Genomic DNA, 56,298 nt, shown 5'->3' with positions numbered 1-56,298 from the left:
AGCAGTTGGCTAGCAGTAGGAACAGCTGACCTGAGGACCATGAAGCAGGAGGTCTGTGTCAGTGAGATGCAGCAAGTTACATCAATGGGAAGAAGGGAATGATTGGCTAAAGGTCCATCACAACTTGTTGTTTTGAGACAACATCCAAACTAAAATAAATCACTTGAAATCAAATGAGGCTTCATCGTACGACACATATCGGGGTGTTAGACGGCTGGGGAATGGAGGTGTTTACAAGCCCTGCTGTTTTTAGTCTCTAAATTCAGGAGGTTACTGTTTTCACACCATGCTTTATCTTTCCTCTAGAAACATGATCCAAACCCATTTAAAAATGCAGTGAGCCTACAGTAATAATGTAAAGAATTCCTGTTCGTTTGTGGCCAGTCAGATCCATAAAATAAATTTGTGAATTGTATTCTGTTATACGCTGAATTGACAATAATTTGATCTGTTTGTCAATAATTACAATCACAACTAACCTGACGAAACAGTGTGGAAAAGCCAGACGCTTTCAATGAAAGACAACGTACCATATAATTTAGCAGGAGGGAAAATCTCTTACCAATGCCAGTGGGCTGAAAAGCAAAAACATCTTTCCATCAGGAAAAGCCAGTTCTGATGTAGCTGTTGCTGTAGCAGCATCTATGCTAACCTCTTCAGGAGCCGTTGTTGTTTTCGAACACGCAGTCAAGCTGTTGTCACACCACCAAGAGTCTGCAGCCATGCTAGCGGCTCTGTGAGGCTATACTTAAGCACAGGGATGCTTTGGGCTAAATGCTGACATCACATGCTCACAATGACAATGCTAACATGGTAAAATGTTTACCATCTTAACTAAGATTTTCTAATTAGTACAACACACAAAGTACAGCTGAACCTGATGGGAATACCATTAGTTTTGCAGGCACTGTGTGTGATCATAATACACAATTTGGGCCATACATTTCATAGCAATCCATTTCATAGCCGAAAGACCAACGTTGCTCCTTCTAGTGCCACACAACTAGCTCGGACAAAGATTGCAGAGGTCAGAATCGAACAGCAAAACTAATTGGGAGAATAAGAAGAAAGAGAGAAGTAGAGAGAGCAGACAGCATCATTAGCCGGTACACTACATTTTCCCTAACAGCACCTTTCTGCTGCACCTCTCAGCAGTGCAGATCAAATTTACTTCCCCTGGTGAATTTGACCTACACTGCGCCATAAAAATCATTTAACCAAGTGAATTTGATCCAGGTTGAATTGGATCAGTTTACATGAGGTGCAACTGTGGAAACTGGCAAAGAAAAGGTGTGATTAAATATCAGACTGGACGTTGACTAAGCTAAGGGTTTTCCAACCGTTGACGACAAATTGCTTCTCTGCAGCTGTCCCAAACCAATTAACCTGTTGACACTGGCAAATATGAATTTAACACGTTCACTGGAAACTGAGGGGGACATGAACGCAAAGCCTGCGTGTGTGTAACTACTCACTTAAAATGATTAATCCTTGGAGAAATGTGAATACCAACCTTATATTGTTATTTCAGACCCAACTGTGAATTCTTACATGAAGGACGTCAAATGGGACACAACAGTGGCAGCAACAGTTTCTCCTTTGCTTCTCTTGATTTTGAAGGTTTTGACAAAAAAGATTACAGCCCCTATTGACTGTGATCATATGCAGCCAGGTGATGAGTGTGGAATGAGAATGAACTGATTAAGCTTGACTCAGGGCAAAACCACGACAGAAACTGCACATGTCTTTGGTTTGTTTTTAAGCTCAAAGACCAGTTCATTTCCCAAAAGTCACCTAATGGCACAGATAAGTCTGTCTCTGTTCAGTGACTGTGACTGATCTATACAGAGAGAGAATAGAGGTATACTGTATAAACAGGGGACCAAAGACAATAGAGTTTTTCAGTTATTGCTGTTGTATTTCTGGTTCGTGGTTCATTTTTCTTCAAACAAAATGGTTTGTTTGTAAAAAGCTGCCTTAATTGAGGGTGATGGAAACATGCTCATGCACGCGCGCGCACACGCACACACACACACACACGCACAGCCTGACAGGTATTTTTTCTGTAGAAAATTAATTTCCCCGGAAAAAAACTGAGTTAAGGGGGAGCTCCTCTTGTATCAATCTTGTCATAACAGCTAGACTGAATATATTAGTCTTCCCAGTCACATAATGAATTATACTGTGTACTTTTCTCTCTTCACTGGGAAAGCCAGAGGATGGGCTAAAACATTCAAAGCAAAATTGCAGAAGAAGATATGTGTGTCAAGTGAACTGAATACCCTTCAGACAACAAACTCTGCAGCACGATGTGCCAGCGACTTCTTGCTCATCAGGAGGAAAGCGATGGACAACAGAGCCACTTTCCACCAATGCTGTGTCTGTTTGTGTGCGACTGTGTGCTCATATACTGCCTACTCTGAGTAAATTAACAATTGGTCTTTTGGCATTTTAATCCTCTTTATATTCATACATTGACAAAAAATAACATAAAACACTCCAGGTGAACTGGGATGGCTGCTCTTTTAAAATCAAGCACAAAAGCTTTCACCTTTAAAGAAACTCTCGCCGTGACTGCTGACATCTATTTTTCAATGACACACAATTTTCACATCCCCTAAATGTGGTTTTTCTGAATATCACCCGCATGGAAAATTAACTGACTCCAGAGAGATTTATCTTCTAATAGTTTGTGCAAATACATTTTAAGGCCATATTGAAAAATGAGGTTTACTGTGAAAATTGCGGGACCTTTGAAATTAAGAAAAGAAACAGTACAAAGATGAATAGAAACAAGAGTCAGATTTACAGACCCGAGGCTTTCAGATATACAAACGCAAAGGGATGGAAATAAAGCAGCCAAAGCTTTGTGAGAAAGGCTGGTTGTTCTTAGGAGACCTGTGTGGCTGCTAACAGCTCTGCAGAATCAACAGTGGGGGTTGGTGGAAGCCTTAATGCTGGAGAACAAGACTGAGCAGCAGAGGAGCTGTGCATGGGTTCAAAATCACTGATGCTTGAGAGGAATCAGTGGGGAGGGAGGAGGTAAGGCGATGCTCATCATCCCCCCCGTCACCAAGCAACAAATGTCCATGTGCCCATGAGCAAAGCATCCGACATCTCCAGCTGCTTAAGTGGAGCCATTCGACAGCAGCCGTTATCATAGCTTGCTTGCCCTGCAGTCATTTCATGTGGCACTGTGAGAATTTAGTCTTTCACACACAGAAAAGTCATTACAAGCACACTGTTATATGTTGTGCTAAAGAAGTATGATTCTTAATTTTAAGTTTGATACTTTTAAGGAGCGTACTTCTAGGTACATGTCATTAAGGTCTACTTAAATGTATTAAAAATGAATATACTAATTCTCAGTAAAGTGGTGGACAAAAAAAAAAAAAATTTTCAAGTCTTTTGTGGTACACTGATAGCATGTTTGTAGTGTACTTTAATTTTACCTCACTTTAAGTATATTTAAGTATATTTCCAATAAACTGGTGAGATAATACAGTTGTGCTGCAAGTGTGTTTTGAATTCTCATGAATCGTGATATTCGCTGCTTCAGTGCACTTAAAGTTTCACTCAAAGGGTGTTCAAGGACTTGTTGAGTACCACTTAAGAATCCCTGACTGCGACAATAACAGCACTAAGTACATTCTTCAGAAAGTGATTTAAGTGTAATACTTTTTCACCTGGGTTACAACGTTTGTGTGAGTTTGACACACTTCTTTCCGGGACTGAGTCTGATGGGGGCTTCATGCTTCCTCCATCCTTACAGTTTGAAGCTTTGAGGAGTACTCTCCTCTCTTATGGTTCACTGTCATAAAACATGCAGAGGAAGCTGTCAGATGAGGAAAGAGATAAGCAAAACAATATTGTGAGATGTCCAAATGCTGCGCTGGCTTTCTTCCGTGATAAACTACACCTCACAAAACCAGCAATTGTCACGTCTGATGCTAATTTTGCTGCCGATGCCCGACGCCTCGTCTGATCCCAGCATAATACAGAGTTTTTCTTTGTTTATATAACTTATGACCTAACCTAAACCATAGTAAGCTAAACTAATCAATATGCTCGTGTAAGAGAAAAAGCAATTCAGCAGCTATTTTCAAGAAAGCAGCCCATGTCACAAAGTAAACTTTGAAGCACATGCAGCAGAGCTCTTTACTGAAGCCACCTCAAAGTCCTGTATAATCATTCTGACTCGAGCAGATATTTAAAATACTCTTGCAGTGGGGTTTAGAAAGAGGGAGGTACATCACTGACATGAAAGCATTCAATTTAGCTGAATGTAGTTTTAAACTTAGCTGGCACCTCCGCAGCATCTGAACTCATTACCTGGAGATCTGTGTTGTACTTTGTGTTTTGGCATGAGGAGAGAAGCATAGGGTGCTAATGAGCAGCGAATATCGAAGGCAGATACCTGCACTGCTGATGATTCAATAAAATAAAGTTAGTGCATGTGAAATGTTATTTCTGAGAGTCTGTCTCATCTGACAACATGTTTTGGATATAAAATGCCGGATGTCCAATCCGATTCTTTCTGCTGCTTCTCATTCGAGGAGGCTGTTTCTTCAGCAGTGTTTATTTTGTTCCACCTTCAGGTTTCTCATATTTCCTCAGTCTGCTCATGAGTCACCAGAATAAACAGAGTGAGTGGACTTCCCTGCACTTATATGTCTATGTTGCCCTTGAAATCAACCCACACGAGCACACATTAATTGATTGCGATGGTTGTGAAGGTCTCACTGAGTGACAGTCAATAACACATTAAGTAGTGAGGACTTCTGTCACCAGTCATTCCCGCAGATGCAGACCAACGTACGCACACACATACAGCACAGTACACGCTCCAACACACAAACATATATAAACAAGGCCTCAAACACACATGCCAATCAAATAGCACTATCACAGAGGGGCAGAGAGAACAAGCAATGCCACAAACGCTCCAAACCCCCTTGTGCCCTGCAGAGCTGTGAAGCTGCAATTTTTCTCTACTGTACATCTCCCTGTACAGAGTGCACCACTAAATATTTCAATGGCACTGCTTGCCCAGATCCACTCATTAAACCTGCTGCAAAAACACAAAATACAAAGTTGTTTACACACATGAGCAATGGTGTTTGGAGGTGCAGTGCTTATGGTGTGAGATCCCTGTGGAGTGTCACGGTACTTGATTACAACTGAATAAATTCCTGAATAAAAATGCATGTTTAAATCCGAAGCAAATTTTTTTCTAAACTCTATCCCCTGTAGCTCAGACACAGCAGGGTACTTCAGATCTTTCCTTTGTGATGTCATTTCGTATTATTCATGACCTCCCCCCAGCTTCCATATGTGTCTCTTTTTCATTTCTCCCTTGGCCCCCTGCCCATCCCATCTTCTTATCTCTCTCTTTCTCCTCTTCTCCTCCTTCGCTATCGCTTTGATTCCACTTTCTGTATCCTTTCCTCATCCTCACAGCATTCATGTGGCAGTGGCAGAGCTGTGGCTGCTGAATGCTTTTATGCTCCAATCAAAAAGGGGCACTAAAGACTCATTAACACACAGGCTGCACACACACACACACACACACACACACACACACACACGCACACACGCACAAAGGTTTAAAGTGAATACAAGTTTTCAGACACCAGCCAATGACAAGAAGAATGGCTCTTGATGTGCTCCTACTCAACTACAACTTCAGTAACATAACTTCAACGCAACATTAAACGCCTGACAGAAAAATGCTGATATGCGAGAAGACATAATACATCCAACATACAGAAATAGTGCAGTGCCGTAGAGATGGCACAAAGCAGGAGGGAAGAGGCGAGAGAGGGGGAATGCAAGACACAAAATGATGATTTTATGCTGGATGATGACAGTGGAGTTACCACATGATGAAGGGAGAGAGGGCAAAGACAGATCAAAAGAAAGAAAAGGAAGAGCTGGAGAGTGAAAGAGAGCGAGGCATGACAGTTTTGAAGTTGACAGGCTCCATGGACGAATGCAAGCAGTACATAGGTTGCCTGAGGATGCATGTCGAGAGTCAGAGGAGACAGCACACCAACACACCCTGGGCAAGGAGACCTCTTGCCTGGTCCAGACTCCTTATGTAAATACAGATCACAGCTTCTTTGTTGTTTTGGGGTGATGAATAAATCTTGAAAATGCAGATGTGGAGACTGTTAGCACAGTAAATCCTTCCTGCTGTGAGGTGTGCCAATAAGCGCAGTCCAAGCCTGGACATGAAGCGAGTGAGGCCCGAAACGAGAAATGTAACGTAAGCAGGTAAGTCTAAACCGGCGCCCGCAGCCATTACACTGTCATGAAAATCAATGTGTGGCCTTTGACTCGGCCGATGCGGCCGATGCTTTCGTTACACGCCCGTGATGTTGGTGGAATGTGCTAGGTGAACTGTCCATGAGGGCCACGGTTCATTTCTCCATCCTTCATGCATTTGTTGTTTGCTGACACATTTACAGGGGTCTGTGCTCCCAGGCCTTTCTCTTCATTATTTCCCCTCAAGTAAGGCAAAATGAAGCCTGTTTTGGTCACAGTGCCTGGCTTTGATAATTGCAGGCATAAATTAAAACATTTTCTCAAATAACATCCCATACGCAGCTCTGCCGTGACCTTCACCACCAAATAAAATATTTAGCTTCAGCGGTGGATCCACTTTTAACTAATTAGAGAAGGGCACTGCAATCAGGTGGAGAGATCTGACTGTCTACGGCCCTGCCCAGCGGTAAAGGGCAAAGGACTTTCATGTGGGATATCGAAAGCAATGAATTAACTCGAATAAGAATTACTAGAACAACCTTTTTTGTGGTCTGTTGTGTTTCAGCGTCACATATTTAGTGTTGGGCAAATTGCTAACAAATTATAATAAATTTGCTCAGTACATATTAGTCATTGAAAAACTAATTAAGTGACTTTACTCAGCGTAGCTCCATCCACGTTCTGGGGCCACATTTTCGCACAGTCACACATCCTGATACAAGTAAGGAAGCATTACCGGGATTAGTAAGTGTAAAGTATAGAAAGTAGTTGCAAATTGGAATCCCTTCTGCAGCTCGTTACTGAAAAACATAATGAGTTCATGTTCAAAGCTGCACACATTAATGGTTAGAACAGTAGGAACCCCTTAGTTTATAATATACAGTAAGAGGAACATTACCTTTCTCAGCATCCACTATAAGCCTCACTGATGAGCTGTGGGGCCAACCTGAAATACACATATTTTCAGACGGTAATTATGCTGTTTTGAATGTCTGCCTGGGTGTTCTGTGCTGCATGTAAAGCAGAAAAAGGCACTTAATGCAATAAGCAGTACAGAGAAATTTAATGTGATTGGCAGCGGTTTTGATCATTTGTTGTTGCGTTAAAGCCGATACCGCTCATCCGACAAACGAAGTTGGCACGCTGAGAAATCACATCCCTTTGATCTGCACTCAGCCATCCACCTTTCAAACAGCATCCGGCCACTGACTTCACCAAACTGAGGCCAGGCAAAGCAACAGAGCACCAATGGCCCAGTTTGCTGCCATTTAATCCAGCACAAGGCACCACATGCACTTCGGCTCTTTCTGACATAAGTGAATTGTTGCACTCTACCTTAACTCCTCACAGCTGAGTGGATGGACTGTCAGCGTGCGTCCTGGATGAGATTATTCTTGGGTATTTCCCACCTCTGTCAAAGTTGATCGATATCTTCCTACTTCCTTCATCTCTCCATCCAGACACTTGTGATTTTGCACTTTGGTACCTTTAAGCTTGTCTAAAAAAAATCTTCCCGTCCTGGGCTCTCGCCATTGTTGCTCCTTTCTCCCTCTCTCTCCCCCCTCTCACTCAGGAGGAAACCTCCACACTTTGGCTAATGATCACATCATAGACTCACTTCTTGGCACTCACTGGCTCCCAATTAAAGTCAAGAGCTGGCTTCTTTAAAATAAAGACCCTTATCCTCCTGCTATGGAGGACACTTCAACTCCTGCCACCGTCATTACCCGAGGTTCTCTGTTCGTCTGTGTGTTCAGCAGTCTTTCCATCCCATCAGCATTTCCTCCATCTGCACGTCCTCTCTTTCATGTCTTCTTCTTTTGTTCCTTTACTGTTTGTTTGTTCTTCCTTTCATTCATGGGCCAAACTTGTCCTGAAAACTAGAAAAGTCTCCATCCAAACTTTTCCCTCTTCATCAACTGATGCCAAGCAGAGAAGCCAACTCACTTATCTTGTTTTTTTTTTGTTTTTTTTTTTTTGAAGTAGTCAGCTACAACAGAAGTAATCCCTCACCCTGAATTTAGCTGTGTTCTTTACCAGCAAGAATGATGGCTCATCAAATGGAACAGGATTTACTGATATGAGGTGCTGACAGAGTGTGTGCATCCGAATACCAATAAGCATGGCCACAGCTGGAAGCAGGCGAACTCAGAAGAATTAACAAGCTTTTTAGTTTGAAGCTTTGTAGCTTAATCACTGTTGTCAGATGTTCAAGTGCATCATAGACTGTTGCAGCATATTTCCCTCAGCCGCTGCAGCTGTAAAACAAAATGAAGCTCTTTCGGGCAGCGGTTGAAAATAATGAGTCAATCTGGGCATTAGAATGGAGATAGACGGAAGTTGCAAGCTGCACACTACTGGGATTAAAATTGTTCAAATTAAATATTCAGGAAAAATGGCGTATGTGTGTGCTTTATTCCACAAAATGACAGAGCTTGCTGAAACAGAAAACAGGAGACATATAGATGACTACATTCAGGGTGATACTCACTTAAACTCATTTCTCCTTGTGCATCATCCTCTAAGAAACCTCAGCGATACACATTTGAGATTTTAAAAGCGATGCTTCCTTGAATACGCAAGCAGCTTCCACTTGACATTTGTGAAAGCTGAATGCAGAGGCCATGTTTTTTTGCAGCCACAGTGATGCAGTGAACCTGAGAGAAGACGACAAACACAGACTTTCAAAAATGTCCCCATTCTTACCTTTTCTGCAGGTGTGAGAGTGTGGTTAAAGACCAGTGGACTGACACTGTGACCTCAAAGCTGTTGATTGTTCTCTTATCAATGGACGAAGGCCGGTCTTCAGAACAAAATCTTAGTGGGGAGGTGAGACCATGGGCGCTGTGTGACTGTGGTTCTTTATACGTGTGGATAGAAGCAAAGCATCAGCCGCTGTAGCCTTAGTATGAGGGGAAAACCAATCCCACTGTCACATCTGTTCTTTAAAGATGAAGATGGATCTAGGAGATAGTTAGCTTAGCTTAGCACGAAAACAGAGCCAAACAGCTAGCCTGGCTCTGTCCAAAGCTAACTCAATCTAAAGTTTATCCATTAACACATCTTAATTAACACATCTATAATCATCTTATTAAATGATTCTTGTTGGCAGGTAAGCTGTGAAGACACATAATCTGCATACAATCACAAAGTTTTACACTTTGTACGGAATAACACAGGAGAACTTTTTAATTAATGAACTTTCAGGTGCTGGCTCTTCTTTGCTTCATGCTGTGCAATCATAAGCGTGGTATCGACCCTCTTTAAAACTCACATACACAGAAAAAAAAATGTCCTGCTTATTCTTTGTAATTAAACATAACCGACATATTTCTTTCTGTGTTGTTTTTATTTTTTACTTCTAATATTTGTAGCAGGCACGGACATGGATATGATGCATTTGTTTGCATATTTATTGAGCTTGTGAAAAGATCTCCTCGCCTCCAGATATGCAGAATAAGCTAATAATGATGAGGTGAGACAGGGATGGAAGCTAAAAGTCCTGTAATATAACATGGCATGCGTCCGTCTACGGTATTGAGCCCACATGGAGCTGATTAAACCACAAGTGAAGCCTCTGAAGGGATCTGCAGGAGAATAAAACCAATAAAGTCACACACTACAGTGCTGCTGCCATTAACAGCAATATGGTGCACTGGGTACATTATGTGTTGTTTTCTTGTTTGCCTAATTAATGTAGCAGATATATGGGAGAGATCTATCTATCTATCTATCTATCGAAATGCGCAACACTGTATGTGAGTAAAAATACTAACATACAATTAAAATGCAACAATGGGCACATGCTAACAAAGCCAATATTATGAATTGATTTTGCATCCAATCAAAATGTAAACTGCTACTTTTCCATTTGGCCTCCGGGTTGTGCGTAATCACTCCAGACCCACCGAGGGAAAAGCCTTTTCAATTTTAAATCAGTCTGCAATCAGTTCCAAGCAGAGCGAACAGGATACATGAAAGCATCTTAACAAATTCATTGCAGGCAAACACTCTTTGTGCGCAGTCATGGGCTGCCACAAGGCTAACAAGCTTGTTTGTGAATGTAAAGGCAACTCGACAGTTCCCCATCATACTGTCCACATGCTGCTCGGCTTGGCAGCTTCAGCAAAGAGTGACCTTGAGCTTCATAATTACCAGACTGTTCCCTGTCTTAACTCTCCTGCCTGTCTGCTGTCTGTCCGCGTGTTGTGACAAAGCCACAATTTGCACCTGATTCTCTCCCTGAACAAAGAATCCTTGCCCGGCCATCATAAAGCAATAAAACCAGGACCCATAAGATTTTAAAATATCCACCATCAATTATTCATCTTACAGCTCCGCCTCCTCCTGCTCCACTTATGTTTCATTCAGAACATCTCTTTCTCTCGCTTCCTCCTGCTTCCCCCTACCTGCCGCGCTGTGGCATCTGACAAAAAGCAACAATGAGACAAGATGGAAAGTTGCCCTGGTGGCTGTAGAGCTGCACTCCACTGTAGTGAGTTCAATCACACATTGCATAGGAAATGGTACAATTAGACAGGCTTAGGAAGTAAATGTAAATCCTGTCTATAGAAGGTAATGTTTTCCTTGCATTGACATTGGCTACATCGTTCCTCCATAATGTCCTCTAAAATGCATAATTACAATGGCTGAGCGCACAAGTAAAGGAAGAAAAAGTTGAGCAGCTCTCCAGTAAGTCTCTTGGGTGCACAGTGGCTTATCTTCTAATTAATTTAGATTTTAAATTAAATCCACTTTACCATCACCCTTTTATGGTCTTATTTTCCTCTTTTATCCTCTTTCTCCCTCCTTTATAAATTATCATTTAAATTGCCTTGAAGTAACTATCACCATGTTATAGTTTAGCTGAATTGTGTTGTCTTTGTGGTTCTCTCTTAAAAGCACATAAATTATATCTGAGTTTTATGTTTTTCCAGGCCCAGCAGCTTCTACTAATAGAGGAAGACAGTTGGATTTTCAGGTGTAGCACAGCAATATAAGTGAGAAAAGGCAGCAGTTTATCTGGTTTCATAGTTGTTCTATAACACGATCTTATTAAAGGCTGAGGCTGGTGTTGTTCTGTATTTCTCTTATTGTCACTGAATTCCCATGAAAAGAATAAAGACAGCAATTTGTGAGTCTGCCTCTCAGTGCTACAACTTCCCTGTCTGAGCCACTCAGTCCAAAGCCCACTAAAGGAGAGATAGTTTAATTCTTACACAAACCTAACAATGGCAGCGTTAACATGCTGATTTTTAGCGGGTAACGTTCACCATTTTCGCCATCGTGGTTTTCTTTAACTTACTGTTAGTGCGCTGACTTGGAATATGGTAGTTTTGGAGATAGTAACTGGACAAATTAAAATTATGATCTGATCATGGCCCTAAATGAGATGTCAGGGGATCACACAAGTTATTAAAATTAACCCTGAGGGATCTTGAATATCTGAATTTCTAGTCTTCATTCTACTCTGAACCAAAAATGTCAACCTGCTGGTGGGCTTAGAGGGAAAGTCATCATGTGGGAAATGAATGTTAGCAGCAAATTTCGCCCCAGTCTATTCAGTAAATGCCAAGATACACCAGGTAAGGCAAGTTTTACCTGTTTGTAGCACTGAATGAAAAGTCAGGGGATCACCAAGTCATCTGGGAACCATGAATAACTGCATTAAATTTAATGGCAATCCATCCAATAGTTGATTAGATGTTCAGTCTGGACCAAACTTGTGTACCAACTGACTGATTAACTGTCATCCGACCGGCAAAAAAAGTCAATATTTAAATATTTTAGCTGTGCTTTAATTGGGAGTTATTTTAAGCCCCAGATTAATACACATTTGGTGCACACAAAATATATTTCAGCGCTCATGTTCAGAATAATAAGGAACATTTCACCCAGTGCAGCAGTTTGGCTCACTGAGGTGTTTTAAAAACTTTTTGGGCAACAGTGGATCTCTATAGCACACAGGAAACATTTATACCCGGCTTTGGCTGCACAGACAACACTTGTTAGTGGGATGAATTCATTTTTGGGTTTGGCTGTTTTTACGGGGATGTGCTTACAGTGAGAAAAGTATAGAATATTACACCACCCCACTTACCCAACTCTCTCGGGGGAAAGGGAGCTGCTAATAAATCTCTCATATTCGGTTATCTACTCCTTGCCCTTGTCTCTCTCTCTCTTCATCTCTACTTTACTCCTCTCTGAGGTACCTCTGCTGTCATCATCCAAACTGGGACTGGTGCCCAAACTCTCTGCTCCTTTGTCTCTCTGTCTCATTCGACACAGTATGACAGACTATGGTGCGCGTGCCAGCCAGGGAACGAGCCTCAGTGTCAGGCACAGGATGTCACACATGCATACTTGGTGCTAACCAGTGGTAATATCATAAATTATTTATAGGATGAGGTCAACTTAAAAGCGATGACTGCTGGTGCATAAAATATGATTCACTTTCAGGATCTTACTCAATGGCAGTAGTGAAGGAAGTATGTGGCTCTTTACTTAAGTAAAAGTACGAATGCCACACTGGTAGACTTCTCTGTTACAAGTGTGTACTAATCAGGAAAATGTACTTAAAGTATTCAAAGGAGAAAACGAGTAAAATGTCCCCTGTGACTGTCACACTATACTTTACTATATTACATCACTGTATCTTTACTCATGCATTAATGTAAAAACAGGATTTTGGTGCTGTAGTTGTTTGAGGTAGAGCTTATTTTGGACTCTGAACTGCAACTAATGATGGTTTTCATTATGGATTAATCTGCCAATCACTTTCTTCTTTAATTGATTGGTTTGTAAATATTGTGGAATAGTGAAAACTGGCATCACAGTTATTCATTATTTTGTCTGACAGACAGTCCAAACCTCAAAATTATTGAAAAGAAATTAAATAATTGGAAGACAAAGCAGCAAATCCTCACATTTGAACATGTTTGCCTCTTTCCATTAAAAATTACTTAAACGATAAAGATATTAATTTTCTGTCAATTGACTAATTGTTTCAGCTGTACTTGTATGTACGGTTGGATAGTTTCATTTATGAGCTCTTCGCTTTGAATGCAAAAACATGTGTGCTGTGTGTGGATAATGGAGGCAGTGAGAACCTTTTCCGTCACAGCAGCGTCCTCCTTGTTGCCAGGTCTGTGCCTTCCCCTGGCTCACCTCAAGTCGGCATCCGCTCACTGGTGGTGGCTCTGTGCCTCGGCCGGGCTGAGAGGGGGGCCTGTGTGTTTAGAATCTACAATCTGTTTCTCCAAGTCCTGTTCAACAGGAGGTTAAAAATGAATGTCAGTCCCCCCCCCCTACCCTCTGACATTAAGATTATATGCGATATCATGGATCTCTCGGCTGACAGAAATCCTTGGTGGATTGTGGAACATTTCATTAGCAAGACACGAGGGTGAAGCCAGTGTGTAAAATAGCATGAACGCAGCGCTGTCAGCTAAGTTGCTTTGATTTATTTAGCATTCTGCCAACATCCACTCATCAACTCAAGTTAATAGAGGCCATATCAGACAGCACCAGGCTGCAATGTTGCCTTATGGCAGTCAGCAGTTAGATGTGTTTGTGCCTCCCACAACAAGCCTGAGGACTGTGCGTGTTTGTGTGTGTACTGTATGGGCGTATGCATCTGAGTGTGTGTATGTGCGAATGAGTGAGAAAGTCCTAACTGTGATTTGGCTCTCTGCTTGAGTACAGATGTCCCCAGAAGAGCGCAAAAGTGAGAAAAGCCTTGTGGGGGCTGCTTCCCACGGAGGAAAATTCCACACTCGCATATCACTACTCTGAGATTTTTCCTCCATTGTGAGGATTTGGGGTGTTGTAATTTATCTGCAGTACATTTCCTCAGCCAGTGTTACTTACAAGCAGTTACTTGTTTCCTACATGTCCCAAAATGCCTTCTGGCAGCCCCTGGGGAACATCTCCAGGCTTGTTGCATCCAGATGTATTTTACATGGAAATGCAACAGTAACCTGATGTTATTCATGTAGTATTAGTGACTTGAGAGTGTTTGCTGTTGGTTGTAACAGAAACAGTCTTCATTGAAAATGTTAATGTGGAAGCAAGGAGATAATAGCATTACAATCTACTGTACTCTGAAATACTTGTGTAAACAGTGTTTTAATGCCGAAGGTAATCCAGGAGACACAAAATATTATACTACATTACCCTGTCAGTAAGTGTAATGAACCTTTAAATCTAAAACAATTGATCAAATTTTATTAGTTTGTCTCATGTTGAATGTTAGCAAAGTAATCAGTAACTACAGCCATCTGATAAATTTGGCATGTAGTGGATAAGAAGCAGAGAACAACTTGGCAATAGTACTTACTTTACATTTCTCCCAGTAATCCTAGATACATTGATGTCATCAGCAATGTTTCATTTGTTTTTTTCTTTCAGCATTGTTGGCATTAATTTCATTCTTCCCTCAGGTGATTCTGCTTCTGTGTCGAGAGTCTTTGATTACTGTTTTATTTCAGTGTGAAATTAATGCAGCTTAAAGGTAAAAGCTGGTCGGCTCTTCTCACGGAGAAGCCCTGACGATACAGAACAGTGAAGTGCTCTGCTTGGCACCTTTTTTATTGCGTGGTAATGAGAACAAGGTACTCTATTGAGTGTATCGTGTTGTACCATATTTTAGCCAGGCTGTCTCACCTGTGTGAGGAACTAGAGCAAGGTGATGTAACGCCACTAGACATTTTCACAAATGCTGATCACACTGAGATGAACTTGTTTGGCAGGCATTTAAATCATAAAACCATCCATGAGTGACGATGATGATGATCAGTGTAACCCTGCTGCTTGCCAGGTGGATGCAGACACAACAATCAACATTGCTTACAAAGAGAAAGCCAGTGCTAAAACATGTGAAAAGCTCTTGTGCTGTTTCTGACATACTTCATAAAACAAAAACAAACATTCGCAGAGTGATAAGTCCTCTCATCCTTTCACAGACACCTGGATTTACTCTGACAGCCAATTTCGAGGCAACAAGGTCAAAAGTAGGCCTGATTGAAAACTATTAAGTCAGTCATCAAACTGCTCCTCTCCTGGTTTTCGCTTGTCTTTATGGACACTGAGGCAGGTGGTCCTTGTCTAATTTACTTTGGATGCATCTCAGGTATACAGGCTGAAATAAATCTCACTGATCTGATGTGAAATTCAGGGTACACTGTGTCTCGGTGCTTGTCCTCAGGGGGGCACAAAATACTACTGGTTTTCTATCCTTCCAGCTAGTTAATTGCATTCACAAAGAATCTCATGTGTAAACCCCTGATTACACGACTGAAAGCCAGCAGAGCTCTGAGGACTGACATGTCAGTTACTAAATAACGACAGGGTTCATTAATGGAGAAAAAAAACAAACTGATTATTGCTTTTCTAAGAGAGAGAGAGAGAGAGAGAGAGAGAGAGAGAGAGAGATATTTGTTAGTATAAGCGCATGTGTCCACCACAGTCCACCTATTTCTTTAATTTCTCACTTCATTACCATTTTCCACGTCATGCACTAAAGTCACAGGCCTTAACATGAATGTGAGTTCAAACTATTTCTCCTTCAAATCTCGTGCAGTCTATACCACCAGACTGTGAAATACTTGGCATTCACATTCTACCTTTTTTCCATTTCTTGCTAATTACTGAAAAGCGCAGGCAGAGGAGGCGCAGAGTAGAGAGTATAGGGAATGTGAGGCAAACATAAGCCAGCTCAGTTAAGGTTTCACCCATGCCAACAGTAAAGGAAACATACGTGCCTGATTTAAACAGATGTAACCCCGCCTTGATTTTCCACAGTTCTTTGCAATCGCCGCGTCTCCTGCCTCCGTCAGTACTGAAGGTAACTCCGTGCGTAAAGCTCCTGGACCCCAGACGGACACCGCGCAGTCAAAGCTTTTGCTTCACTTCTCTGAAGACCGGCATTGAAGAAAATCATCTCTCTAGGTTTTCGCTTAACATCCGGGAGAAAGTTACTGTTTTAAAGCAGTTTTAATATTTTTATTTTTTGACTCTCACCAGTGCAATTTTTCCCTAACAGCCTGTACTAATGTCTCGTACCCGAGCTGCTGCACCGACTCGGTTAATTTCTAAAGAGTAAACCATGTGCAGAGCAAATGAAGGATACAGAGGGAGCTAACTGTGGATGCTCTTGGATTTAACAGTCGGTGCCTGTAAAAACAAAGATTCGGTCAAACTTATGGCGTGAAGGTAAGACAATTCTTTGTTTTCTGTGTGATGCGCCAAACTTGGCCAATAAACAAGATAATTTATAGCCTCAATCGGTCTGCTGCCCTATGTATTGCCCTAAGGTCTACGTGTAACAGTATTTCTACGCAGCTGGGATCGGTGGTCCAGTGCAGCCTGCCTAATGAGAGCTTCGGGGCGATAGGCTACAAAGTGATTTATTGGGTGTGATTCATGAGATATTAACTTTCAAGGTGAATTTGCTGTGGCCAGACTATTCGCCGCTTAATCCTAACGCGCATTATTTGTCCATTTCCAAGCAAACACTTTGAGTCAGTGTCTGTGAATTAAGCCAGAGACTGTGCGCGCGTAAGCACACTCACTCAACAAGGTGTGCAGTGCAGAGAGGATTTCTTAGTTTAACAGGTCAGTTGTTTACAGTATTGATCCGGATTTGCATTTGATGTGAAACAACTGAAAGCAAACATTTGCTCTCTCCCGTCATCCAGCTTCGGGAAAGTGTTCAAAGTGAGCCGCAGTTTAATCCTTGAGATCTAGCGGTGCGACTGTGTGAAGATTATCCACGGAGCGCTGATTTCAGATGTGTTTGTGCGTTCCAGTTTGTAATTAGTGCTGGGTTCTCCGTTCTCCAGAGGCAGCGCGTCCTCGACACAGCGCTTCGTGCCGGGCAGGTGACGGCTGCTCTGGCTGCACATTCCGTTCTGTATCCTATCAACACCCGCTGAGCAGCTCGAACAAGTTATCAACGGCAGGCAATCAAGAAGAGATGTCGGGAAAAAAACGGGGTGATTTATTTGCAGCTATAAACTCTGTAGAGTTTATTGTGAGCTTGTTAGGATTTTAACCGCCTGTATAAATATATGCATAGTCTGGTGTTGCTGCACTGTTTTATCTGTGTGGAAATAGATGAGCTTGGCCCCACCAAACTTCACTGCAGATTTACAGTATTTTAGTGCGCTTTCCTTTGAGATCTTTACGCAACCTACCTGCTAAGTTTGCCATTTTTTTTTCAAATGACGCGTGACAAAGACTGATTGTCATGATGTTGCTGATATTGATATTCAGCTGTTTCCACTTTTTAATGAGTCAGTAATAACTGAACACAAGGTAAAGAGCAAAGAAATGTGAAACCGGCCCTCTAATAAAGAAAGTGCTTTGACATTTGGTCCGCAGCTATTCTGTAAATCAGCAGGCATGGACCTCTGGACAGCTCGATGCTTGTAGCAGTTAGCAAATTGGTGTTGTCAATAAAAAAAGGATGCTGTCAGGTTTTATATAAACATGGGAAATTGGTTATGTCAACTCCTCATGGGTAGAATTATCAATTTGAATGTTTTCTTAATGGAGGAAAGTGGACAGCTAATCCCTAGTGAAAGCATCTTTAGTTAAATATGAAGGTTTCTGCTCAGATTGGATGTTGTGTCTGTCCAGTAGCAGTCTTGGGGCACGTTTTTCATCTGGATAGATTCTGCACCTTCTCGTCTCTGATCTGTCAAACCTTGCTGTGAGGAAAACAGCCTCGCCAAAGCTGCCTGATGCAGCTCTGTTTGACACAGACATCTTCACTGAATCAAATCTCCTCGACACTTTCAGACCATTGTCCATTTCAAAACACATATTTATCGCAGCATGAATTACTTTAATTAGTATGAGGAAGCGATATAACCGACAAAGACTCAGATTCCAGAGCAAGCTATATGCAGATCTGCTGTTGCTTTACAGTCAGTAATTGCCCTACATGAGCATATTTACATTAAGGCATTACATGGTCTTTAACTGGATAAGGCACATTATTTGCAGAATAATTAAGGGGTTTAAAGCCAAATCACTTGATGCAGCTGGTCAGTCAATAGTGGCATTTAAATTCAACACACTGCTCCCAAGAGAAATGACATGGATTCAACAAAAACACACACTGTGTCGCAGCCTGTGCTTATTAAATCCACTTACAAACCCAAACAAATGCTGTTTGTTTGTGGGATTCTGGCACCTAAATTTCACCTTGCTTAAACATCCGAAAGCTTTTTGCCTGAGAAATCCCATTTGTGCCTGACTGGGACGGTGCAAGTGTGCCCAAAACCAAATGAAGTCCCAAATTGGTGGAATTTAAAGGATGGGTAAAAAAAAAAAAAAAAAAAAAGGCTACACAATGTACAAAAGGGAAACTCTTGGCATCATGATATTTCAACACTGGGGCATTAAACCTAAAGTAAATGTTTAGTAAATCTTGCTTGATACCTAGATCAGTATTTATGATGATATCAGAAACGTCAAAGTATATAAATTAAAAGGTCTGGAAACACCTCCTAATCATGATTGACAGATAAGCTGAGCAGGAACTTTGTTCAGACCAGAACAGCCAAAAAAAAAAAAAAAAGGATGAGCATGGGAGCTTCACTGACCTTTGCGCATGGTTCTGTCTGAAACATGAGTGAGCTAAGGTGGAATATAAATAGTTTACATTTTCAGCGCAAGCTAAAGCATCCTAACTGGAAGCTCAAAATGGCCTCCAAATCACAGATAGGGTATGCATAGCCTGCTCTAACTAGCAGTGTAATTATTGTACATCTCAGTAAGATTGCATAAAGCACATGTGACAGCCCACCAGCTCCAAAACACCATTACAGTTCCTTCCTGCATGTCTTAGAATGCGTACAGTGGTCATGTGGCTCAGCAGCCCCATTGTGTTTTGACAAGTAAATCATTTAATTGTATTGGTTCTCTGTGGATGTATTGGACTGGCCTACATTCTCTCTCTCCTGAAACCCATTCCCCAGCATGTCAAATACGTCAACACTCTAGGGACCAGCATCATCACTGAAAGGGTGGAGGAGCCAATTAGGTCCAAAAGCCAATAGGAGATCCATCATGATCTGGTTATGCTCCAGGTTACAGTTATATGCAGACAAAGTTATGTCAGCTGTTTGGTCTGTCTGTGCATTAATGGTGTGTCCATGTTACATATCGATCTATGGTGTATATAAACAGCGTGATGCATTATGTATAAGTAAGAAGTGTTACCCTGAATGAGTGTGTAGTACAAGTATTTTGTTGCAGTGCATGGGCATTGTTGTTGTTGTTGTGTGAATATTATTATTTTAACATAAATTATATTTGCTATTTTATTCTTGAGAGCCTGCAGCAGTTACATGGTGAGGTCTGCACATATTGTATTCTTTGCCTTTATTGTGCAGTTGATAACATTTGAATATCAGTAACACCTCCACAAATTCATCTTTAGATTTGGAATACACGCCACATGCAAATTCACAAAGTTGCCAAGTGACTGCTTAGCCGTTAAAAGCACACCAAAATAACTTCTGCACACCGAATGCTCTGCTGGATAGAAATACATCATCACATATTTTTAATTAAAAAAACAGCCCATTGGTTTTGGTCTTTTGAAGCATGAGCAACAGGCAGTCAACACTCAGCATGCGTGGAAAGAACAGTGAACCTTCCCATGACTACCTCATTGAGCTGCTGTGGAGCTACACACACACACACGCACAGACACACACACACACACACACAGAGACACTATATTCCCCTGAGAGATGTGAAAGTGCTTTAGCCACAGTTATGCTACTCTGTCAGTGAATATCAGGCAGCTTCTTGCACGGCCCCGTATGTGTGCATGAACGCACATGTGAACTGCATGCAGACACACATACACAATGAATGTCACTGGGCAGAGAAGGTCCTAATTGGCTACAGCTCCTGTAGAGCTTGGGAAAACATCAGAGGTAAATGGCTTTAAAAACTACATCCGGGTTCACAAGGGAATTCTTTGAATGTTCCAGTGAAAAATCTGGACTAGTGGGATGACAGACAATGCGCAGAAATGGATAGAATGACTTCTTGAAGAGAGGTGAAGGAAGGGGGGTTAATAGCAAAAGTAGAAAGAAAGAAAGAAAAGAAGTCCCCAGGAGAGATGAAATTTCTTCCCAATTATCTTGCTGTGTAGAGTGTTTGGTCTGAATACTCTGAAACGGGAATGTGTGCTTCATTCAAGAGTGCCTCTCTGTAGACTTTAAATGAGTAGCACTACTTCCAGATCATTCCAACTCCAGCAGATGGTGCCTGACACACGCACAGATCCTCGGGGCATGGAAAGAAAAATTATTTACACCACTCGCTCAAAAGCTCTTTTTTTGGCCGTCCTTGAAAAGGCCAAAAATTAAAAGGCGAAAGTGAGATGAAGTGGGGTGATGACTGGTGCGTCACATCAAACAATTTCTTTTTTTGCAACCTCTTGTGTCAAGTGCCGATAAACGTTGGGGTTGTACCAAAGAGCCTTTCAGTGGCAGCTTCTTTGACATTTTCCTCAATAGTCTGGGAGTCTTTTGTTTGGTGAACAAAGCAAGCATAAATGCTGTAAAGTCTGTATGACCTTTTGCTCTCAACTTTAATGAATTATTGTCCAATAGCATACCTTCTTAGCAAATACTAATCTCTGAAAAAACAAAAGCCACAGCTTTGAAATAATCAGCTGCAAGGTCTTCAATAGATGAAAGAAGTGAGATATTAGGAATTTATTTCCATCCGTCACTGCTATTAATGCTGTACTCATAATTGCAGCATCTTATGAGGTACAGCAGCAATACAAAACACGTCCTGTACCGGTCAGACAAAAACACTAGACTATGAAATTTGAAGCCCCAATAACTGATCAAATTCACATTATCAATGAATCAGATGGCCTCTGAACCCGCTGAGATTTAACCAATCCTGCAGTTCCATTATGCTTGTAGCCACTTTTAGCTCACTGCTTTGATTATCTGGTGTAGACTGTGTGGTAGCTTGCCAGTGCTTCTCACTAACTCCCCACACAATACTCTAGGCAGCCATTTCCTGCAGACAAACTCAGATTAGCTAAGTGTTCGCTACCTGGCTACCATCAGAGAAATGAGGGGAACCAGTGGCTAGTAAAGGAGGTCATCAAGCCTTGAGCATCTTGTTGCTCTAAAATTTGGGAGTCAAATCATGGATGAAAAAGCTGTGAACTTAAGTTTGCCAGATGGCCAGAAACATGACTGTAGTGGGATGCTCGTGTTCTTCTGTGTCTGCAGTAGGCATTTTTGTGCTAATGTTACAGGGACTTTGGATCATTTTAAGTGACGTACAGAAGCTCTGCATCATCGTCATGTGTGATGCCACTGAAGAGGCTGCAACCGTAAAGCTTAAGTGTTCAGTATCTTCTTTTTCCTAGAGAGAAGCGTACTAGTAGTGCAAGGGACCCTCTAATGACTGTGAATCCTGTTCACCAATTTCATGTTATTACACATAGCTCCATAGCTCATTCAATTCCAATCACTCATACATAACAGACCCTGCAAAACCACCACTTTTGAGAAGTACCCGGCTGTTTCGGTGGGAGCAGTGATTGATTGCATCTTGATGTATTCTTTCAAAGCTTTACAAATCAGCAATTTAGTCTTTCCTAGAAATTGTGGACAGGTTTTCTCCTCTCTCACACCTGATCACAGAGCACTTTGAAAGCAAATGGAGAAAAAAAACTGGATCTCTTTCACATACCTGGTAAAAGTGACAACCATGAGACAGGATTATGACTTCTGTCGCTACCAATCCATCTGGCCACGTGAGCTTGTTGCATCTCAAGTCCTACTGTGGTCTTGTTGATTTTGTGGTTGCAGAACTGATGGAGGCAGCTGCTCAAAATCTGATTATAGCACGTTGGGTTCTACACTGTGGCCACGAAATATGTCACATACACTCATTATCCTACAAAATCCCATTTTCACTTGGAAAAGGAAAGACACATTTGACATATACTAAGTTGTATTGGCCTGCATGACAGGCCCCTACATTTACATGTGTTAAGTCAAGAGTATCTGACGCAGATACTGAAACTTTCATTGATGAGAACATTTTTACTTTTGTGGAAGGGAGAGGACTTTTAAATAAGACAAGATATTATTGGCTGCCGCTAATAGTAACTCATTAGTGACTGAAATTTGTGTGGGTCATACTCCTCTTCCTGTGAATGCAACCCTGTATGTCCACAATTAATTAAAGCTGACAGCTTTGCTGCAAATATTTCGGCTGGCCACAGTCTTGTTAAAGGACAAGAAAAGCAACTAAATTATGCAACATTTTCACCTCCCGATAGAGGACTGGGAGGTTTGGCTGTGTGACACATGGTGTGGTCACAACTTATGCACTATAATAGGAGGGAGAATGCATTGTATATAGCTAATATTGACGCTACTGCTTTGAATCTGCTAAACACTTGTGCAAAGAATCTGCCTGCTTCACTGCATCTCTTGTCCCACCACGGCCAACAGCACCATCCAGGTCAGTGTAGGATAAGCAGGATATAAAGTGCTGAGATGACTGTGCAGGAAAACCACAGTTTTATTAACCTCAGTTTTTTTTTTTTTTTTTTTATGAACAACTGCAGCTGCAGACAGGCACAGTGGGACCTTGTGCTTGATTTACCTGGGGCTTACAAGCCTCTGTTGAGCGGACAAGGCGTGTCGGGAAAAAGCAAGAGCGGTGACGCTGTGTGTGCATGTTTATGTGTGTGCACACCTGCATCTGTTCCTACATGTGTGTCTGTGTGTTTCATGGTTTATAATGGAAAAGCAGCCAGGTGTGTGTGTGTGCAGTACGCAGCCTCACAAGAGACAAGACTGGTTGTTAGGTTGGACCTTCCCTACGACCTAATGAGGTTGATGGAGGCTTGTTGCCAACCCTCCCCTCTGCTCTTCTTCCAGTGGGAGACTGCTTTACCATTTTTACCCGAATGGCTTGATTTGAGTAGGTAATGGCTGAAATCACCACTACAATAACCTTTATGTCTTACTGTATCAATAACATTGATGCATAGGTAGGAATCTGTACCCTAAGGGCTTTTGTCTTTGTGGATGATGCACAAGTGCCTCTTATTCAGCCCTTTATATCCCTCTTTTCCTTTCTCTCAAAATGACCTGTCTCGAGATTTCCTGGAGGGTCTTCAATATTTCATTTGTTTTCACCTCTTTCTGACAGCAGTTCCTCAGTGAAAAGTCCCTTGTAAGCATTAAAATTTGTACTCTGAGTGCTATTTCCAGTGATGCAGGTTATTGCATATGTCGATCAAATAAATGATGGAGTGGTCCCTGTTGTACTTTTTTACAAGTCAAGAGAGGGAGGTCGGCGTCCTGAAATAACACAATGCTTTGTCTTCTTATTTTTCCTTCATTAAAAGATGGATTTGGCTTATAATCATAGTTATGAAGGCTCTTTCCAACTGTGACTACTGTAGTCGTTTTATGAGGATCTTAGTTTACTTGTGACAGCGCAACAGATTGTGAATGCAAGACTGGCTTTTTATGTTTCAAATAAAAAGGAAAGAACAGCATAATGTATAATTCTTATCAATCATTCGCCATCTTTCCTTTTATAAATGTTAAGTATTTATTGCTCTATCTCAGATGGGAGGCGAGGCGGGACTGAACGCACCTTTGCCAATACAGTAAATCATGTTACAAGAGAATATTCGGAACTATAAGTGCACAGAGAGAAAGGGGGCATAATTGCAACGGCAAGATAATGACACAGTAATTGCTACTCTGAATGAGCAGGTTTATTTTCAGCACTCTAAAAGTCATAGCAGCTACCACCTACACAGCAAGCCTGTAGAAAGCGGCTCCACAGTTGTGATGACTTGCTTCTTCACTCATACAGCAACAAAAGGGAGCTACTTTTCAAGAATTTCACAAGATAGTCACTGATTTGCGGCATCAATGATTTTGACCTGGCGACTAAGAGGGCTGCGGCAGGTGGAAAACTAATTAGGATGAAGGCTATCGCAGGGTAGAATCAAGCGCTTTGACAGTATTGACAGAGTGGTATCAGCTTGAGGTGAGCTTGCTTTCCCTTCGCATAGGCTGATACTGGGAATTAGGAAAAGAATTCATGTTGCACGAGCTGGAGAGGGGTCGCAAAGCTAAATGCCCTATTTGTACCATTATGACTCCATGTGCTTATTACCGTATTACACAAACAGTGCATGAGAGAAATCAGGTGTGAATAATAGGCATAATCAATTTAGACAGGACAATTACTCCGATAGATCATCCACACAAATTTGATTTCATATGCTATTAGTAGACACTTTCAGTTGGTTTCACTCAGGATAGTTGCTCTTTGAAACATTGAAAATACAATGCAATTGGCTTCAAAGATTTTCAAACAAGACCCAAGAACATAAGAGGAGAGAAAAGAGCAAAACAACAGGATAGGATTTATCGTGTGTTGTAATGAAGCAAACTGTGTCTATGCATGAGCGTGTGTTTCTGTGTGTTTTAGGGAGTTTAACAATCAAATTTCATGACTCTAGAATAGCAGTGGTTCAATACAACTATATTGTTGATGAGATGGGGCTGATTGTGAGATCAACAGTGCGGTTTATTGCGAGGTTTAACAATCTGATGCCTGTATCGCTGTTGCATGATTGGATGAGATTAGTGCTCAACAGCAACATGGAAAAGACCTGATTATTAGTTTTTCTCTGCCTGATGCGACTTCATATTATTACACAAATACTGTGGGAGAATCGACTGCAATTACGAAACTGTTTCTGTGTATGAAGCAGTGTTACTGCGGCGCTGTTAGAGTAGCATCACCTTTGTCTGCTGACAGCAAGATTACAGCCCAAAAATGATGCTGTTTTTTCTTATTAGAATATAAAATACTACAACTACAGGGAAACAAAAACAACAGCAATCTGTGTATGATTTGTGTATTTTGCATATGAGGGAATTATGACGTAATAGCGGTTAACTATTTTTAATTTGGATGGTTATGATTACTGAGTAAAGTCATGCCTCTTTTTTGCCCTCATAGCTAAATTATTGCAGTTTGCAATTATTATGTGCCTCCTTATTACCATAATATGCTGACAGTAATCTCAAACAATAACATGGCAGTAGTACACCTATATATCTATATCTATACACACACACACACACACACACACACATATACAGTTGAAATACACATGTTTACAAACCAGACGTTTTAATCTCTAAGTATCGTAACCTCTCAGTGCTTGTGTAGAAATGTTTGTGTAGCAGACGTTGGCTGGTTCCTTTCCAAGTGAAATTCTTCACTTTACCCGACAAAAAAGAGAAAGCAGCCAAACCCTACATGGAAGACGCTTAGTTACTGGGTACAAGACAAACGCCCTCACTTGTGCTTCTTATCTGTTTTTGTTGGGCAGTTGACACGAGGGAGCTCGCCAGTCTGCAGAGAAAAGCCTTGTCAGTACTGTGGAATCCAGCATGGCCAGATAATGCCTCCTACTTTCATAGATCACTGCTGAGGTCACCCGGGAATAAGACGATGCGGTTAGATGTAAGACTGAGGAATTGTGGGTAAAAAGTGAGGTCAGGCTATTTAAGGATTATGTCCAGGACAGGTCAACTGCTCGCAATTCAGAGGTCTCCTGGTTGGCCACAGCACTGTTTAACCTGTTTAATGATGGGGGGTGGATACTCTGTGGCTGCTTCTCTGTGAAGCATCTGTCTGATTTTCTAAAATCTTCACATGAACCTGAATATGTAGGAAAGAAGGCCATATACATGATGCATGAACTGCCCTCAGCATGCTTACAATCTAAAACAGTTCTTGTTTAGCGAGCTAAATAATGTCGCCCAATGAGAGGGGAGAGCTTAGTTCAACCAACTGTTGATGAGTTTTTTTGAATGTGTCATGTTTTCTTTAGCCTACTTTTGGAGGTACAGTGTCTTTTTTTAGGACTAAAAGATTAAAGTATACAAGCTTTGTGTTACATTTGTATGATCACTTTTCAGTCCTGGAGGTCGCTGCTAGCTGTCACGCCACATAATATTGTAGTTAGCTAATAATACAGTAATGCTGGTTATAACTGGAGGCAGGAAGCTTGAAGCCGGGCAGTGCTAAAGTTTGCAGCTTACGTTGGAGGACACACACACACACACACACACACACACACACACACACACAGTTTAATAGATTTCTTATATCTTCTCTGCAGTCAGTGGGTGGCTAGTTTCCTAGCTACAGTACAACATGTAAATAAGATACTGATGACAGTGTCACAAGGTGTATTTCTTCACTTCTCGATGAAACCTCACTTTTCCTCTTTGTGATTAAACAATGTAAACTCAAGTTGTTCTGGAGCTTTTAACCATATCACACAGTTTTCACAGGTAGATGGTTTTTAGCTGTGCTGTCAAAGAGATTTACTGTACAACATCGCCTTGTTTTCTGTCCCCAAGTCTGTTTAATATGTGTTGACTCTAACGGTTTACCCTGCTTCCAGTCTCTGGACTGAGCTAGACTGAACATGCCTTGGGTCTATGTATCCGATGCTGGACACACTGTTGTAAAATTGATCAATTTTTTCATCCAGCACTGATTGAACAGCAAACAGACATATCTCTAAAAACCCCAAAGTGTTCCTGCCCCAGCCTGCAAAGCTTTTAGAACATCTTGTGGCTATTTTACACATTTTGCCTCACAAAGTCTTTATCTACCCACAGTGGACTTTCCGAACCACCATGCATAAATCACCAGTACTGAAAAATAGAGTCTGTAAAAGAGCATTCCAGTTATTTCTTGCAACTGCTTCGGACAGTTTGTCTGGACAACTATTAAGAATGCTTGTAGCCCAGACTGCCTTTTTTAATGAATTTTTTCAAGTCCATCATTCTAAATATTGTCATGCTGTTTCATTACAGCAGGGCTTTTTGTGGCATAAACCTTAGATGAAAGAAAAAGTCTGCAGTCTTGTTTTTCCCGAGCAAGTGAACATCATTGGAACCTTTCCATCAGTCTGTCAATTATACTAAGAACAAAACACAGTTTTGTTTTGCACAGTTGCAAACATTAGTTGTACCAGGTTTAATCAGCACAGTTTTCCTTTACAGTTGTACTATATGTATGTCGGTGAACGGAAAGTCGTTTAAGATGGAAAGGGCATTGTACTACATGTCAGATTGTGCTGCATATTTTATGATTTTATGGTTCTCCAGTTTACTGGCAGCACTGATCTCCAACACACATTCCCACAATGCCTGAAAAAAGGTCCAAGAGTTGAAGCCAAAATCAGTAAAGCACACACTCACACTTGTGTTATGCATCAAATAACTGATGCAACTGGTGCAACAATTTTCACATAATTTCAGCGACAATAGTCCATTCGAAGCATTTTTAGCATCGCTTTCACACTTTGTTTAATTTGCTTGCTGCCAGGTTTGTTTAATAGGACATGAAGAACACCCACTGGGCTACTTCAGTTGTTATCTATGATTGTAAACTCCACTTTGAAGTTAAAGCCCCCAACTGCATCCTGGTCATTTTATGTTTCCGAGTTTGTGCGTGTGTTCGTTTTGTGGACCAGCAGCTTATGGACTGCTGTCCTTATTTACATTCCACATGACACACAGCAGCGTCTGAGCCGAGAGAATAATGGAGGATTGTAACACCGCTGACAGGCGCCTGGCGCTGCTTACTGCGGCCCCAAATAGTCATGACTAAAACAGTAGAGACAAATTTAAGGGTCATCTTTCATGAGAGAATTTTAATTACTGGAGAGCTTCAAAAGATTGGACAATGGACTACAGAAAAAATAGGTGTCTAGGTGTCATGACAATGGTCGCCTGTTTTTAGCCCCGTCCTCTTAGTTTAAGATTCACAAAGTGTTGTGTTTGAGAGTGAAAAGTGTGTTTTCAAAACAGGAAATCGCAGCTCCTTGAAAAATAATGACAGAGAAACTGGTATTGATCAGCAACACAGATAAACCTTTACAGATTTAGTAAGGCCAATTTGAGCTCCGAGAGACTAAACCCTCTGTTTATTGCACCCTGTTGTTTTCATAAAATGCCTGCATTCATCATGCTTAATATTTAATTTCTTATTTGAGTCTCATTTAAACTTTTATTTGACAATAAACAATTGACAGCATCAGGATGTGCCGCTGTAAGTGTTATTTCATGCAGTAATGGATGTATACTCCTTCTGCAGCAAAGGTCAAGAAAAAGTCTGTTGACTCCAGTAAAAAAGTGACATAAAATCAATAATGTATGATGTCAATGAAATTAATGAAATATAAAATTAAACTGTAAACTGTGAAGTAAGATACTGTGTTTATTGTTTTATTTGGAGGAGTTATTGAGCGGCCTCAGTTTGCCTTAAAGACCATTTGACAGCTCTGGCATACATAAAGAAAATTAATCGCCCTGGTCTTATATCTACAGAGATTCTGCTTCACTTCACAATCTCTTACATTGTTCCTTTAAATGTCGTCTACCTTCGTAAAGTAGCTGGTAAAGTAGCTTTTCTGTAACATGATATTCTCTCAGATGGGACCCACTGAAGCTGTAAGCAGCAGTTTAACTCTGATCAGTTTGATCTGAGCTGCTTGACGTTTCTGTTTCACGCCTTTGTTGTTGGCCCAGTGCCATGAACTAATCACACAGACAAAATGACACCAGACTGGGCAGAAGGCCTTTTGCTCAGACATCCCCTGTCCAAGGACGTAGATGTGGTAGGAATCACTGTGACTGAAGGATGCATCAGGTGTCTGATGAAACAAGGTCTGAGACAAAAACTCCATATTCTCCTAAAGGAACAGGTGGTTTACAGTGTGCCAGCCTTGTTACTCACTCTGATGAGATTTTAATTGTTGGGGATTTCAGTATTCTCCTGAATAAGGCCTTCCATCCTTGTCTTTATGGCCCTTTTATTTCTGCTTTCACTCCCTCCCTTGTGCATTCACCCCCTCACTGCCATGGAAACACCCTTGACTTGATTTTCTCATACAGGATGGAGGTTTCTGCTCCGACTCTCTCTACTGTCACATCCCTGGTGTCAGATCACTTTCTTATTAGATTTGAGGCAACACTAGCTTGTCCTTGTAATGTTCGTGCTATTGGATTTACCCCTCGCTACACTGGTCCATCCACTTTAACTTCACTTGGTGAGCAATTGCCCGTCGTCCTGCCTCCTTTCACTGCAGCGACAGGCGCCGCTGAAAATCTGCCAGTGACTTAAACACAGCCGTTCCTGGGCTCAGTCGCACCACTTTGTACCAAAACAATACGGTAAGGAGGTCTACAACCTGCTGAAGAAACGCATGCTCTTAAGCAGGCCTGCAGGTGATTGGAGCACAAATACTGCAAATAAAAACTGGAGGTTTTCTATCTTTCAAGCGTCTGTATGAAGGGGTGGTGTTTTTGACACTGCTGCCACATTTACTCAAAGCAGCCGTCTGTTTGCTTCACGACTCGTGATTTTTTTCTGCAGGAAACTGGATTGGATACAAAATTAGTTCATCATCTGCAGCTCCTCCTGCAGAATCGATGTGCTGACTCCCTGATTGTTTCCGTGCTTAAAAATTTGGAGATTATCTCTCTTGAAACGTCTCAGCTGGTGTTAGCTTCTAAACCAACTTCCTGCCTCCTCGACCCCCTACCAACTAAACTTTTTAAAGATTACTGGCCAGTTCTGGGACTTACAACACATCTGAATGAATAGTGGTAATTTATCACTGTAATTATCAGTAAAATTGTGTCATTTGTGTCTAATGCAGAGACTTCAATTGAAGCCTTTGGTTAATGTGTTAAACATGTTCAAATGGTTCAGAAAAAGCTTTGCAACTGGCCTCCTCCCCTTCTGTTCTCTTTAAACTGCACATTGCAGAGTACAGAGCTCTTGTCTGTCCCTGGAGTTTAAAAGAAGCCCCCCTCTTGAACAGTCTGACTCTGTTGCGACCTTCTAAACCAAACTCGAAAGTCTTTCTTTCTTATTCTTTGGTTACTTCAGATTACGTGGCTGTTACCATTATCCTTCCACTGAGTTGTTCTCACTCTCAGCGTACCTATTAGTGTTTATAGATCATTAGAAACAAGGTTCTTCATGCATCTTTTAGCAAATGCAGCTGAATCAGGTGCTTCTCAGCTCGAGGACAAAAAGGACCGGAGTGCACCGATTGATTCACAGTGCAGACGGACGTTTCACCAGAAGACATGGTGGTGTGGAAGTGCTGCTCCGTCTGCACTGTTTCATGCTGTGAATCAATTAGCGTGCTCCAGTCCTTTTTATCCTCTGGTATGTGTAGCCCATGTTTGTACTGCTCACAATAATACTATAAGCTTTCTGAAAACCAGTGCATCCATCTAACCTTCTGTTTGTGGTCTCACAAGCGCAGCTTAGTGTCTCTCTCTCTCTCTCTCTCTCTCTCTCTCTCTCTCTCTCTCTCTCTCTCTCTCTCTCTCTGCCTGAGCTTTGCCTCATCGTAGTTTTGGTTTTTAGGTTAGTCATTTCCTGTTTTATGTTGAAAGAGTTTCCCCTCAGGTGTTGTGTTCTGTTCTACTTCCTGTCTTTGTCTCTTTCCCGCCCTTGTTACTGCAGATTAGTTTCACCTGTCCCTCGTTAGTCTTCCCTCTCTTGTGCTTTCCCTTTCCCCTTTTTCCAGTTGTCAAGTCATTTGCGTTTGTTCCCTTGTCATGCATTTGTTTCCTGCTTGTGCTCTACTGGTTTGTTAGTAGTTTGGTCATTTGTATTTCTTTTTGTTTTTTGGATTCAGCCCCTGCCTGCTCCTGGAGTTTTACCTGCCTGTCTGATTTTTTTGGGTTCAGCTTTTATTATTAAAGCTTGCCTTTTGTTTTTCAGCCTGCCTGCCTGAGTGTCCTACCTTTTGGTCTTTTTGAACTGTCAAACATACCAGTTCCTCCTCTTTCCGGTTCTTCGGAGTGGAGACTTTTGTTCTGTTTGGTGGCCCCTGGATGTCCATGTCTTCTCAGATCTATACTCTCTCTATACATGTCCAGTCTGTCTGTATTTTTGCCATCCTTATTATCTTCCCTCCTCAGTTGCTCTTCTTTAGGTTACTTCCAGTTTTTTCCCTGTTAAAGGGAAATTGTTTTGGGGGAATTTTTATTAATCTGACTTCATAAGGAAAGTAGTATGTATGTAATTTCATTCTCACTGCACTGCAAGCTGTGTGGCTGGTAAGCTAGGCCTCGCAGCTTCTTTTACTAAAACCTATATCATGATGATCAAAGGAGAAACAACTATAATCACTCAACCCTGTTTAATTGTTTTCTCATGTGCCACAGGGGAAACTTGATAAATTAAAGTTTTTCACAACCTAAAGGGACAACAACAAAAACTTTCTTCAAGCATTGTGTTCTGTTTCAGAGCTGCTCTTTCAGTCAGTTGATTTACAGTGGATGTTTACAGCTGTCACCAGGAAAACAGCCATTCACGAGAGCAACATTAAACATGTCAATCATAATTTTAGGTGCTGGCAGTTACCTGGAGGTCTTTAACTACGCTAGCAGAATTGCTGATAATCAGGTCTTTACCTCATCTGTCCACCAGTATTTATTTAGTTATATCTTGCTGGTTATGTGACATTTAAATAGCTTAATCATGGAAGGACACTCATATAATCATACAGACAATTTAGGCAAGCTAATTTTGTGTCATTTGTACAAAGCAAAAACAGCAGAGGACCCTGCAAACTACCTTGGGGAACCCCACAACTGAAACTGATGTATTGTTGTCATCCACAGCATATACCTTTAACTTAATGGTGATGATAATGATGAAGGATATCTGTGAGTCTAGTTCAACCAAAACATATAGAATTTCCCTTCTAAAGAGAGACACGTTGAGCAAGATTTCCCAAAACCAGGCTGATAATCCAAAGAGATTTTGTTTGCACCTTTTTCTCTTTCCTTCATGATCTTTCTTCATTGCTATTTTACATTTGTTTGGAATACCTTCTATGATCCTTTATAAAGAATGATTCTCAAGAAAGATGAATATTTGCCCTGAAATAACCTTCTTGTCCACTTTGATGGGAGAGAATATGTTTGCTGATTCAGTGCTTATTCACCTCACCACGTGACATGTTTGCTTTATAAGTCACAAGAATAAAATCAACAGTACTGTAGAATTTGTCAGAAACACAGACTGACTTGCCGATCAGTTGGGTCAGACCAAATCCTTTATGTACATTTGCATAAGAACTGCGAATAATGCAGAGCAGCACCCGGGCCAGCAGGTGGTCTGCATGCTTCAAATATCAAAATATTGAAAGAAAAAAAAAAACATGAGGTGACGATGTCAAAAGGGGAAAGTATCCCATAGACCAGTGAATCGTTTGAAGCGCAGCCACTGACTTGGCCCTTGATTGTTAGAGCTGTTCATGAGTTGGAAGCTGGTGAGGAATTAACATTAGCATCTCCAACTGGATGGTAAGTGCCTTCAAAGGTGAAAAGGATGTGGATTACAATAGTATTAGGAGGAACAGCATTAAGGTAGTGGGCAGCCAGTTCACAGACAGCACAAACACTGCCTGGACTATAAGACTGCCATAGTGACACATAATGCATTTAAACAGGGGAGTTTTCTACCATTAGCCTCTGACCTTCTGCTAACTTTGCATCCCGCTCGCTGTTGCTTCACAGGTTGGCAGTGATCCAATCTGTTTTCCTAAACATAAGCTGTGCTCCATAACATAAAATACTGACTGTCAGTCATACTCATCAAATCTGGTTGACAGTTTTCTTCATCTCTGTTTTCATCAGCTGTGCAGCATTATCTTCTGGGGCTGGCTGACAGTCTAAACCTTCTATATGGCTGACATACACCTGAAAAATGAAGCGTTGACCTACAACCTTTGTTGTCTGTTGTCTCAGACATGATCACGTTTCGCTGATCCTAGCTTCCGTACACTGGCTGCCGGTTGCTTTTAAAATTGATTTCAAGCTAGTATTGCTGTTTTTTTGACTTGCAAAGCCCTGACTCACCCAAGTTATTTATCAGATCTTTTATGGCTCTGTGTCCCTGAGATCCTCGGTTGTTTCTTGTTGTTCCAAAGTCTAGATTGATACACAAAAGTGACAGAGTCTTTGCGGTCAGGATCTGTTAGGAGCTGCTTAAATGCACCAGGGATCCCTTTGAAAAACCCACTTTTTTTAAACCAGTTTTTGACCTTTGATTTGATGATATGTTCAGTTTTCATGGTTTTGCAGTTTTCCATCATTTTATTGTCTTGATGCTTTTAATGTGTTCACTTTTTATTGTACGCTTTGTAGCTGTGTTTGAAAGGTGCTATGTAAATAAAGTTTATTATAATTATTATTATTATCAGACACAAGTCGTAAAGGACATCATTTGAAGAACAGACGGGAGAGCAGAGGTTTATGTTTATAAGCAAGCACCAGCTATCAGGCCAGCAGTGAGAACAGTCTCAAATACTGTAAGTAAGGAAGTAGAGCAGGCAAATAAATAAGATTAGACAGCACAGGGCATCTGCAGGGTACACACACAGACTGGTGCCCCAGAGCAATGCTTACACATCCTAACAGGAGCACTCTTCCCTAACTCACTCCTTTACCCCACTCTCTCTTCTCTCACTGCTTCTCTCTAACCCCTTCTTCTTCCGTGCACTGAGGCTTTCCTCTGCCCTCCTCTGGTAACTTTCTTATTAATTTAGCTGTCTGCTGAGCTCAAAGGATGCTCAGTCTTTGGTGCTGTAGCGTACTCTGTGTTGCTCACATAAACGTACTGCATGCACGCTCTATATAGACATAACCCTCTGCACAAATCCAAAGTAATGTTTAATATATTTAGTTCTGAACACTCTTCTGTTTTGCAGCCACTTGCATGTGGGTTATGCACCATTATATTACCTATACTCATTTTTAGTTGACAGGAAATTGTGGTCTGATCTCTGTAAAGGCAATCTGAACTAAAACCAGCAGACAAAAAATAATTACTTTTTTAGGTTTTTAAAATTCACAGTCCAGTCTTGAATAAGGGTGCAAAACCTTTGTAAAACTCTTAATCTAATACTAAGGTCTGAAGGTGATCTAATAAGTGCACTGACATTCAGATGTACTGTAGGTTAGATGTATCTGACCCTATTAAAACATTCACAAATTGCTGACAGAGTCTGTCCTTCGCAGGTGAAATCTGTCCTGAAAATCCTTGAGGCCCTTGAAAATCAACAGAGGTTGTCATGGACTTCTGCATTATAACATATAAGGCTGCACAGAGTACATCTAAAGAGTTCACCCTTCACAAGTACACTGTGTGGCAGATGAAAATGAAATAAATCAGCATTGCCCAAACACTCTCTTCAAGAGCTGCATGTTAACTTCAAGGAGGGGACAGAGAGCTTCAGGGCAAAGTGTTTTCAGACATCCACAATAACAATAAAACCTGAAGAAGATATGTTGCTCATTTAGGATACGATGAAGAAGACCACTGCCTGAAGAACAAAACATGGCTTCACGTGTCAGCTTTACTAAAGATAACCTGGATGTATGTTTTAAAGAAAGAAACCATAACAACACAGAGACTTAAAAGATACATTAAGTGTATCTTATACATACTCACGTGTCCAGTTCAGCTAAAGCGAATATCTTTTACACTGGAATCACATGAGGCTGCAGTCGCTTCACAGTGTGCTTGGAGAGGAGGAACAATTCCAGCTGCCAAACACTGCTTCAGTGTCCATGTGGGCATGTGAGTGCTGTTTTGAGACAAACTTGGACAAAAACTTTCTCTAACATGCCTTTAACATCTGAATTTCACGGTAATTTGTTTGTGTTTTTAAAGTTTAGAGTCCTGATTGTAGGAAGTCATGACAGAAGATACCAGACATAAAATGTACTGTAGAAAGATTTTGGGCAGAATACATTATAAAAACTCTCAACAGTCATTGCCTAACGACTACAACAAGGTAACATTACAAAGACTAAAAAGATCTGCAGAAACGCTTACAAGGGTAAGAAAATAATTGTCAAGGTGTGGAAGTGAAATTAGGTGCAGAGATAAAATGAGTTAGAAGAAGATGGTGATTTGAAGTAGATTCTAGTCAGCAGCAGCAGCAGCAGCCTGGAAGGCTGCAGAACCAATTAAGTCCCGAGTGAGCAGGAAAGAGGGAGTGAAAACAGAGCTGGGAAATGACATACACATTAATCTAGACAGGTATGAGCGAAGTGCACCACTAAGAGTTTTGGAAAATAAGATGCATCTGTGTATTTTTGACGTGATTCTCAGAGGAGGAGACGTACAGCCTCATTGTGCGACAGTGGCTTTCACACAGTTCCGGTGGCGAATCACAGAGCGCGATGACATGTCGTGTCAAACCTGATATAGATAAACACTGAAGAGTCTTGTATGATGCAAAACAGATATCAGAGTAAACAGACTCCAAATATTGAAATCCTCGAAACATCCAGGCCGTAATCACATCCCGACTGTCACGCTGTTATTAAAGGATTTATTTACAGTGATGATGCATAATGATGCATCGTGGCTGGTTTGGGACACATTGGCAGAACATGCAGGCTTTTTTTTTTCATATATTTGATTGTGTCTGACAATACAAGCCATAAAATGAGACTTGAAATCTATTCACTTAAATACTGAATGCGTCGTTCGCTCATCACCGATAAGACAAAAGGCATGAAGTCTGCTCTGATGTGCTTTTCTGGCACAATAACACTAATTAGGGTTTCCTAATATGGTGATCTGTCTGTCAAAGGCAGACAGCCCCACTGTTCATTTGCCTCACCAGTGCTGACACTTTCAAATGTTGACACCTGACACTGCTTTTTGTCTGTTTGTTTGTTTTTCAAAACAAACTGGCACTCAGATTTAGAGGCACTAATTGCAGTTTTTAAATGTAAACCTGTCAACTAGAGCACTTAAACAACGCCACTTATCTGAAACACACCCTGTAGAGTTTTTCAATGCAATTAGCGCTGTGGAGCAATCTCATGCTGTATTAGCATGCACACGACGACGCATGTATGAGCACATGGGCGACGTGACTCACATACCTGCCACCTGCAGAGGGCTGTGAAACAAATGTGTGGTGCATGCCATCCGCACTGATCCGCTGATCATCAGATGGTTGCGGTGATGTGCCAAGACTGGCTATGTGCCTCCTGCAATGGATAAGGAATAAGAAGGCTGCTAACAAATCTTAAACCTGGATGTAAACAATGCAGGTTTCTCAATATAAAAAATGGAGCGATAAGCACTTTGCATGTTTGTGAGGTCTCAAGGATGCACAACAACTGCACAGGGTACCTTTAATCTTTCAACAAAAAAGTTTTCTTTTTTCACCCGTGTCTGTTTTCACAAAAAGAAAGAAATGTGTGTTTCAACTTCTCGATAGCTGTAAAAGAAAAAAACTGTGCCATGGGTAAGTTTGATTTATCACAGTTTGTTGTGCTGAAAGTAGGCTTTGTTTTTCAGTGGCTTTAAGGCCATTTGAATTCCTACCAGTCCCTTAAATGAACCTGAATTCTTGATCTGAGGTTCATTAAAGACGCTCAGGTTCTTTATGACTATACTTTGATCAGATGGGAAAATGGTCGATGCCTTCTACATCATTTAATACTCAGATGGAATCTCCACTATAATTTAGAGTAAAGATGGACCCATTACTAGGTGCAGCGGGATATAAGATATTCTGCAAGGCAATTACTGCACTGATACAGATTATCCTGAAACATTTATTCCGTCCTAAACTGCTTGCAAACATTCATGAGTACAGCTACACTCCTCATGCTGTTTTCTCTCTGTGTGTCTGCATGTTTTGCAGGGCCCGTTCTTGGCCTTCATCACTCACAGCTAATGGATGTCTTTACCCAGTATGCCTACAATGACAGTTTCTATGATAACGGAACATGGACCTTCAACGAGACAGACCAAGAGCAGAAGCACCCGTACAATTACTATGCCATGCTCCTTACTCTGCTCATCTTCGTCATCGTCTTTGGCAACGTGCTGGTATGCATGGCTGTGTCCAGAGAGAAGGCTCTGCAGACCACCACCAACTACCTGATCGTCAGCCTGGCTGTCGCTGACCTTCTGGTGGCCACGCTGGTTATGCCCTGGGTCGTCTATTTAGAGGTAGGATAGCAGAGATACATAAGCACCCACGTGCCATTTACACACATGCAGAGGATACTGCTTGTACGTGCTTTAAGAGAAATAAATAATGCAGCAGCGTATGCAGCAGACGTGCTCTCACTGTCTCGTAACGTACCTTTTTCTGTTTGTGTTTATCTTTAGAAAACAAAAGGGATTTGCAGACTGCGTAGTAAAAGCAAAGTAAAGAAAATCAGACAGAATCTGACAGAATTCATACTCTGGCATTAAGAGGTTAAAAATGGCAGAGTATATTATGCGTACGACAGGCATTTCTATGAAATCAGGTGCCAGTAAAATGCTGGCAATAAAGCGTTTGAGCCAAGCAAGCTGCCAGCAGTTATCAGCAGGTCAAAGGCTCAAGGGGAAACAAGGGTGAAGGGTAAAATGTTCACATCAGCGTTGTAAATATCAGTGCTTCAGCTAAAGGCTTGTGATGTAGCAACACTATGTGACAACATCAAAATACCAGCCCAGCCTATTCAGTCAGAGGTCAGATGTTTATGAATAATTCTTCCTAATTCTGGCATCCATCATTTTGCTTTCACTCCTGTGTGGGATAATGCAGACCTGTTTTTTTAAAGCAGTAATGACACATCGATGCCTGCTAACCAGTGCAACCAAAAACAGAGCGGGGGCTCGGGTCCAGCATAAAATCATCTCCAATCTACAAATCAATAGCAAGCAGGATGCGGGCTAGCTTTCAGAGAAAATATCTCTCGACTGTTACGCATTTCTTCTGTCTATCTTCTCGACCCCGGGGTTATTTCTGACCATCAGGCTTTAGGTCACGCCGTCTGATGTAGAGAAAGGCAATCTAAGACAACAGGGACTCTAATCCTCCTGTGTCTCTCAGTGAGTCATGATGATTATCACTCTGATCAGATTACAGTGTATAAATCCATAGGATGTCATGGTCTCTGCCCGTCTCCATGCATGTTCGTTTGTGCGGCACAGTTGTGGTAGGAAATGAGCCCCTCTAACAGTAACTTTTACAGTGTTAAAGTGTGCTAAACTACTATTCCAACGCTTTCGCTTTTATCGATAGATAAAACAAAACTTTTGATCGTCGGCACCAATTATGAGACAAAAGTTTGTTTATCCATAAAGTATGCACCCTACTCACTTTCTCTGTCAGTGTGGGAAACCCGGTGCACAAAGAGCCTGCATCAAAGCATTTTGGAAAAGTGGGAGTTCAATTGTAATCAGCCACATATCAAAGCTCCAAATTGAGGCATGAATTATTAGATTTGATATCAGAGCACGTCTCTGATGTGTGTGAGGTGTTTAAATTGCACAGGTGTTTGTTGTTGACTTTCGTTTATGGGCCACACATTTGGACAGTGGTGAGCGCTGGAGTCACAGCATGTTTTTGGATTGGACAGTTGTGTTTCCTGTAACTTCATATCGGCGGAGATGTGGAGACGCAGCATCAGGTTACAGGAAGACTTATTCAGCAGTCAGCTGATCTCTTGTTTCTGGTGGCATCCCCGGCGTCTTTGTTTGTCTTTGGAGAAACCCACTATCGCCACCCAGCCCTTTCTACACAATGAGGACAGAAAAAATATGTTGAGGACAACTTCAGGGTCTGTCTTAGACTTTAGGGAGCTCCCACCTGAGCCACACATGACACACACTCCTCATGACAATAAGCTGCCGTCCTTCAAGTGTGGAATCTGTGGAGCGCCCCATTTGCTGTAAAATATGCAAATTGAACATTTTAGGATTGAATTTGTCATTAAACTCTGAGCGATCTGGTGTTTCTAATATGTTCTGCTGAAAAATCCTTGATTGTCTGAAACTGGACACCAGTGAGAGCAGACGTACACTCGTATTTACTCGGGTTTTTGCTATTTCTGTTGATTTATTTATTTGATGGGTAAATTTAGACACATTTAAATTACAAATTCTGTCACAAAATTATTTATGTGAGCCACAGGAATTCAAATCTGCATCAGAGACCACCATGGTTATTATTTCATTTAGGTTAGGAATTGATTACGGTTTCATAATGTTTTCCTGAACATTTTAAGAGAATGAATGAAGACACACACCAGTGTCTGTCCCAACTGACTCTATGACAGTAACATGGAGAACAGACGCATGTCGTTTTTTACAAAAAGAATACTCCAAACTCCTTCCTCTCTCATTTGTTTTGCAGACATTTTATCTGTACTCACTAATAAAAAAGAATTTTGGGTGAAGTCCTCCTCACAGGACTATGCTGGGAACTAAGTATAGGCTGCCTGTCAAAGTCAAAACGCATTACCCAGCATGTGTTCAGAGGGGGGTGCTCATCTGATTTTGGCCTCCTGCTAATGTGAAGTGGGATAAAGCGAGACAGTCGCAGTTGGACTCCTATAAATCCTTGGATATAAGAAACTGCTTGGTGCAAGTGGGAATGTTGATATTTCTGATTATCTACAGAGAAATAAACTCAATTCATATCATTCTGACGCAAACACCAGCCAGTCTGCAATAGTCTCCATGGGTTTGCATATGTGTTGTGAAAGTGAAGGTCACCTTAACTATGCTGTAAGAACGGCTTTGACTTTTTTTATTTCTTCATTTCACATTCTTCAGAAAACGCTCCTTTCACCATAGGCTCCATCTAATGATGTACATTATTAGATGACAACAAATAAAATGTGTTTTTTTTGTTTCTCTTTTTTTTTTTTATCACACCTGCGACCCTGAAGCATGCACACTCCTGTCTTTTCTTTGTCTATGAGCAGACATTTAGTTTTAGTCTCATGTCACACACAGATCGCGGTCGTGACTGACTTTCTTGGGTTGATAATGCATCAGGATGACCTACAATGAGAGCTTAGTCACAGAGTGTGGGCAGGGCGTTCAACTTGCCCTTTATTATTAAATGCTGAATTAGCATGAATTACCACAGATTTCGCTTTCTGTCAAGTGTGACTGATTTCGAGAGCATATGGAGGGCACGTTATGCATGGCTTGAGGTCCGCAGCTTGTTTTAAGTCAAGGTGAATACACATGTCCTTTTCCTTTGTACAGACTTCAGAACTGACTTACCAGCAAACGATGCAGTTCAGATAACATGAAGAAATGTCATTAATGATTATTGTGTTAAAAATACTAAAAAATAAAATGCTAAAAAACAAGCGCACACTTTACTTTTAAGTATTTTTTTTAGATCTCGCAGAGATCAAAAGAAACATTGAACACACAAATTATTAATACATCAAATAGTAATAGTTCGGTAAACTTCAGTGCTGTTTACACTTCATTTTATTAAAAATATGCATAATACATGAAACCAGCTCTGCTCGGATCCGTGTGTACCCCGTACCCTCTGAAAACATGATGTGATTATTCCTTGTAGTCAGTCAGGAAGTCCATCCAACATTGTAATATAGAGATAAGAAGTATTTGTCACTATGTGTTATGCTGCTGACATGTGCTCTGTGCTTTTCCACGGCTGTTTGAATTGTCTAGTTTGATACCTCTTAAGTTGCTTTATGCATGCGTTTCTGCGATGAATGGTTCAATATTAATAAAGTTTGTTCTTTGTTGTCATTATCATGAATGCCATAAAGAAGCAGAGTTTTAGATGAGAGGGAAAAGTGCTTTAGTTTAATTTAAGTGAAGTCTTAAATTGCACTCACCACTTTGTCATTTTCCAAGCCCCCATTACTGTATTTTCAATTTCACAACACCTTACCGTTGCAAATTAAATCACAATGCTGATGTGATCTGATTTGCCATGCACATATGCACAGACTGAATCAGTATAAATTAAGCTGGGGAAGTGGTTGTGGAGGCATGAACTGGATGAAATGACATGGACAAAATATATATTGCCCACAGTCAACAACAAATTGATACAAATTACCGTCTTTTTAGCTTATATTTGTATTGATTGCCTCAGACATGATGCTGTAAAAAGCAATTTATATCCGTAAGGGCATGTAATGGTTTCAGGCTCTTAAATTTGTAAGGGGCTGCAAGCTGTAGACTGTCACATAAAGAAGAACAAGAAATTGAGTGAGAGAAATAGAGGATAGTGTAAAGATACCGAGGAGACAAATGTTAGGAGCAAAAGGGGAGAAGAAAGAAGAGGTTGTGACGGGGAGAAGGGCGCTCATTATGCTGTCAGACCATTCTTCAATCAGCGCAACAACAAAGCTCTTTAAGCTGGTGCTAAATTTGATGACGACATGTGCTTGGGACAAAGATTAATCATCCACAGGGAGGTAGGAGTTGTCCCCCGACACACACATCTCTCTTACCCTTTTCAGAGCCGTGGCAGGAAGCGGGTAGGATGTAGTGTCAGGCAAGGTGGGCGGCATTGGACCTGTCAGAGCATCACTGATGATGTTTCATCACGGGGTCAGACCGTGTAACAGAGAGAGGAATGAACACAAATAGGTTTCGATCATGTCTTTGATTGGAAGCCATCTGGGGCTTCAGACCAGGGCGCATGTTAAAGGATGATTATCTCACCAACGCTGAGGGTGGCTTTAGTTTTGCAATAATCTATGCCGTTTAATTCTGACTGTTGACTGTTGTCTGTGCCAAGATCTGAAGAGTCATGAAGTCAGTGAACAACCAAATCAGATCAAGTCAGTTTCCAGCATCTCAGGTGTAACATTCATTCATTGACATGGGTGAAACAGACCATGTGGACTTTTTGCATACTGTGAAATGTATATGTCAGCTGTTATTCACCCGCAGTTTATCTGTTCAGATGATGGCACACACGCCTGTTCAGTCTGTTTTCTGTCAGACCGCACTCACACCCCAGAGCACTCAGGTGTACTCTGCGATTCTTTTATGTCTATTCATTTTATCCTCATTCATTCCTTCCTCCCATGGTTCAGTGTTCCTCTTTATTCCCTCTGTGTTTCTGTTACCAGTGTGGAAATAATATGAAAAAGTATACAAGGAGACTCAAGTGTCAGGATTGCTTTTTGTTGCAGAAGGAAAACACATCATTTCTGCCGAGGCGCTGCCTTTGTTAGTCAAGTGCAGCGTCTTTGTTCTGTGGACTGTTGCTGTAAGCTGCCATTTGTTGATGTTTTTTCTCTTCTAGGTAGTGGGAGAGTGGCGCTTTAGCAAGATCCACTGTGACATCTTTGTCACTCTGGATGTGATGATGTGTACAGCCAGCATCCTCAATCTCTGTGCCATCAGCATCGATCGGTGAGTTCACAGATTGTTTAGTCCTGCCTGTCATGCTTCCTGTATTGATTTTTAATGGAAATCTTTACCTGAATAACAGAGGGGAACTGCTACCTTTTAATTGCAGTCAAAGCCTGTCTGTCTATATACAAACTAAATGTGTTTTCCAGACATTGATTTCAGACCATAAACCTTTATTTCTTCTATATTTATATGGAGGCACATACCCAGCCTAATTAGTGGCCTCCAGATGTTTCAGGGTTAGAAATGTGAATTTCTCAATATGACAAATTGACATTTTGGACCTTAAAAGCATGCAAAACCTAATGAACACCTGTACAACAGTTGTGTATGAGTATGAAATCTAATGGTTAAGATGTGGACACCTGCAAACTGTTAGCACAAAATCCAGGTTTTAGTCACAGATCATGGTCCAGTACGACACAAACAATACAACAGAGCAGTATCTTCAGTTACATACGACAACAACCACAAAAAGAGGGAAAGACAGAGGAACGCCTCAAATGTTTAACCATTCAATAATTTATCTAAATGCATACATAAATAAAAAAAATGTATGCTTAAAAAGATCAATTAACACACATTTCACAAATACACAAAAAATATCATTTTCTAAGTTGATAGATGCTTTAGCAAAGAGTATCTTATCTATGTACTCAGCAGACAAGGAGCAACGTTCGCATCAGAAGGTCTTTGGCTACCTGATGAATTTCAGTCCAAAACTGACTTTTTAGTTCGGTTTCTCGCTCTTTCAACTCTTGAGTAATCTTAAGCATCTGGCTCTTTAGCTGCTCCACTGTGTTCACGAGCAAGTCGCTAACTTTAGTTTATGGAGGATTTTTAGAGCTTTTCACCGCTGCTTCTGAAAAGGACGCTATGAGAGCAATGAGAGAGTGAATCAAAACAATAAACTGAAAGATGCTAAAACGCTCTGTGAGCTGGTTACTAAAAGCGACCCCTTGCACCTATACATGATCTTGTGATTTATTGTAAGTGCAAAAATCCTCATCACAGCAGCTATAAATAAGTAGGCTACACAAACAAATAAAGCGCTATTTAAAGCATCAGTTCATGACAGCACCTGTTTTGTCAGAGGACCTCGTCCTCCCGGATTCATTAATGTCATGTCCCAAAATAAATTCACTTATTTAGTTGTGTAACTGGCATGATGGCTGTGATTAATGACAGCACCTCGATTAAAGTAGATCACAAAGCAGGGCTGCGCAGGAAAGCTGTTTGTCTGAAGGGCATGTAAAGCTCCAGCGTTCGATAAAGAAGCGTAGGAAGTAATCATGTAATGCTGACAGCTGGAATACGTATTGAAAGTGTTAGAGATCGCTGTATTCTAAATGAGGCACTCATGGACAAGTCCAAAGAATGCCAAGGACATAACATTGCCCATATTTCCATTTTATAGTATTCTGTCAAGTTTCATTTTACATGATTTTCTGCTTGGCTGCATTTTCATCTTAAAACCATGTGCAAAATAAATATTCACCACAGTCACACGCGTACACGCAGTATCAACTCCTATTGCAGTGATTGAATTAGAATGCAAATGTGTCGCATATGTAGAGAAAACCTTATTGGTTTGAATAATCCCAGGATGGATGATTGCTTGTGTGTATTTGAAATGAAAGCTACAAGCAGAGAGGAGTGGCAGCAAAATTAACATTTAGATATTATTTATGTGACGTGTGTCTTCTTACCGCGTATTCGTGAATGCAAGTCACGGAAAAGATGAGTGAGACGGCATCCATAGTGTCCACCCTCATGACACTGATTTCTAAAAGTTCACATGAGAGCACAGACGAATTTCCAGTTTCCTTTTATCAGTTCAGCAGCTCCAGGCAGCATCGTAATTTATAGATCAAAGGATTGTTTCTCTCTCTACGAACTTTGTTCTTACTCACCATTGTGGATTAAATTGGGAGGTGATCATGATATGGGCTCTTTGTAGGGGAATCTTTGTGTATTCACTCCGGGCGGAAGCACATATGAGTGTCGACAAGTCACTTTTGGAAGTTTGTGACCAAAGGGCACAAGAGAAAATAGTAACTGTAATGTTGAAAAGATGAAAAGGTTGCAGCCTCCAATAAAGGCCAATCAAATCAGCTTCTCACATCCCTTTTTCAAGAGAAGATGAATCGGTCTAAAACAAAACTGCTTTGGTGTAGGAGGTGATATAAATAAACACATGCCAAATGAGATTTAACAGAACTCCAATTATGTTGCCAAAAGGCAGACTGTTAAAGAGGAACCACAAAACATTTCCCTGTTGTGATGCTCTCAGTGAGTCATAATGTGCACTAAATTATTTTACAACACAGTGATGTCAGAGCATTTGGGCTTCAGCTTGAGTGACGTGCTGTATAAGGGCAGCCTTCACCTTTGTTGTGCAGAAAAACAGACATCTGTGTGTTAATTGTGCCCCAATATATATCTTTTATGATCATACAAATTACAGATGGTGTGATTGAGGGGCAAACCTTCAAAGAATTTGGATCATAGGTGTTGCCTTTAAGGTGCCAACACTTGCTGCACTATGCAAAATCGCACATCCGTTTAATAAAAAACTGCAGCTGTAATATCGTCCCTGCTGCCATTTATGGCTACTGTGATTTAAGCATCTGAAAGGAAAAGGCCTCTCTGCACATTTTTATACTCCTGGTAACAATCAGCCATTAATCTAATATTGTGCAGATTCTTCCACATTAAACATTATGTTTTAATGTAGATGTGTTCAAAAAGTTTTCTTGTTAATAAAGTTTAGATTCAGTGTTACTCACCGAAACCCGTCATGTCTATCCTTGCGGCCTCTCAAAGAATGCATTTCCTTCCTCATAAAAGATTCACAAAGCTGACCTTATAGACATTTTCTTGTTTATATCCTTATTTATTGGCTTGCAGTATTCTTCTTCTCTGCCCTAGTTGGCACATGGCTACACTTCTTTGTGTGTTGCTGCCAGTAATTGCCCTTCAGTAGATTTTTTTTTAGTTCAATTTTATTTGCAGCAAGGTGCCAAATCACAACAAAAGTTATCTGATGACACTTTTCATACAGAGTAGGTATTTACCATATTCTTCACAAAAGAACCAACAATTACACTATGAGCAAGCACTTGGCCATGGAGGCGAAGAAAAACTCCAATACAACCTGGCACTGGGTGGGCGGCCATCAGAGAACACGCAGAATAGTGTAAAACTGGTGGCAGGAATGTGCATCGCATTGCCCACATGCTCTCAAGCATGTGTCCTTATGAGCATGCATTATACAAGCAAATTGGATTCGCACTCGTAAAAACCTTGCTCCGCAGTGCTTTTCTGACTGACCTCACAGGGTGCCTTTAATGTCAGATCTGTATAAATATGAAGGAGAGAAATCTCAACATCAAGGCCTACGTGTTCTAAGAGAGATCTGTGTTTGCGGCCCTATCAACCAAAACCATGACAGAGCGACTTTGTGTTACGTTTTCCTCTTTGCGGGCAGAAGTGCAGGCTCAGTTTAACAGTTTAATGTAGTATTTTTCCTGTGCCTCATCTTTTCTGCGTCTCAGCTGTGCTATCTTGGTGCAGCCAACCCTAACCCAAAAATGTGATACAGGAGCCGAAGGACAAAAAATGTATCTTAACTCCCAATGAAACCAGTCATATTTTGAAAATACGCTTATCTTTTGGCCTTTTACCAGCACTGTGCACCATCACTCTTGCAACAAGCCTTGGGTTCGGAAAAACCTCTGCGTACTGGTTTGTTTACATCTTGGTACAGTGTGTTGCATAATCCATGATAACACACATGAAGTAATGCAATTACCTGACCATCCTGTCTTGTGTGTTTGCATTAAAAAAAAACCCTTATCCACTTGGTTTTATGTCTAAAGTCCTTCAAACCAAATTAGACAGAAATCAATGCATGGGACACTGTAAAAAGCTGTGCATTTCCCGGTGATTACAGCAACATCACTAATAAGGTCAACTAGCAAGGTTAAATGATAAGGCTTTTCCTGTGAGAGACAGCCTTCCTCACAGTTCCATCTCTTCATCATTTGCCGCTTGCAGACTTCATGTACTTCGTCCTCCAGAAACATTTATGTTGAACTTGCCATACTTCCTGTAGAAAAATGTCAAGTTTTCATAGATTCAAACTAAAATGGCTTTTCTTCCTTCACCCCTTCAGTTACACAGCAGTTGCAATGCCAATGCTGTACAACACTCGCTACAGCTCCAGGAGACGGGTCACAGTAATGATCTCTGTGGTGTGGGTGCTGTCTTTCGCCATATCATGTCCCCTGTTGTTTGGCCTAAATAACACAGGTAAGACGGAGTATAATGAACATCTGCTCTAGAGTCTTTCAACAGTTTCTCATGTTAGGTGGCTAATGGCTAGTTCATACAAACACACATATTTTAGCTTTTTCTATATGATTTGGGCTTTTGTCCACACAGTTTTAGTTCACTGAAAGAGTTTCCAGGGTGAAGATATTCAGAATCTCTGTTTGCAGTGTTGGCACGTAGGCAGGGAAAACTAAGTTTCTGAGATGTGATGACAGAGTGTGCACCGTTATCTCCTTTGTTTACGTGAGGATTTTGTGCAACGGCAGATGCGCCCAAAATAGTGCTGGTGCTAACCTTGCTAACAAGACCTTTTACAGGTTTATACATAAATGTACAGTTACTCTTCCACTTTACTGACCAGCAGAGGCGTTAGAATGCGCTACAGAGGTCACTGCTAGCGAATCCCACACTCCCACGACACAGACCCCGCCACAAAACCCTGTTTTTTACTGTGTATGTGTTGGCATAACTTGGTAGAGCAGTAGTGGCGCTGTACTGTATTATTCAAGGGTACATCCACTGCATAGTACAGTACATAATGCATGTTGTAGACACATACATTATACACTGTGCATAGTGAGCTGATCTTTTAAATGCTTGCCCATATTTACATTAATGTTGCATCAACCCAGACTTAATCCCAACATCAGTGCCCATTTGCGGTTATAATAATACTATACAGCTGAGTTACAAAAGAAAAAAAAAAGCTATCAACAGGCAGTTGTCCATGCTGGTAAAACCATTACTTCATACTGACAAGTAACTACTGTTAGCAAGCTTTAGCCCTTTAGATTTCTTTTTCGACAGAACAAGGGCTTGAACAGGGGATTAGAGTTAAAGCGGTTTCCAATTGAGGGCTTTTTAGACTTGTTGCTGACCAGCTCCTGTGGCTCGCAGCCTGTCACTTTGAAGCTCCACTCATCCCTTTGAGTGTCTTGATGTAATGTCGATTCTGCCAGGACTCAGACTTTTAGATACGTGAGCCCCACAGCTGCTTTCAAGTGAACAGCAGCTGCAGATCTAGCCAGCGCGAGCTGCAGGAAACATGAAAGCGGAGACCGCTGTGAGGAACCACTGGAACAGAAGCAATTTGAGATTTGTTTTTTAAGCTACAGCAACTCATCTTAAAATATTTCTAGCAATTGATGGAAAGATTGTAGAGCTGTGGAGGACAGCAAGTTTGTCACAGGTGTCTACTGATCATTTCAAAGGCAGATTATCACAACCTCAGATTCGTGTTGTAAATGGATTGCACTGTATGGAGTGCTTTCACCAAAGGGTTTCACAGTGCGCCTGTCATTGACCCATGCACACACACTCACACATACACAGTTTGTGTCCATGCATGTTCCATCTTAATTGGAGTTCAGTGAGGTGTACAAGGACTCTGCAACATGTGGACGGTGTATAACCTGCATAAGGTTGGGGGCTTGCCAGAACTCGGTTATTTTAAAGGGTTACTGTCAGACTTGTGAAAACTCCTTTCCAAGCTACAGAAGATTTTATACAGCTCTTTTCACGGGCTGCGTAGTGCTCCTCCTCGCAAGTAAACATAATTTCATATGTCAAATTGTGATGCCCTTTTAATGGTCAACCCGCTTTACACCCCGAGGCACAGCCACCTTGAAGTGTGAAGATAGCAAGTTGTTAACATGAACCACACAATTACTGTGACATCTACTGTAACCATGATGACTCAGTTGTTATCTGTGCCTGTGTGGCAATGATTGTTGCCTAATCTGAAGCTGCCTCTGGGGTCTGAACTTGGCCCATTCTGGTAGTGAGGCCAGGACGGCAAAGACTGTCACCTCAGTGTGTCTGTTCTGGTGTGAAGGGAGTTAAAAAAAAAAAAAAAGTCAGTGATGTTGCTCAAGGCAATTTTAGCTGACTTTAAAAGTCAATCAGTGAAATGCAAAATTAATAAGCAACCAGCGCAGGGAGATGAGAATTTCGATATGATCTCTACATTTGGCACCAGATAGAAGCCCTGTGGCGGCATGTGAATGACCTCCAAGTGAGGCAAGAGTAGGAGAGAATTTCAAGAGATATAAATCAAAGAGCAACCCTTGGTTCTGACAGCGGCTGCAAGTTCAAGCCAAACTGTTCAACGTTTTATTGTAGAAAGTTTTCCAAGAGTCACATTGACGAAAACACACAAAAAACAAATTTAGATGTAACATAAGAAGCAGCCTGAAGCCTTTCTTGACCCTGTGCTTTTCTCCACAGCTACTCGTGACGAGTCTCTCTGTGTGATCGCCAATCCGGCCTTTGTGGTATACTCCTCCATCGTGTCCTTCTATGTTCCCTTCATCATCACTCTGCTGGTTTATGTCCAAATTTATGTGGTCCTGAGGAAGCGCAGGAAACGCGTAAACACAAAACCAAAGCAGCGCGTCTGTCAGGCTGTCGACCCTGATGTGGCCGCTTCGCTGAAGGTGAGCTGCTGTGGTCGGTCTCTGTTTACAACTAAACGTTTATGACTTCAACATGAAACACAGATTGATTGAAACTTTTATTATAGCGAACCTCTTTATCTCTCAGTACTGTCTGGACACTTTAAAATGATGTCTAAATCAACCTCTAAGAGAGGGCTGTGTGTGCATTCCACCCATCTAAAGCAATGAGCTTACCGTAGACCACCTCTTTGCAGGCAGAAGTGCAACCTCAATTTCGTTTAAAAACATAACTTATTAATACTCAGTGAATGTTTTAGAATAATATCTTCTTAACCAGTGTAAAAAAAAAAAAAAACATCGGAAGAAAAAAAAAAAAAACTCTTGCCCTTTCAGTTCATTTGTTCCTTTATGAAACTGCAATCAATAATTTTCTCAACCCAATTATACTTGATGGGTTTATGGACAGGCATTGTATTACATAAGAATATATTGTAAAGGAGAAAACACAGACAAGAAGAGAATTGATTTTCTTTGAAAAAAAACAAAACAATGGATAACACTCAAGGCACGAGATTGAAAGGGCAAAGCTCAGTTACACCTAATTTTAAATGTTTTTCTTCCCCTGAATCACTGAAATGAATGGCTCCATTCAGCAGGCCAATTTTAATGTTAATGTTACATTCACAGGCATGCTTCGGTGTCAAAAGCCGTCACGCAACTTTAGTTGCAATAGCCCTCAAATGACCTTTGGCTTTTCTGGTTATTGATTTTACTGACATGCTGAAACTCAATGGGATCTGCACAGGAAGTCAAGTAATGCTCTTGATCCAGCGCACTGCATTAATCATGCTCATGCGTGGCCTTACAATGTGGTTTCTGAGTGTGTGTGTGTGTGTGTGTGTGTGTGTGTGTGTGTGTGTGTTAAAGATTGAGGTCGGGCAAAATATTTATAAGAGACATGAGGGTTTGCAGGGAATATAGACTGCACACTCCTATATAATTTAATGATCTGTGAGGACATTGTAGGGCAGCATATTGACAGATTATGTACGTAATCTTTATGGAGTAAAAGAACATAATTTACATAAAGTTTCACTTGCGCAGTTAAATGTTGGATGAATTTGTGTCTCAGCTGACACTTTCTTACAGTGTCAGGTTAATGGACTTGAAGCTGCAGATCAGATTCTTGCTAAACAGTCTTTCTGTGGCAGAGCTCGATGTAGCCTCGTTCGACCCGTTAGGCAGTGGGACCTGTGCTTAGACAGCCCTTTTTGTCAGTTGTGCTTTGACTTTGTATCCTCTCCTTGCCTGACACAGCTGTTTTCATTCCAGGATAAGTGCACTCATCCAGAGGATGTGAGGTTGTGCACCATGATTGTGAAATCTAATGGGAGCTTTCCTGTCAACAAGAAGAAAGTGGTGTGTGCCCTTTTTTATTCTTTGTTTACAGCTTTTTTTGTTTACCCCTTAAAATGTTTAATTGTTTGAAATATATTTGTTTTGCCCGTAAAAGATTCAGCAAGGTGTTACCTTTGAAGTTTTGCTCAATTTCTTCTGCTTCTTTTAATACCTATTATTTCAAATGTAAACCATTGTGTAATAACCACATGAAAAATGACCATTTAAATCCATATTTTTCTGCTCATCCTCACCTTGCTCAGATATTCATCAAAGATGGAGTCACTGAGGGAGACGATCTGGAGCTGGATGAGCTGCACAACAGCGGCGGCAGCCAGAAGCAGAAGCAGCAGTCGCAGTGTGCTCTTGCAGACACTCCTGCCACCAGCCACCAGCTACTGATGCCCAACAAGGCCAACGCTAGCCCCACCTCCACACCTCCCACACCCCCTGAGGAGGGCCAGAAAGCAGAAAAGAATGGAGATCCTGCAACAGAGGCCCTGGGGGATCCGGCTCCTATTGTGGCCAAAGCCTTCCAGACGCAGGCGTTACCCAATGGCAAGACTCAGACCTCTGTGAAGACCATGAGCAAGAGAAAGATCTCCCAGCAGAAGGAGAAGAAGGCCACTCAGATGTTAGCCATCGTCCTCGGTGAGCTTGTTCACTTGCTACTTAAATGTTTTTGAAAATGTTTAACTTGAGTATACACATAAAAGTGGAGCTGATGCTGTTTATTTTGCATTTGTCAATGTAAAAAACATTGTAACCAGTTACAATAACATGGTACAAATGTATTCACGTGATCATATGAAAATGACACCACATTACAATCATTTTGCATGTGTTGCATATGTCTAATTTCTGGAAATATATGTGTATGTGCAGAATGTTTATGGACGTTTGTGTCCATATGCAGGCGTGCATGTAGTCCTTATGTGTATGCTTGTTTGTTTGTCTGTCTGCCATGTGCACACATGCATACAAATACAAGGTCAGCGCTCAGTGATCACAGTTTTGGTTTTGTTTCGCTTTTTCATTATTCATTGAGCATATTAAAATTAATCAAAATCTGGGTTAAATTAATCATTCCCACAGCAAAATAACTAGGATTTTGTTGTCAACTTTGCACACTTAAAGAGCAACACGCTGTGATTCCGAATTTAAATCAGCAGGAGACTCTGTTAAAACTCATCAAGACTAAATATTTGTTTCTGTTCTAATTTACCACAAGCTAATCATGAACTGCACAATTTAGAAAACCGCTTTTCTTTTGAACAAGCTCCCAGCCATCTTGGGTCCTTGGCTGCCTTTGCATGTGTTTTTATTTCCATCTCAGATTTTTGGGCAAGACCTAAAACTGAGCTTGAAAACAAGTCCGGCCCTGATGCAACAGAAGGAAATAGTTCTGATACTTTATGTCGGTATTTTAGCCCAACTCCTCCATACGGGATGTCACCCATGTTTGGATGTCTCATATAAGAGCCTTGTTCTTCCATTTTCTGACTCTCTTTTTCTAATAATTCTATTTTTTCTTGTATTCCCTCAGGTGTATTCATTATATGCTGGCTGCCATTTTTCATTACACATATCTTGAACACCCACTGCACAAAATGCAAGGTTCCCGCTGAGATGTATAATGCTTTCACTTGGCTGGGCTACGTGAATAGCGCCGTAAATCCCATCATATACACCACCTTTAATGTCGAGTTCAGAAAGGCGTTCATTAAGATCTTGCACTGCTAAACTGCAGCATCACTTGTCCAATCAGACTGGAAGAATGATGAATAAAAGCGTCTCTTCTGGAAAATACCTCATCCTGTTCAGGAAAATGCACCGCAGGGGGAAAATTGTGATCTGCTTTTTGAAGATATGGAGCTGAGTGACTGCCAGTGTCTTATTGCAAGGCACGTTGGCTCCATATGTGAATTGTTTGTGGAGTCCCTGTTCTCCAAATCACTGAATGTAAAACAAGGAATGTCTGTAACAACGACCTGTTTCATGGCAAAAGAAAAAAAAAAAATCTGACATTGTTCTCTAGAATCATTGTGCTTGTCACGTAAGGAGCCATCTGTGTATACCACACACATACAAGTTGCAAACTGCTATATATTGTGTGTGTATGTTATGTTTTGATGATGGAAATATTCTGCAAATCTTATAGATATCAAGTCAGTGTTCATCGCAGTGTTAAAACTGAAACGTGAGCTCTTAATCTGTAAACTAATCTAATCTTAAAATTACTGATTGGAATGTGTGTTAAATACAAGAGACGATTTACTTGCTGTATAATGTGGCTATGCCGATATCCACACATTTGCAATTTTATAAATTGAAAAAGCATATATTATTATTACTATTATTATTGTTGTCATTTGCTGTACATAGTCTTTCTTAACACATTAACTGTGATTATATGCCTGCAATGGAAATGTGATGCATGCTACACTGCTCCTCGACTTGACTTCTCATGAAATGTATGTTTAACAAAAAAAAATTACAGAAGATGTCGAATAAACGAAATTATGAGACACTGTAAAGTGCCACATGAATATCAGTGTTTGCCGTGTGTATACAGATACACCTATCAATGACTTGTCATTATTCTGCAGCCTCTCTCTTATTCCCCAGACTGGTTTGCAATTTCAGTAATGTTGTTTACTGGAAGTAATTCTGAGCACTGCTGCAGTGGAGTTGTTCCGTAGCAAACTAATGACCTGTATGTGGACTTTGCAGCTTCCAGGTATAATCATGTGGACTTGTGCAACCCCCTGAAGCAGCTCCCTGGGGGCCTTTGCCGAGTAAGAATGAGGTGAACTTGGCAAAACTGAAATAATAGTTACAGCAATACATCTATGTGTGTTTATTTGGGCGACAAGTCCTGCATTATTTTCAGTTCAGAAATAAAGACGTTATTATCAGCAAAGATATGTTCATGTTTTGATGAATATCAGCCTCAGAGTACTGTAGCTTACGTGAAATCACAAAACTCTGTAATTGTTGGGCCCTATATTAAAATCTAGACAAGAAATAAAGTCTGCAAAAAGTGCTTTTTTTTATGATGGAGTATTTGTGGGAAATTTGTCCCAGTGCTGAGTCCTGAAATCTGACGGTCATTTCTGCTTTCCAATGGCTCCCAATACTGTAGGATGCTCCCTTTTAGGAAAACTTTATTACATTTAGAAAAAGTACATTTATAGCCCAAACAGGGCCTCCAACATGCGCAGAGGTATCAGAGTAACACAGAGACCATTTATTGGATAACACACACTGATATCTAAATGAAATAAAGTACCTTTTTTTTTTTTTTTAACGGAGCATTCTACAGTGTTGTGAGTCCTTGGGACACTCTAATATTTGTGTGTGTGTGTGTGTGTGTGTGTGTGTGTGCGTGTGCGAGTGCGTGTGTATTGAGAAGCTGAGATGTTCTTATTAGTAAAGGTCATTTTGTTGTTTGCGATTAAGAAATAAACATGGCTCAGGTCCTGTCTGCCTGGCGACACCTGAAGTTGCTCAATGTCCACTCCGACCTGTAATTTTGTCATCCTTATGGTCCATGCTGTAATTTTACGTGGTGTATTTCTATTATGTGCACGTGACATTTATTGCATGTCTGTCTTGGTTCACTCCTCTGTTGTTCTTCCTGAGGTTTCTTCTTCTTTCTTTCTTTTGGGGAGTACGGATCAGAGTAGAGTCTCTAACGTTCGATTGTGTCATATACTGTGCAGATTAAAAAGCCCCTTGAGGTTGTGATTTGTGAAATTGGCCTATGTAATTAAAATTGGCTTGTCTGGATTTGAAACATTGAAAATAAAACTTAACAGTCTATGAGGTGTCGTGGAGACAGAGCATATAGTTCAGCAGTCAGAAGACACTGACAGTTGATGGATATCACCTACACATGTCTCAGACAAGGAGGCATGATGTAACGCCTTTGTTGTGGCTGTGTACTGCAGTTTTTCATGAGTAGTTTGAGGATAACATCAGTCTTTGTGATGACCAATGTCAGACCAAGCAGCATTGCATCAATGTCAGGAAAAAAAAAAAAAATCTGTATTACAGCAAGTTAACACGAAGGACAAAGCCAGCAGCAGCAGCAGCAGCAACAACAACAACAACATGATATTCCCGTAATGCTGTTAGCAATCACCGAGTCCGGCCACAGTGACAAAGGAAACAAAATGAAAAGTTCTTTCTTTTCAAGGCAATTCATCACTCGTGGTGATGCTGCTGCAGGTGGCAGAGGATACTCAGGGAATGCCACCTGTTTTTAGTGAGATGCGACTGAATCTAAAGAAACTAAATTGTTCCCCACTGATGAATGGATGTCAGAAGACAACAGTTTTCTCCAATGTTAGCAAAGTTGCATGACTAGTAGGAAGCAGCATGAAAAGTGAATATTGATTGTAAAAACACTGATTTATTGCATTCGTCTACCTTGTGGAACATTCTCCGGAGGTGAAAGGTGATTACAGATGGTAGCCTGCTAGCTGTAAAGTCGTGAAATTGTTTTTGAAACTTATCCGCTTTTTCTTGTGCAGAGAGTTGGATGAGAAGGTAAAGCTTGATCAAGCAGGTGTTAGCTTAGCTTAGCATACACACTGGAAACAGAGGGAAACAGCTAGCCTAGCTCTGCTAATGAGTGATCTTGAATTGGTGCCTTTGGACAGAGCCATGCTAGCTGTTTCCCCCTGTTTCCAGTCTTCATGCTAAACTAAGCTTCTGTCACCTGCTGTCTGTCTTATATAAAATGGACAAATATGAGAGTGAACTTCTCATCCAACTTTTGGCAAGTAATTAAGCGTGTTTCCCAAAATCCTGAACCATTCCTTTAACTAAACACACAGATTCTTTAAGAATATTGTTCTGCTGAAGATCATTTGTAACCCGAAGGACTTTCTTTCTTCCCTTTTCTTTCCTGATGTCCGATACCAGCCAGCAACAACATACAGGGAATACAAACTGTTGTAAACTCCTGATTGCAGCTCCAAACTTTCTAATCTCTTTTAATTTCCTCTTTTCTTCTACGAACAACAACAGAATCAGTAGAGAGGGTGCTTCTTCAGTCCCTTCAGGCATCACATGACTGATGTACGCTGTGACACAGCTTAATGGACTTCCACCATCTTCTAGGACATTTGGATTCTATTTGCCCCCCGACAAACACTATCAGATGGAAGAGCCAGGACAAGAGTTTTTTGGCTACAAAGAAAAGAAAAAACAATCATTTCGATTAACACAGCCACAGGAATCTCACTCCGTGCACCATATTTCACTATAGGTGCTCCAATGGGACACAAGGAGGTACAAATCTGAGTTATCTGAAATATTCATGTTAAAAACAGTATGTCATATTGCCCTATTCAGTCGCATGCAGTCTTCTTTCACCCTGGTTCTGTGCGTCTGTGTTGCTGTCAGAGATTCATAGATGGTCCATGTGTACTCTCTCTGCTAGATATCGTCCTGTGTGACATGTGTATACAGGGTATTCACATAATAAAATCCTTAGGGAAAATTTCCCACACCTACATGCTGCATACTCCATGTCAGCACTCCGTTCTTCATAATA

At 41.0% G+C, this 56,298-nt stretch overlaps 1 protein-coding gene across 1 annotated transcript; it reads left to right on the top strand.

Annotated features, from left to right (window-relative positions):
* Nucleotides 1–16,098: 16,098 nt before the first annotated feature.
* On the top strand, nucleotides 16,099–53,778 carry drd2a (dopamine receptor D2a). Its single transcript, XM_076735953.1, has 8 exons — nucleotides 16,099–16,479; nucleotides 37,103–37,413; nucleotides 42,494–42,603; nucleotides 46,781–46,917; nucleotides 49,165–49,373; nucleotides 50,667–50,753; nucleotides 50,996–51,383; nucleotides 52,279–53,778. Exons 2-8 carry the CDS (start codon nucleotides 37,135–37,137, stop codon nucleotides 52,473–52,475), a joined length of 1,407 nt encoding a protein of 468 aa, XP_076592068.1. The 5' UTR covers nucleotides 16,099–16,479; nucleotides 37,103–37,134; the 3' UTR covers nucleotides 52,476–53,778.
* The last annotated feature ends 2,520 nt before the right edge of the window (nucleotides 53,779–56,298 follow it).

This window comes from Chaetodon auriga, chromosome 7 (genome assembly GCF_051107435.1).
Source record: "Chaetodon auriga isolate fChaAug3 chromosome 7, fChaAug3.hap1, whole genome shotgun sequence".
NCBI classification, from domain to species: domain Eukaryota; kingdom Metazoa; phylum Chordata; class Actinopteri; order Chaetodontiformes; family Chaetodontidae; genus Chaetodon; species Chaetodon auriga.
Note: the sequence above shows the minus strand (reverse complement) of the source record. Positions and strands in the feature narration are given on the sequence as shown.

Coding starts and splice junctions, on each gene's coding strand:
- drd2a (XM_076735953.1), top strand. CDS start 37,135: ATGGATGTCTTTACCCAGTATGCCTACAATGACAGTTTCTATGATAAC. Junction 37,414..42,493: donor CCTGGGTCGTCTATTTAGAG/GTAGGATAGCAG, acceptor TTTCTCTTCTAG/GTAGTGGGAGAGTGGCGCTT. Junction 46,918..49,164: donor GTTTGGCCTAAATAACACAG/GTAAGACGGAGT, acceptor TTTTCTCCACAG/CTACTCGTGACGAGTCTCTC.